The 72,089-nt window shown below is 38.3% G+C and overlaps 2 protein-coding genes across 2 annotated transcripts in view; both read right to left on the reverse strand.

Moving 5' to 3' along the window:
- Window positions 1-6,877: 6,877 nt before the first annotated feature.
- Window positions 6,878-58,505, reverse strand: npnta (nephronectin a). Its single transcript, XM_079264401.1, has 12 exons — window positions 58,212-58,505; window positions 49,667-49,767; window positions 36,164-36,256; window positions 24,385-24,504; window positions 22,939-23,058; window positions 21,313-21,447; window positions 19,470-19,592; window positions 17,856-18,257; window positions 12,496-12,585; window positions 11,371-11,469; window positions 9,291-9,550; window positions 6,878-8,491 (listed from the first exon to the last, which is right to left on the reverse strand). Exons 1-12 carry the CDS (start codon window positions 58,280-58,282, stop codon window positions 8,381-8,383), a joined length of 1,725 nt encoding a protein of 574 aa, XP_079120527.1. The 5' UTR covers window positions 58,283-58,505; the 3' UTR covers window positions 6,878-8,380.
- An 8,963-nt stretch (window positions 58,506-67,468) lies between these two features.
- Window positions 67,469-72,089, reverse strand: part of gstcd (glutathione S-transferase, C-terminal domain containing) — a gene marked incomplete at its 3' end in the record, with an annotated part of 52,183 nt that continues 47,562 nt past the window's right edge. Inside the window, exons 11-12 of the mRNA XM_079263684.1 lie at window positions 70,466-70,535; window positions 67,469-67,659 (exon numbers count right to left, since the gene is read on the reverse strand). Of these exons, the coding sequence (XP_079119810.1) occupies window positions 67,469-67,659; window positions 70,466-70,535 (261 nt within the window). The remainder of the gene's footprint in view (window positions 67,660-70,465; window positions 70,536-72,089) is intronic.

The following is a 72,089-nucleotide window of genomic DNA, read 5'->3' on the forward strand; positions in this document are numbered from 1 at the left end:
AGATGCACTTTTTGCAAAGGAAACTTGATTCATGCTTCATATTTTTAAATTTTGTATAATAAAGACTTTTCATATGAACAAATGTCACAGTTGCATAGAAAGACATAACATGGGTCTAATTCAATTTTCATGCTATGTAAACAGTGCAGATATCAGGATGCTGTATTGTTCAGAAGAAGGTAAATAGATGACATATTGTATTGTGCACACAACTAGAGAAATCTTTACACATTACTGCCTTTTTCATAAGCTCACTTCCCACAGTCATTTCTCCCACTTGGTAGCGTGTCCTTACCTGAGTTGTTTAAACAAAATCAGTTGTGCCAAAAAACTACTTTGGCAATATGTTGTTACTTGTCCCAGGTCACAAAACTGAACCAACAGTTGTTTTTTTTTTTTCAACTTTTTCAGTAAGTGCTGTATATTCTGAAATTAGTTACCTTTAGAGAATGTCGTTGTTTATAACCGATGACAGTCATATAAGCTTTAAAAGCCTGAAATATCGAAGTGCTTTTTAGACAATATAAAAAATGGTACACAGCCCTCTGACAGTTTAGTATTGGACTCTGCCATACATGTAGTGTCCATAGCAACCACAATAGCAACAATGCAGTAAAACCTACAAGAACGTGAGACTGGATAAAATAGTTAAGATGTAATGTTTAACTTTACCATTGAATAATGTAATTTCTTTAAGTTCCTTTGGGATATCTTTTCGTTCTTTTGTCGCTCATAAATTAAATAGTCACACAGTCTTGCAAAAGAAGGGAACCACTATGGGCCCTTAAGCAATGCCCTTGAACCCCGACTGCAACCCGGGGACTGAAATGTCAGCCTACCACTGCGTAAGAAAAATCTACCATAGCGGTGTAAAATGCAGAATCTAATTCCCCGAATTGTGATTAGCAACATACAAATTATAATTCAAATGTCCTGAATACATGTTCTCTCAGAAAAGGTGTTGTAATCTTAAGGATTTGGAATCTGTCTGGATTCCTGTTGGATTAGCTCTGGAGTCTACCTTTCTCAGTGCAGCTGATCGGTGGTGTGAATAGATGATACAGACCTACTGGACTTGCTGGAAGCAGAGGAGGGCCCTGCTATCCTTAAACAAATAGGCTGATTACCACTGACAAGCTCCATTCAACCAAGGATAATGACCGAATCGGGTGTATACCCTTACTTCCTGATGAGAGAGAGAGAACAAGGAGCTAAAAGCTGTTTTCATGCTTTTTTTTTTCTTCTTTTTTTTTTTTAAACAACACAGCACAAATGATTAAATATGTTGTTTTTTGTTTTTTTTTTAGCTTCACTGCATTGCATGAAACCACTGACTTCAATAGAAAGCCAAGTGTGCTCCTCCTCTTAGGACCCGTCTAAAACACTGTCTTGCATGTATTTAAACCACCAGGTATTAAAGAAGTGCACTGATGAAATGACATCTGTGACTATGATTTCCAAATCATGCCAGCTAATTCACATAGGAAAGGCATATTTCAATATGCTATTACATGAGCTACACTACTGGTTGTTAATTCACGCCGTCCACTAAACACACAAAGCATGTGGGACACATGGGACACGTCCTACTGCAGTGAATTTGTGCAAGATGGTGTGATGCATACAAACGTAGGTTTTGCCTTCTTCATCAAGGAGTTTTCAGGACAGGCGTTGCTGTGATGTTTGATTACATTCTCACTTCAGACATACAACTTCAAGACGTTCTCAAACAAATAACACATTTAAAAATTAATTGATAATAAATAATTGAAGAAATAAAGCCCTGCCATAGACTGCAGAAACATAATCTAATCAACACAAAACTAAAGATTCCAGAAATGGAAGTGACAAAATGCAAAACTTAAGCGATTGAGAAATAAAATGAAACATGCATGACTAACAAGTGACAAACGTGACAAGCAAGGCCAGTAATGAACTGGCAAACAACAGAGAAACTCATTCGTTTCAAAAGAGGACCAGGTGTGGTAATCCCAAACCGAGAAGCAGGTGCAACAAGGGTGAAAGAAGTAAAGTCAGCAGAACAAGCTCTCTGCTCCAGGGCATGATGGTCCCAGTGCATGCTGAAGATCTTCGCCTGAGGAAGCAAACAGAACCACTTTATGTGCAAAAAAAAAGAGAGATACATCCTTTCTTTCTCTCTTTCTTTCCTTCCTTCTTTCCTTCCTGATCCTCTATATTTCATGCTCTTCTGTACTGTCACTGGCCCTGGCAGTGCAGGTGCCTGATGAGTTTCATTGGCCACACATGTGAAGGTACAGACAAAGCATAACTTGAACTGAATAGTCTTTTCTTAGAAACTGTTCAAAGTTGGCAACCTTTCCAGGTTGTACTCTGCCTCTCACCTAGTAGATGCTGGGAAAAGCTCCACCTCCCTGGGACCCTAAACTGGAATAAGCAATCGTAGACATTGGATTTATGGATAGTTTGAGCAGCAGTCATTATGGGAACGGTTCAGATTAAAGGAGGTTCCTTTAATATCTCCTGTAGCAAATAATACAGTGAACTTTTTGCTATGAAGGCAAGAATATCACTGCGAGTGGAATCTGCTCCAGGCGGCTCAGACACACTGTGCAGACCAGTTCTGTCAGGTGGCCCTGCTTTTCTTTAACTTGAGCCTCTGCATCTTTGAGAGGGTTCCTGAACTGTGGAAGACACCCTGCGTGGTTCCAGTACCAAATATCTCACATCCCAGGGAGGCCAGTAATTACAGACTTGTGGCCCTGACTTCTCACTTGATAAAGACCGTGGAGAGGCTCATCCTGCATCACCTTCACCTGAGCTCAGCCTCAGACCTCCTGCTGTCCACCTCCTGTCCTGGCAGAGGAGTGGACTATGCTGTCCTCTACCAGCTGCACTGGAACGCTGTGAGGGTCTTGTCTTTTTACTTCTCCAGTCCTTTCAACACCATCCAAATTTTAGTAGAATTTCCACATTCATCTACAGATTTTTCTATATTCAGTAAAGTAAAGGAATTTTCCCGAGTTTGTCTTTTTAAGTTAAAGATCAGCACTGTTACAAAAGGCTGAAAGATAACGGGTGAGTATGGATTCCAAATTCCTTGGATGTTGTAAGGAAATGGAATTATCCTCATGTGCTCTACACAACACAGTGGCGGAACAAGCAAAGCATGACCAGTAAGAGATTTCTCAACTTCAATGCAAGATGGAGAGGTATGGAGATAGTATGAAATCCCACCAGCAGTCATCACCCAGTGGAAAAAAATCACTGCCTTCTTCATCTTTTTTCATCAGGTTTTTTTTTTATTATTATTAATGGGAAATAAAATGTAACTACAACATAGATATTTCCTTTGAAGATGAATAATTTGATTTAATTTCATTTAATTTATTCTTCGGTGAATCTTGGTTTGAGTTCAATGAAACTTACATTTGATGCTTTCAATTTTTTTTTTTCTTAACTCTGTTTGGTGGTAAAATAATTTTTTTTTTTTTTAGCTGAACTTGACATTTTACACCAGTGAAACTGGATGCTAATACCAGATATATTTTTTTATTCACTATTAATTATGTATTATGGCAAATAAACGTTTATCATAATTGCATAAAGTCTTGTCTGATGAAGACATTGTCAGTGTCAAAATCAAACCTAGACCTTTGCAATAAACCAAGTCTTTTTTCAGCCGCTGTGTGGCCCAAGAGCTGTGGTGACAGTACTAACTGCCAGCGGTTTTGCTTCTGGTGTTTACAACTTTTACTTGCATCAGGTGTTGGCATCAACACTTTTAATGTCTTAGTTTCAGCATGTAATCTTACTGCACGATGAAATGTTGCAGTAGCAGTAAAGCATGTAAAAAATAAAGGCCAGAAGTCAGAATGGGGGCAAAAAAAGAAATCAGTTACCATAGTTCCAGTGTTGTACTCTGTTGTGTGCTACTGACTGGAATGGATCTTGGCCAAACATCAGTAGGATAAGTTAGAAATGGAAACATGTTGCTTATTTCCACACAACAAGCATGAAAAAATCAGTCTTTCAAATAACTGGAAGCTTCATTTTGTACGGAATAAAAAGCCTTTTGATATTTCTTTCTCTTGCTGTGGGTGGCATTATTTCAGTGAGAAAAGAGAGGAAATACCAGACTGCCACAGTTTCAGAGATAAGTAGGAATCAATTCACTCACACAGAACCAGACAAATACACACATTTTTGTTGGGTGAATTGCTTTCTGTTGTGGTAGTTTATCTTAATAAAAGGATTGTGTGCTTGTTCTTTTGCTCCCAAATAAGCAGCCCTGAAGCAAAAGGGAAGATTTTAGGTAGTTTATCACAGTCCAGAGATGATATCTTGCAGAACTCTGTTAGTCAGGGATCTAATGGGAATAAACTACAGACTTTACAATATTAGAGCAAACAGAAAAAATTGTTTCATGATGCTGGCCGACTGCCTTTGCTGTTGGGATACTGTGTCATATATACAGTAAGCAATCAAATTTATTATAATGATGTCACTTTTCTGGTAATCTCACTCTTTTTCACCATTCATTCAGATATTAAGCAGGACAGTATGGTCTAGTAGGGTATTTTAAGAGAAAGTACAGAACCACAGCCGATCCACAACAACCTATTGTATAGCCAACAACTCAGTCTGCATGCCTCATGAGCAGCGTTGATGTAAAACAGCAACTACTGATGCAAGCATCATAAAAGCATCCATATTTGAGCATGCTGATTGGTCAGCATTGCAGCATACACATGAGGCTTTATCCACACTTGATATCAATCTCAACACAACAAAACAAAACGTTCATCTCCACCGTCCCTGCGGTTTGTCTGAAGTGATCACACAAATTTTCCAAAAGAATCAATACTTATACAAAACAGGACTATGGTAGATGGGAGTCAGACAGTGCAGGAGCTTCAGTTAAAGTTTTCTTTCATGTATCTAGTTCAGATACTTAGAAATAATTAACAGCTAAATACTGTACTGTAGAGAAAACCCACCTTGGTGCACAGCCACCAACTTAAAGGATTCAGTCTCTGCAGACATAATCTGCAGCGAGATATCTACAAACAAGGACTACTGTAAGAACAACAATGCTAAGGCCATTTTGCATAGAAAACACAATGAAGCTGTGTTTTCTATCTTAAGTGGTTAAACCTGATTGACATGCATAAAGAACAAACTGCTGTGTGTGTAGTCAGAAGGACAAATATGTGGTTGTTGCAGATTCATACCTCGTAACAGTCTCATTTAGAGCAGTTGTTGAATTAATGACCGAATTTTGTTTGGGGCTTCATATTCAGTTTTATTGACATCATCCTTCTGGTGTGATGTGTTATTCCACACAGCTGTAAAGAAGAGATTGGCTACTGCATAATTATCCTCCACAAGTAAAACAAATAATACTTTTTAATTAGATTCAATATAATATTCTTCTGCAAAACCTTGGATCCTGATATTCACTGTTAGTTTGTGACACCCACCGACATTATTAAAGACCCAGCAACACCTGACCTAATGATAATGGCAGTCCTTGGAATGACTCAAGAAACACATCTTGGAGCCCAAGGCAAGGACTTGACTTCAAATTCCCCATATCCCAATCCAATCAAACATGCACAGGATGTGTTGTAAAACTCCTGATCCACATATGATCTGAACAGCTGACCCATTGGAACCAGCGCCACAGTCCCATTGCCACTGCCAGGGAAAGATATTTTGTGTCTGTTGCCAGACATAGCATTTCAGAGATCATTAGAGGAACTTATTCATTATCAAGGAAGTTCTGAGTTTGTGAAGATAAACCACAAGTAGTGGGATTACATTGTACTTTTCATTCACCAGTTCAAAACATTTCCCCTTTTGAGAAAATACAGGAAGTTATATGTTAGTTTTAGGGCTTAGCGGCCACATACGTGGACAGCAAAGTGAGCACTTTTGTTTGTTTTGATTCTAATCGGGTTCAAACAAGCCCAAATAGCAAGGTGAAACAGAAAATGCATTAAAAAAAACTGCTTGGTCTTAAGAGGTTAATTTACTGTACCATTGTTGCCGTCTTGTTTTTATTTTTTTCTTTTCTTTATTTTGTTCTTTTTGCATGTTTTCACTGCCTTGAAAAGCATTTTCTGAGTTTGGGCAATTGCTTTAAAGCATCTCGAAGATCACTGATAAAGTCAAGTAAGCCAGGGTAACGTGTACAACTAACTATAGGTACCATTTTGTGACCATCAGTATTAATTAGATCATTAAAAATCAAACTGGTCATTGTAAACTGAGCATAAGCATCACATAAAACTAACATAAGTGAGATGTATGGTGCAATATATATATAATGTGTGAAACCACAGTGTTTAATTCAGTTTAAAGTTGTCATGTAGCTTTTTAAAACATTTACTTAAGGCTATTTTAACACAACCAAAATGTTGTGTTAGAATGATTGTGACAGTGTGATTTGGTTTGGAGAGGAGACTACAACTGGGCCATCTTTGGTCCAGATTTTCTGCATCAAAGAGTCACTTCAAGTAAGGTGGAAAAGGCACCAAGCTGAATCAGAGTTTTCTTCCATTTGTTTAGAACATCATATATGTTATATATTCCTCCTGCACAGATGTTTTGCTTTATTTCCCAAGATTTAAATCTCAGGTTTCAAGCTGTTAATATAAAATCTAAAATAATCATTTTTCTATCTGTCAAAGAGTACTTTATTTTTATTGGATAAATGTGAATTTTGTAAATGCAGCTACACAAATAGAAAATCTTTAAACTGTAGAGATATCTTTCCTAATCTCACACAATATGCAGCATGTGGTTTGCAGGTTACAGACACATTATTCCACACAAACACTCACACTTTGCACTCTTTGAAACACAGTCAGTCTTTAACGATGCAATATTTTCATCTGTTCTTTAATTAAAAGTTCAAACACCAGTCACATGAAATCTAATTTGTATCCATGTATGACTTTACAGAACAAATAAACCGCACAACATATGGGATTGTATAGAGAGTATGTACATACAAGTACATTTACAATAATACCATTCATGACAGTTTAAAAAACTGACTGCATTGTCTGTATAACAAATGCACTTAATATAACAAAGCACAATAAAAAGAAACTGTTGATTTGGAAGTCTTAAAAATCATCATTGATCCTTTTTACATATTTCAGGTCTCTGAAAGTTTGAGTTTTGGAGGCTTTGGTCGAAGGTTGGGATAGGGAAGATGCTGATAGCAGAAAAACAAAGGTTGTATGCCTCCAGATATTACTCTGGGATTTAACTGTAGGAAACCAATAACGAAGGCTTTTTTTTTTTGCAACTGTTTTGTAAAAATTGAACTGTTTAAGTCACTGAAAATGAACCTTTAGCAAAACTCCTTCCAGGTTGAGGATGTCAAGCATCTGTCTTTGTGTGGATGATGAAAGGTAAAGACTTGGCCTGTGATTTCTGAATGCATGCAAATAACTTCATAGTTTCTACGAGGCAATGTCTCTGATACAGTAGGTGGCAGTATGCACTTTAATTCAAATTGCAATATGACGTGAAATAATAAAAACAAGGTTCAGCTCAGTTTCATTTTTATGCAGGCATTTTCAAAAATGAAACAGTGCTGTGTGAAAGGGCTGCGTGTGGGGAGAAAAAGAAAACCTCCATGTGAGCGAGATCCCAGATTAGACCGACACAAAAAGCTGTAAGGTGCCTTGTCCCTTTCTTTTATACTGAACCAACATCAGCCTTGAGAAAAATCAGGAATAAAACCAAATTCTGACTCATTAAACGAATCCTTTTTACATTCATTTTAATCTCTAACCTTGAAAGACAGTTTTTACTACTTTTTTACTACTTGTAGAACGTTTCCCCATCAAGCAAAATAAAACATAAATAAAAATGTAAAAACTGAAAAAAGATTAAATAACATGAAGAATGGAAAAAAAAATCTAGCAAAAGAAAAAAAGGAAACGATGTGTAAAGATGAAGATAGAGCAAAAGCAGACTCAGAAGTGAGGGAACGGCCGCCACTACAGAAGGAAATGAATGAATGGGGGCCTATCAGCAGTGTGGTTGGTAGGCTGCCAGGGTTGTGTGAGGTGGAGGATGTTTCCATGATCACTGGGTACATGCAGGTTTCAGAGTATCGAGGTCATGGGATGAGAGGGCTGGGATGTGTTATCTGCACATGAGATTAGGTCCAGTCCTCTGTATTCATGGACAGCTGAGAAAGAAAAACCCACTTTTTTGCAGTTTCATAATTCTTCAGATAATGTTCACAGGAGAACTGGATTGATGAGGGAGGGGCAAGAGAAGACCCAGGCAAAGAGAGGAGTCACAACAGAGTCAGTTCTCTTGGAGATGAATTTTCCTCGCTTCTTTTCTTTTCTGACCCTCTCTGTTCTTTCAGTCAGAGTCTCCTCAGATTGTGCTCCTCGGTGCAGGAGCCTTTCCTCAAGGTGATGTCGTCCACAGCCATCTCTCCACTCCTGCCTCGCCCACGCTCCCCCTTCAGGATCACCTGGTGAAGAGCAGAGCATCGCATTCTGAGCTCACGCCACAGAGGAAAAGCATCACAGAGAATTTTTACAGCTTCACTCACACGATACTACAGAAGCATAGAGCTGTCATCCTAATAAAATAAAAGTTGGGGCCTTATCATGTTATAACCTGATAGTTTTATTCTAAAAACATGAAATTTATCACGTTATAACATGATATGTTTGAAAACGTGAATTTGGGCATGTTCGACTTTAGATGAGGAAATTGTGTGCGGGGTGTGGATAGGAGATCACAAATGGCTCATTTACAGGACTTTCTGAAGTTTGACTTCATGCTTGGGTTGAGACACGGTGAAATTTAGCTGCTTTTGAAAACTCTGGATGACATTTTAATGACTATATGTACTTTAAGGGCCATTTTAAATGGTATGGGCCTGTACAGACGGAAGAATGAGTCCGATCCTCTTGACGAGGCATCATTTCTGATTGATCAACTTGAGCGGCACGGGAAACGATATAAATACAAACTGCATCATCTTAGCTGCATTCAAGTGGTTATACATTTTTACAATAAAGTTTATCACCTTATAACGTGATACGTTTCACGTTTTTACAATAAAACTTATCACATTATAACATGATAGGGCCCCCCCCACTTATTTTTTCATTATGACGACAGCTCTATGCTTCCATATGATACAGACTGCACCTCTGATCCCATTTTAATACTACAGGAACAAACATTTTTCCTTACTATTGTCAAAAAAAACCCTCAAGAAATGATAATCCAAGTTTCTAAATAGTCACTGTTATACTTACACTTTCCAGACCTGTACCCCACAGTGTGATTTGGGTGTGCCTCCAGCCGTTGCCGCCTGTTCGTCCCCACACTGCTGGACTGTACTGCTTTCCCTTCTTGACAAACACCTGAAGCATTCCCACATGGTGACCTGCCAGCTTGTGCCGAAAAGTCAGGCACAGATTGCCGTCATTCCAGGGTGGGTTGAGTGGGAGTACCAGCCGCGCCCCTCGTCCGGTCCTCTTGTTTCCTGTTTCAGGAATTGTGAGGTAACGCCCACCTGCAGAGGCAAATATATTCCATTATGGTTCATTTATGATAAGACACTGAAACAATGCAACCCTGAACTGTGCTCATCCATACAATAAATGAAGCTTTTAAATAAACTACAGAACAATAACAGACCCTCCTGTGAGATAATACTCTGACATGGTGCTTTTTCCCAAAAACTTTTGCATGGTTGTAATGTGTATTTGTCCTAATGACATGTATGGGTCTTACAACATGACAAAATAGAGAAAATCATGGGTGTGGACACAAATAGGTAGATTCTTTATTGTAACACAGTGAAATCGGTTTGTCTTTATAAAACTCGTCTGTTCTATTTTGCAAGACCAACATACATTTTCAACACTTTAATGTGCCATGATACGTGTTTTGTGTTGTGTTTGGGGTTACTGTATGTATGTGCTGGCACAGAAAGTGGTACAAAGAGAGAAAAATAATGTTTCAGATTAAAAAAAAAAAAAAAAAAAAAAAAGTTCTGCTTTCCATAATTTCCTGGTCTGTTATAGGAGAAACACTTTGATAAAGATGTCTGTTTGCTTGTGCTGAGTAGCTTTTTCTGAACAGTTACAATGAGATTTATACAGTTTCTGATGTGTTGAAGCAGCATTAACTTCAAAACGTAATATTTAGCACATATAGTAATTTTTTTATTCATTGATGTTGGAATATGAGGAAATCTTACATGTTGCATAAATGACCAAATTAATGTGATCAGTTTATGTTCTTTTGCTCCAAAATGCATTAAAATGCTTTTTTTTTTCTCTTTTCTGTCTCTTCTTTTTAGTAATGTATTCATTAGATAGCAAAGGCAGCTCTATAGTTTAAAAAAATTAAAGACAAAAGGGCTTCTGGGTAAAAGCTGATGAATGCTGATGTATGTATTTTGCTTATCTGAAGGAACCATGTATGGCTGGCGTGAACCACGGAGGGCACATTAAGTGTCTATGGGCCACGGAGACGTTCTAAATAAGTCATGAGCTTCTTCCAAGTCTAAACAATTCCTCTAACAGGCGGGTTTGCTTGTGGTTGTCTGTCAAACAGATGCCAAGTGATGGACAGTTCATGTTCACAAGCTTCACAAAACAAAGACAGGATGTGTGGGAATACACACATAACTACAAATCACATTTTTCCACTTTATGATTCCATATAAACATGAAGCCATTAACTAAGGTGTTGCCTTTTTAGCGGAATTATTCATACTCAGCACTTAGCCTGTAATTTATTGTTAATTATTATCCAGGGAACTAACAGGCCTGAGCAAAACCTTTTACTTGCACTAATTATCAAACACGTACTTGGCTGAAATAATGCCTCAGTCTAAAAGTCTGGAAACTCACTAATAACTGCTGGACTAAGCCAGTTGTCTGCAGAGGCCACGTGTAGTTATTGTCACTTAAACAGCGCCAGAGCACTGCTCTGTTTACACTTCACTCTCCTGAGTTCTCCCAACATAATTTACCACGTCTTCTCTTCGCCTGAATCCAAAGACAAACAGTGTCGTATTTCTATTTAATGGAGCCCCAGGGTTTAATCATGGGTCACATAATCCGCTTCTCATTTGCATTGCTTTGTAGAGGAAAGCACTAATCGGCAGCGAGGACCATCTCCTTCCCTCAAGTCATTTTCGCTTTGACCTGTAATTGAATGGAGCAAAGCGGATCTGCTAAGACTGTCTGCCTGTGTTTACATGTCTATGCGTGCCATTAAAAGAATGCATATCCTAATTCCTGTTTTAAAGACTGTGAAAAAACAATTTGTCTTATTACGAGTGTGAAAGTGGGAAGTATTGACCCATGTTCTTAAAATCACCTGTTGGATCCGGCGTTGTCTCCCAGTGCAGGTCTCCGTCTTTGTCCCTAATCCAGCCGCAAAGGCCGTCGTCAAAGGAGCAGCTCAGATACCCTGACTCTGAACAGAGGGGAAACACACACGAACATGAATTCAGTCTGATGTTTTGCTGTGGGTCTCCGGCATCAGAGAGACGTTTACTGAGGTTCCCTCTGATTATTTTAATATAAATAAAGACAAAGTTTTGTTTTAATTTATGGAGAGATCTGAGACAATCCAATCAAATGGAAAAAGGAATTGTTTAAATCTCCAGCAGAAAAACACATGTATCCGAACGATGAAAAAAATGATTAAGTTGCATTCGTTCCTGATAATAGTGTGTTAGTGTTTGGGTTTACTATGGAAAGTACGCACCATATAAATGACAGACGCTGTGATAAGACATTATAATTACAATCTGAAGTGATCATTTTCAGTGCCTGATGACTTATTTCCTAGTGGTGGCGTTCAGACAATATCACAAAAGCAATGGTTTCAATTATGCACAGCTGTGGGAATTGGTTCGCCGATGAGAATAATATCCATCATTTTGTCCCCCAAAACATGTTTTTATGATGGAAAACAAAACCCCCTTTCAGTTAATTTTCTGAGCCAATGACAATGCCTTCTCTTTTGACACACCATAAAATGATGCACTGGGAACCAAAACAAACACAAAACTCAAACCATTAGGTGATATAATCTGTGCACTGTTACTATCAACAAATCACACTGAATAAACATGACAGAATGCCATCTTTTCACAAAAGCTTGTTCTCCTCATTGTTGGGAATTCTGCAGAGATTTGAGTAGAGAACTCATGTTGCCTTCAAACGATCCAATAATCATTCATGCAGTCAGGAAAGCACATTGTGAAAAGTGGAACATTTTGGCAATGAATTATAAACACTGAGCCATTTTTAAAAGTGATACATCCAGATGTCATGTGCCACCTCCTGCTGAACACAGCTGGTCGCTGTAATACCTCCACCTCGACAACAACACTGCAGGAGATGATTGTCTTTAGCATTTTGCTCACGGCTCATGTCGTCATCCGCCACCATTTGTGCCCAAGGAGTCGGTTGTGTCTGTCACATGCATATTTACCTGGATCATCTCTCGCTTCATCTGCCGTGTTGCCCAGCTCAATGTCAAAGTCTGTGTCGAGGACGGTGTTGCGGTCATGGTTTCGAGGGACTGAGGAAAGAGACGCAGGTTTAGATAAAGGATTAACTAAGGTATTATATCTGCTCATTGTTATCTGCTTGGGGCTGTTGTATGGCTTTGTTTCATTGCCTAACAAAGGACTTTGCAAGGATGAATCAATTCTGTGGTTTAGTGCTTGTACCCAAGAGAAAACAAATACAAGAACTTTTGTGATCTGAATTGAGAAAACCCACAAGAACACCAGAAGTCAGATGTGAGTCATAACAAGGAAAAGGGCATAGGTTCACCTGATGCAGCATCAGAGCAAATGTTGCTGCGATGCAACTGGGAGATCACTACACAGACAGTCACACACAGAGAACACAGCCAGGCTCAAAATAGCCTTTATCCTTCACCACTGGGGTCACACAGCGCAACATACTGCAGGCCAAGCTGTGTTATTAAAGGGCAACTCTGTGTGCTGCTTCGAAAAGTTTTTTTTCTTTTATCTATTTTTTTTAATGTTTGTTTTGTTTTCCTTTTTCTAACTCAGTAACCTTAGCTAACAAGTAAACTTTTGGTCCCGTTTTCTCACTGATTGAGTTTGTTTTTTTAAACTGGTTAATAAAAAATGTTTATCATTCAGAAGAAGAAAAAGGCAAATATATGTAGAATTAACATGAAATATTTATTTTAAAACATCTTTGTTAAATTTGCTCAAACAATTAAAAAAAAAATCGGTTGTCAGTATTTGTGTGTTGTCTTTTTTATAAGGAAAGAACGGTGATACACCTGCACTGTCAACACAACAGTAACCCCAACGTGTGCCACCTCCAGTCAGGCTGGATGCTGAAAAGGCCTATCCCCACACTGGGTCACGACCACCTGGCAGAGTGCAGTCGTCTGTCAGTCGGAGGAATCTGAGGGTGGGGAGGTCATGCACACACCAGTCCCTCCAGCAATTCCTGGTATCAGGTCTCTGCATGTGTGTGTGTCTGTGTTTGTGTGTCTGGATCTAAACTTCTACCTCCTCCCTGATGATTGAATGTGATGGAATTACATATCTGCACTGTTCAAAAGAAAAAGCCACGCCCCTTATGAAAGACAAAGCGCTGGTTACGCTGTGAGATCCACAGAATTTACATAGAAACAAAATCATTAATGAAAATATTCAAATGTAAACAAAGGGGGAAAAAAACAAGTGAAGTAAATCAGTTGATGAAATAATGCAGTTTAACACGGTGTCTATGATCACAATATTCAATTTAATGAGACATTTTATGATTTTTCCAATTAATTTCCACATTATTACCAATAGTCTTGGAAAAGGTTGATTAATTTAAAGTGGAACTATTATGTGCATTTCAGGCTAATTTATTTTTTATTTCTGAGACCAGAAGGGCTGGGATTGATCGAGTTATTGTCACAAATCGCTTTATTTACTTCAGACCGACCCTCTCCGTAGGCTGTCAGATCAGCTTGTGGGCAAAACGAGTGGATTGAGACTCTTCCGCATTAAGCCCCGCCTCCCGCCACCGCGCTACATTGGGAGCGCGCACCGCACCTGCTTTCGCCGTCATTGTCACGTCTCATAAACAGAAGGATTAGGCTAATATGAACTCAATAAAAAAAAAAAAAAAAATACAATGTCAACACATAGCATACAGCCCTACATGTTGGAACCTGAATCAGACCCTGAAAACGAAGTGGAAAACAGCAACCCACAGCAACGAATGCAGCAGGATGTCTCTCTTTGGTAAACTCACCAGCCATCGTTCAAAATAACTTTATCCGACATTTTCCACCTGCCTGATGTATTTGTACATGCCCGAACCTTATCCCCTGTGACATCACAAGGATTTCCAAGTAGAAAAAACTCTCTAAAACAACGTTTTTCGTCGCCATGGAAACCGAACGGAGAGAGCGCTGGAGCTCAAACTCAAACATGTGTTTAGGGGATACAAAACGGTGTCGTTCACATGTCTGATGAGCATTCAACACTGTAACACTGCAGAAAGCTCAGAAAACTGGAAATACCATAATAGCACCCCTTTAAGTATTTATTTTGTCTTTTCACTTATTTTTGGCAGTTCTTGTGTACAATTCATACTAAAATCTAAACATTTAGTAAACAAAAAAAGAGTCCAATATTTTCTTACAAACTGCTTTATCTCTGGCAGTGATGCTAACGTTGGCTGTGTTGGTTTACACTGACAGAAAATTACATGAGCCATCTCTGATTACTGCATTACTCAGCTGAGGCGCTATACGTATCATGAAAAATTTATAAATTTTAATCACTAATTACTCAAGTAATCACTCTGTGACATCTCTCTTCCATCCCAATGCTTTTTTCAAACAATCATCAGAAAGCTCTGGTTGGTGAGTCCTCTGCCAGGGCTCAAAATATTAGACCGATGTCTCCCCCGAGCAGTGCAGACAGGTGATAATGTAATCTTCTCCCCTCATCATTTTCCTCATTAAGGGATGCCATCTGGCAGGAGAAGGAACCACAGTTTCTCACTTCTTATTTCTGTACTTAGCTACTGAAAGTCACCGTGCATGTGCAAAGGGCTTAATGCTGAGCTTCACTTATAGCTACATATGTTTTAGCACTTCCTGTTGGTGCTGTTTGTTGTAAAAAAAAACCAAAAAAAAAACCCATCTATTTTCGGACAGGCAGTCAGTTCAACACAATATCATCACAGAGGATAACAACCATGCTCTTAAACTCACTCCTGGGGATTTATTGTGTATTAGTACAGATGTCTTGAGCTATCTCAAATTTCTTTTGAAATTTTTTTTTTCCAAGAGGCAAGAAAATCTGGCAAAGACTAAAGATATGCATCTGTACCTTCAGCTGATCAATTTACATTTTACTGAAACCTCACTGGTCTGGTTGTCATGGAAGCATGGCTGTTGAGAAGCAACAGCGGAGGGAAACAGAGGGGGGGGGACTGAGATGACACATGACAACAAGAAGTGGACTGCAAAATCTGTATCAACAGGTCTCGTTGATGCAGTTTGGGATCGTCTTGAAAGAAAATGAAATAAAAGGCAGTGACATCCAAAAAGAGCTGAGGTGTATTGTTTTTAAAGAGTCTGGAGAACTATTCCGGATTCTTGACTCAAAGGGTTCGAGCTGTGTTACAGAATAAAGGTGCTCAAACCATGTATCGATTTTCTAGCTTGTCTGAACTTGTCTGAAAAGCTTTGTTTTTAGCATTTAAGTTTGAACACCAAACTGAAAAATCTCCTGTTTTCCTGGAAATATATAACGTAAAGCAACGTATGTCATGAAAAGTTTAGGAATTTTTTGTTTTGTCATGATAAAAGATAAACCTACTTTAGCTGTTTTTGTTTTCACTAAAAATATATGGAATAATATGAAGACAAAAAAAAAAAACATATTTAATCTCTAAATACTTTCTTACATTGATATTTTGTGTTGCTTATATGATTGATTATGATAAATTACGACAACTGAAGAAGGAATTTTTAAAATAACAAAATATTGCAAATTTGAGCATACATTACACAAACTGCAACATATTCTCCATTAGATGGAAACTATTTAAATGAGGACCAGTAAGCTTGCGTGAATGTTTTATTTCTCAGACTTCACACTTCAGCAAATTACATTATATTACCCTCAGCTCTAGTTCAACAAAACAATGTCTCAACCTGCATAAACATATTTTGAATAAATAACTCAAATTTATACTTCAGCTTTATACGTAACACTGCTGAATTAATGACTCATAACTGCAGTGATTATCACATAATGAAACTCTTTTCTGTTCTAAAGAAGGCCCTTGGCCTTCATAGTACTAGAAGACAGCAGAGGATAAATGCTTTTAATTATCATCTTCCCCAAAGTGGGACATACAATTTCAGCCATCTCTGATTATTTGGAATTCACTTATTTTATTCAGTTTTGATCAAGAATGTCAAACTAAAATAAAGACAGATGGTGTGCGTTGAGGGAAATTGCATTCAGAGACTGATGCCTGGTAAGAACAGTGCAATGTGTAGATAAACAGCAATCTGGCTAACCACCACACTACTTCAAGTTTATGATTAATAAGTCCAATTAGTTATCTTAATTATAAAAGTTCTTTTTTCATAATATCAGCATAATGGTGAAATTTCTGGGTTTGTACAGATGGATTCAATTCATTTATCTTCTTGAATTCTCAAACATGACGTGTTACAGCTGGCACTGCCCAGTGTGCTTGCTACACAAAAAACTACTGAAAAAACTAAAATATCTTGCTGCCTGTAGCAGGCTGATACCTTTTGTGCATGCTGAAAACTGACTATCGACTGCTCAGTTAATGTTTTCCCCATATTTCTGTCTGAATACACAATTTTAATCATGTCCAATACAAATAGATATAAACCTGAAAAACACCCGGAGAGTGCAGACCTTCGCAGCTCTGCCCACCACATTGTGAAGAATCCTTTTTAAATAAATTCCTGCCCACAATTCCTTTCAGAAAACTCCCAAATTTAATGAAATCTAAGTGAGACTAAGACTCATTCTCAGGAAAAAAAAAAAAAAAATCACAAAAATCGTCCCAGCAGTTTTTGTGTAAAGTTGATAACAAACAGACAGACAGACAGACATGGGAAAAAACATAACCTCCTTGATGGAGGAAATAGGCATATTCTAGTGTATTATGTAAACAAAAACTCTTTGCTACTCTATTCAAACATGCTCCAAATCCCTGTTACAGAGCTGACAAGCTTTACAGTACTGGTCCACACATTCCCAGTTCACAGATAACTTTTAACTGGTACAATGAAAAAATGAGCACATGTATGTGAATTTTGTCAAATAAACTCAGGTCTCCCTCTGCTTTGTCAGAGGATTTCAGCTGAGTGTTTCACAACTTCACCGTTTAATGTCACGCCTCCAGTCAGTATTGTCGTCCACACACACACACACACACACACACACACACACACACACAGCAGTTGCTCTCAGTGAAAGCTGTAAACAGTCTCTCTGGACTACTTGGACCAAACAGTCACAGATAGATGGTAAACATAAGGGAGCAGTTGGCAGGTTATGGTGAAACTTAAAATTCTGCAGTTAGTTATTTTAACCAATTTTCCTTATAAATAGGTTATATATCCTTATATATACTTACACACACATACACACACACATATCTATGCACATATATATGCTAGTTTTTGATGTGAGAGGCTGTGATTCTCAAAAAGTTTAAGAATCACTGGTCTACACAGTCAGGTGTGAAACTGTCTTTCTACAGAGCTGCACAAAGAGAATAAAACAAAACGATGACTCTTACTGTGAACATCTCCTCTCTGTTTCGTGACCTCCTTCTGGATGGTGTTGTCTACGGGTGTGACTGGTGGCGGCGGCGGTGGTGGTGGGGGTTGTCTGGTGGGAGCTGCTGGCTTTGGTGGGATGTAGGGTTTGCGTGTGGGTATTGATGGTTTTCTAGTGGGGACAAAGGGCTTTCTTGTGGGAACTGCTGGCCTGTGTGGAGCTGGGGTGATCCTTCTGGGGGGCAGTGGCGCTTTGGTGGTAGTTGTGGTTGGGGCTTTGGGGATGATGGGGAAGACTCTCTTCGGAGTCGATGGGGGGCGGACGGTGGTGGTCCTCCTGTGATCCTTATCTGGGATGTGGTTGAAATGATTTGGAGGTAGTTTGCCCGGTCTTGGGGGATCAATAGCTACCTTTGGAATAGCTGAAATCATAAAAGAATGCAGATGGAGAAGAGAAATATGGGCACTTAAGACTTAATGAGACATAGCATTGCAGACTAAGTGCAATGATTAGCCTGACTTTTACAGAGGAGGGCTTTATTTCATCCACTGAGACTTCTCCTGAAATCTGTTAACTAAGCATTCGGGCTTTAAAACAAATTGGATGTCTCAAATCGCACTGAGGCAGGCTGCTTGCTATTGGAAAAGAAGAGTTCACAGACCCTCAATGGTGTAGAGTAAAAAGAAGGCTCTTTTATTACAAACCTAACCAAACAGCGAACGTTTAGCAAATGTTTGCGCTCCTGAAATAATTATTGCCCGGTAATAGCATTATTTCTCTCATGTGGTCATCCTGATTGGTAATTCTTTGTGAGCACACAGCTAGAGGCATTGCAACGTCGAACTTAAGCTGCTCTGTGAGCGTGAAATGATTTCTGGGCTCAGGCGGCTGTGCCCCTGAGATCATCCTCGCTGATGAAATCAAAGTTACTCCTCCTTTTCTTTTGTTCCTCCATTCATTGTTCAGGCGTTCAGGAGGAAACGCTGGGATTGGGGGTTGGGGTTTCTGGTTGTAAGGGTTCTATGAGGGAAGAATGAGTGTGGATAAAGGCAAGTGGTTTGAACTTGGCGATACCCTCCTCACACTGCAAGCCACTTTGATATATGATACACAAATAGGATATTGCAACTCGACTCCCACGGCGCTTCGTTCTCACACCCTTTGGCTGGGTGACAGGATGAAGTATTTGCGTCCTCTTTACTCTTTGGACTATTAGATGATTTAATAAGTGTGGAAAATAAATCATTCCTTTCTCACTGAGCTGCAGTAAAAACTTTAGTCATGCTGTTTAATGAACTGCTTGTCAGAGCATAAAAAGAGACAAACCACCGGAAATATTTCACGTTTGATGAGGACACCTCCTTTAGGCTGATTAAAATGGCCACATGGCAGAAGAAGAAGTCACTCTTGCGCTGTGTAATAAAGCTGAAGGGTGATTTTAGTAATGACTGACAACCAATACAATGAAAGGAATTTCAGTACTGGCAGCACTTTGCAAAGCAATTCCTCCCTTTCTCCTGCTTTCTTAGTTTAAAGAAAGAAAAAAACAGGCAAAGAAAACAAAAAAATGTGAGGCCCCACTTCTCTTTGCAAAAGTGAACATCGGAGCCAGCGTTTTGTTCCTCGGTCTTACGTTTACAGTCGTGCCCCATCCCCCTGTAGCCGTCTTTGCATTTGCACTTGTATGAGCCTGGCGTGTTGTAGCAGGTGGCAAAGCTGCTGCAGTGGCTCTGACCTAAAGAGCACTCATCCACATCTGAAAGAGAATGGAAACATAAAAACATTCAGCTGCAGGGTGCACGTGGAAGAAGCTTCAGACATAACATCAGAATATCAAAGGCTAATTGCTCCAAATGTGCTTGAAGGAAGACTTTAAGTTTACATCCTTCTAGCAAAGACACTTCAGTGAATAATGGGGATCCTTTTATGAATGCCCAGGCAAAAATCATTAAGAGGGTGGCGTGGGAAAATCCTCTCACACAGAATTGCAGTCATTACAGCATCATTACTTTGACTGCAGGTTAACTTTATTATGATTGTTCAAAAATGTATTTTTTTCCCCATAAATATATGGAAATTTCTTGGTTTAAGGCACCCCTCACCTTGTACGTATTTATTGTAATTCTAGAATATAAACTAAAAGGTGTTGCACAATGTAATGACTGTGTGCTAATGACACCATTACTGCAAGCCTTGCTTTCATTCTGCAGTTCTGCAGAAAGTAAGTTCTGTTTATAGGGGGAAAAAAAAGATGTATTTCCATGTGCTTCACCAAAAATGAGCTTCTTTTTTCTGTCTAATTGTCTATCCGTTATATTTGATCACATTGTTTACTGTGGAATTTCTTCAATTTAGTCAAAACTAGATTAACTAAACATGTTACAAGCCCAGTTCACCTCTGAGCATTTGCTGCAGAATTTCTATCAGCCCTAAAGTTTGTTTTATAAAGTCCCTTGCTTCAGTCCTGATGCTTTTTGTTGTCTTTTCATGACGTCTCTGCTTTACACTACAGAATGTTATAAGTGAAAACGCCCTGTTGTCTCTAATTTCCACAGAGGTGTTGATTCTCCCTAAGTCTGGTTCCACCAGAGGTTTCTCCTTTCCTCATTGTCTCGCTTGAAAAAGGAGAATATTGTTTTTTTTTAGTCTTTTTATTGTAATTTGTGAGCTGCTATTTATTTCACACAATTTGAATCATGCAGCTTAAACAATGACACAGCTAATTGTGTGGATTTTGACTGGCTATTGAGCCAGTTTGCATTTCACACACACACACACCCTCATCATGAAAACACATAAAGAAAAGCTTATGATGCAACCTTGAGTTAAAGGCGATCGATGTGGCTGTTGAAAGAGGAAACAGAGCTGCTGCACGCTCGGTGAAGGTGCGGTGCGCTCTACAGCCTAGAAATTATGGTAGTGTGACAAAAAATTGCATTTGCTTTTAAAATTTTCACAATTTAAAAATAAGAATTAATGTCCAGAAATTGTGCTGAACAGTAGATAAAAACAAAATGGAAATGATCCAGTTTCTTTGACGGCAGTAGTCCACTTGGAAAAGCAATGAACAATGTGGCCTTGAGATTTAGTTTAAGTAGTATAAATACAAAAGCATAAATCACCTACTGTTGTACTAATATGCAAACGAAGCTAGTACTACTCATAGATTAATCTGTGAGTGTACTGCAAAATACCACGTATTTGCAAAGGAACACTTTTCTGAAAGGTACTAATGTATAGCACAATTCTGTTAACGTTTACTTCCACCACTGGCTGGCACTATTGCTCAAGGACAGAAAAACAAACAAAACTTATTTTAGGGATTACATCAATGATTTTGTCTGACTTTAAATAGCGTCTTAAAACTGATGAATCTAAAGCCATTCCTGCAGCACTACTACTGAGTACACGTTTGTGTATTCCTGACATGTCTTTGACTTGTAGGTTTCATCTCTACAAATCTTCTGTTACATTACCTATGCACTGATATTTCCCATTGATGTATTGCAGGTCAAATCCTTCGTGGCACTTGCAAATGTAGCTCCCAAAGGTATTTATGCATTTCCTAAACCTGGGACACATTGCGATCCCAGCTGCACATTCATCCACATCTGCAGAAGACAGAGAATAAAAAAAAGACACAGAGGGCCCACATGATTAACATAATACATTCACCTACTTTGCAAAATATTACCTTGTAGGGTTGTTAACAATCAAGTAAAACATTGTCGTGAAAGACTTTAACATTAAAAAAAAAAGGAAGTGTACTCCAGAAACTCATTAAAATACTGCTGTGTAGTCAAAGACTCCTTCCCCTTCTCTAGTCGGCATTCATTTATGAACCAAGCACTTTCTTCATCAGCGTGCACAAGAAAATAAACACTACCCTATTTTATTATTTAAAGACCATCTCTAAGTCATTCTGTTGGGCACCTGAGCATGTTGGCATCAATATTCAGACCAAAAGGAGTCTCAATATGTTTGCCTCAAGATTATTCTGTTATGTGGTTTAAAAACACAGCTGAGGCAGCGTGGTGCCACAGGGATTGTTGTCTGAGGGCATCCTAAAAACACTGAGACACCTGAATGCACTGAGAAAACAAGCAAGCGTGAAGGCTCCCTCACCCCCTCAGCAACATCAGCAAAGCCCCTAATCCCAAAACTGTTCCAGTGGAGCTGCATAATGACCAATAGCTGGAAGGGGTGATGGTATCTACTGCTACTGCTAATTATTCTGTTTTAGATCAGGACTATACTCACTTTGAATGCAAATATAGATGTGCTGTTTTTTTTTGTTTGTTTTTTTAAAAAGAATTTTAAAAAAAATCCTGATTTTGTTTTTCTTTGTAGAAAAATCACTGAGCACTAGAAATAACCCCACAGTCACAACTCCATGTCTGAGACTGATAGCTGCCTTTGAAATGCTATTTTTCATGACAACTTGTGTGATACATTACGCATCTTCTGTTAGAAGCTACATTAAATCATGAAACTGTCCCGTTTTGCAATAACATAAATATTCACGAGCTTTTATTGCATTTTAGCGAAGCATAAATAAGTCAGCATGTTGCTTTAATAGATGGCAAATCATCCCCATCAATTTTCCCAGCTCTGTTTTAAGGAAATATTGTGGCGTGTATGCACAGTATCTTAAAACATACTGCATGTGCCATTAAAGCAATCTAGTACCTGAACATATTGAAGAAGAAAAGGTGTCGAGTGATCTAATATTAAATCCTCAGTCATAATTCAATAAAAGTAGTTTTGGATCACCTTCACAAACCACAAGCCGCTGATTGCTGGAATAATTCTGCATTTTAGAATCCATATCCATAACAATCTGGAAAGATTCCTTAAAATGCTGTGACAAACCACCTTTTTGTCCTTTATCACCCCCCCCCCCCCCCCCCCCCCCCCCCCCGATGACTGTTTTGTTTTTGCTGATTTACCAGAACTTGTTCAAGTAGCTGCAGCTGATTATCACTCAGCAAACTTACAGGCTTAGAAAAACACACACTTCTTTATGTCAGTTGCTCATGGATGAGTGGTAACACGCAGCTCAGCTTTCTGTCCTGTGCAGATATATTAAGACTGGGACGCACCCGCGCAAGTTCTTCCATCCGGAGCCAGCTGTAGCCCAGGCGACGGACACTGACATCGGACCTCTCCTTTCAGCACCTCGCAGCCATACTGGCAGTTGGCCATGCTGCAAGATCGAGCGTCTGAAGGAAAAGAAACACAGCAGCATATGTGAAGTCGTGCTGGTGCCACAAGGGAGTACAATGGAGAACAGTTTATACTGCTATCGCCCACACTTTTTGTCCTCACATCCGCACACACATTCCTTATCCTCCTGCCAATTTGTAAGAGCCAGGCCAGTCGCCTGGCTCTTCTGATATTAGCCAGCTTGACCCCAGGGTGCAGCCAAAAGAACAGCACACACTCTGCCATTATTAGATTCCTGTGCTGTGCAGTTGCTGTGCGCTCACACCTTAGTTCAAGCAACCCTCCTTCAACCGCTTTGATCCTTTTTTTTACACTCAAAGACTGATAATCCATCTCTCCAATATGGAAGTGGCAGAGCACAGAGCAGCTGCTGTTGAGTCACACTGAGAAGATCAAGACTCTCCAAAATAATAATATAATGGGAAAGATTTTGTCCAGCCTCTCTTGATAAATTCGAACCTAAAAAAAAAAAAAGGAAATTAAAAGCAGGGCTCATGCTGCTGCAGCTACTTCAGCAGCTTCAGGCTCCTGCGAGTAGAGTTTGATGACTGAGGCGGTCTGGGCTGATTAAATGCCACAGTGGTCCATTGATCACAGCAAGCAGCACGGGAGAAAAGAGGAGCAGTAAGGTGGTTAACACCATCATGCTATCATAACAAAACAAACCCCGCGATAATTTAAGATCGCCTCAAGTGGCACGCAGTTCAGAACTTAAAAGGGGAACAATGAATTTTTTGCCCGATATAAAACAGCTAATTAAAACGAGGTAGCGGGATTCACGCCGTCCTCAAGTGGAAACGTGTGGAGAAAATAGTTTTCAGGTGGGAAACATAATTTACAGGCAGACAAGCACAGGCATCAGCTCATATTATGTGGAGTTGCTGAAGGCGTCTAATAAAAGCAGCACATTCACTCAGTGGTCTAAAGATTGTGTTTCTTTCATATTTTTCCACTTTAACCCAAGAGGCTTTTTTTTTTTTTTTTTTTTTTTTTATGAAGTACCGCTACAGCAATGAAACAGATCAACATGGGACTTTAATCAAAACGCTTTGTCAAAGGACTGAGAAGCTGCTGTCAGAGGTATTAACACAAGAGAGAACATTTTATGACAAGGAGCATATGTCATCAACGTTCCCTCCTGGAACTGATGACTACATTTGTATGGAGGTGAAGGAGGCCGCATGGCAGCATACACAACCCACAAAGCAAAAAAAAAAAAGATTAGGGAAATTAAAAAAAAAAGGAGAAACCAAATTTCCACATTTCAGACAACAAAACTCATCATGTGTGCAGCCTTAAGCGTTTGCCTTTGAGATACTCACTTCCACAGGTCCCGTCAGGCATCAACATGTAGCCATTCAGGCAGTAGCACTTGTAACTGCCGTAGGTGTTCATGCACCTGTGTTTGCAGGGCCTCGGCTTCAGCCCACATTCATTCAGGTCTGCAGACAGAGAGAGGCAACTTAAATGGACAGAAGGACACAGAGAGGCGGTTTAGTCAAGAGGGCAAAGGTGATGAGGTCAGTCACGTCGAACGTCACCCATGCATTAGTGCAGGGGGTGACGTGTAGGTCGGTCTGTCTGCATGGACCTTAATGTGTGTGCTTTGGAAGAGGTGGGAGGGGGGCGAGGGGGGGGGGGGGGGGGGGGGGGGCATCTTGGAGGAAATAAAGTGTTGCCATGTTGTAACAGGCCCTGAACTCCCATCTTTGATGATTTACCAGGAAGCCGGTGTCAGCTGTTAACCCTCCCACCACCTGGGAGTGATGAAAGATGCTATTATACTCTAACTCACCGCGGCTTCATCGGGTTGCAGCTTCACTCTGACAGATAAGTCCACTGTTTCTGAGCAGACATAGGAGAAGAGAAATCTCACTAACACCAGCCCAGGAAAATCAGATTAGAGCATGATGCTGTCAGAGTTTACAGTTGGGAAAACTCATGGAGGAAAAAGCAATGTGCAGCGAATGCAACACCTGTCAAAAGTTTATTCATATTCACGTACCTTCCACAGAGTAGAGATTTCGACTTGACAAACACGGGTGCAACTAATAATATTACTAACGTCTTCTTTCCATCAGTATCTTTAAACTCAGAGCGTGATGCTCCCCATGTCGCCTTCTTGAGACGACTCCAAAATGTAATAGCTGTCATTAATTATGTTACTTACACTTTAGTACTTCCTTGTCCATTTACATGCTTCCGTTGACGGCTCTAGGCTGCTATTGAGTGTTTAAGTCAGATTTTCTTTTCTTTATCTCATGGCATTTTCAAATTTCAATAAAAATTATATAAAATATCATAAAAGATATATAAAAAGATGTTTTTCCTTTACCTAAGTCTCTCTGTGCTGTTTATGTTGTCGCTTCTTCGGAATAAGTTTTTCAACATCATTTCTGACAACAAGTAAGAGTGATCATTATGACAAAGGTTTTATAATGAATGTTTTAAAAAAAAAAAAAGTCATTATTTAGTGTTGAGTCAGCTGATCGTTTCATTAGATACTTACTGAAAAGTGACAGTCATGCTGCAAAAACAGCAACATTTTCTTGTGCTCAAAATGAATAGAAAAGTGAGTTTGTATTCCATTTATTTTCTCTGTTGTAGAAAAAGCATTAGCAAGTGTATTTCCGTCCTCTAGTTTTTCATGCATATTTTAATTTGTGCATGTCAAAAAGGGTTGCTATGTTTGACATTAGTCTGAGGCATGCACAGCACATCCATTTACTGTAAGGATCCAGTCCTCTGCTGACACTAAAACTAGTGGCAGAAGTAAATGTCAGATATTTTTAGAGAGTACCTTCTTCAGCCTAATGCATGAGGCAGATAAATCATGTTTTCATCTTGCTGGACGAGTTTTCCAGAGCATCCTTTTTTTTCCTTGGTGATGTTACACCAGAAAGAAAAACTAAAGCCACCATTATTTATTATAAAGTACTAGCAGCTAATGTTTATAGTAGAACATAGAGGATTCAAAGGCAAGTTGGATACAACAATGCTGTTCGTACTTATTGGAAATGTCTTTACGTGATATTTCTCTTTGGCTCTCAAAGTTGTGGTGGAAAGCAACTAATTATTCCTGCTGCTGGGACTGAAATGTCCTGTTGTGCATTTGGACAACCTGAACACATTTAATAATTCATATAAACAAGTTTGGATTTTTTTTGCACTCTTACTGTAAGGAATTACACAGAAGTCTGCACTTATGCCATCGTGATCGAGGCAGGAAGGGATACCCCCCACCAAAGCAATCTTTCTGATTAATTCTTCTCATAGAGGATATTGTGCCACTGTTCTTCCTTTCACAGAGTTTAAGGGGGACTCGATGCTAAAGCATCTTCATGCTAAACCACATCTGTTCAACTGTTGCTTACAGCTATTCTCAAAAGAAGCTGGATTATATTTGAGAATGTGTTGTTGCATTTTATTCTAATGTTATATGGGAAAAGAAGCAGTAAATCCCCTTTACTTCACAATCATGGTAATCTAGAAGGTGTTTACTCTTCACTGGAAAGACGAGAAGTCATCCTGGAATTTACTTTTCACCCAAATCTTATTGCAATGAATTAATGTCACTACCTTTTTACTGCCATGTCAGTGGTGAGTTTTAACTGTCGCAAGCTGACAAACTATATTTAAATGTTAATTTATTTAATATTTGCAGTAATTTTTTTCAGCATCACTGGATGTTTAAGATGAAGGAAGGATCAGTCAATGAATATCTTAAGTTGTGTAATTTTAGACTAAATATAACTGCATCAATGATACAGCAAGGCAGTATTAGACCATAATCTCTCATAATCTTTCCATGTTGCTAAATGTAACAGTTTTGCATTTAAGGCTCAAAAACTATAAAAGCAGTCGAGGCTACAAAATCACCTTTTAAAACTGCATCACGTCTTGGTTTTGTCTATGCACGATCAAACATTGTCAAATGTTGCTTGTAGTTTTTCTTTGCAGATTTAACTTGCACACATTTTGCTTCACACCCCTGTTACATGTTCAAAACTCCCTACAAGAAGATGAGATGTGTTAAATAATGGAATGGAACTATAACAACACAAAAATCCTGCCTAACCTATTTTGTGCCACATTTGCACTTGTCAGCTTTGATGTTAGTTCTATGGTTGGTTTAAAATTTTAATATAAATTTGGCTGAAGATAAAACCATTTGGTTTGTCTTAAACTTTAACAAGATTACCTTCTGCATTGTGTCAACTGAATTTTTCCCCGTTTAAAACAACAGAGAAAGAATCACAATGTCTTCAGTTTCATTGGTTTGCTGCTGCAGTGTTGACAATCATACCTGTTCCACATTCTTGTGAGCCTGGGATGGGTACATGATGCTCCACTTGTTTCCACTGTCTTAGTAATTTAGAATAAGTAAAGTTTAAGACAGTTTGAAGATAAATTCTGCGTGAGTCAGTCATTGGCAGTGGAACATATGTGAACTATATGACAATCAATTATTATCTGTGATACATTAGAACCATCATAAATGGACTTCATCTGACAGAAACGCTCGTCTTGGCCGGCTTCAACTTTTAAATGGTGCCATGTTTAGCTCCATGGACACATGGCTGGGCGAATGCTTTGAGAGCCACATACCTCCTACATTTATAGACAGCATGGTTTAATTTGGATGAATGATGAAGCAGATGTACAGTTTATATATCTCAGACTCCATTTTCTAATTATAGGATCTTATGATCTACTAAAGCAAAGCTGGCTGAGTGATCAGCCGATGTGATGAGGATTTTAGTGACCCCTCGCTAAATCAGGTGACCCAGGTTTAAAGTTCTGTTCCATAATTAGACATTCTTGAGGACATATAGGGGTCGCTTTGTGAATGTTGTTGCAACAGAGCCACGATATGAAATATTTATAGAATTTCACTCACTTGATAATTGAGGATAACAAGCAGAAGATGCTTGACTGTAACGTGAGATGAGATGCGACATTCTTATTGTACTACATGTGAACATGTCAGGCAAGTTCAGTGTGAACTGATTCAATGTTCAGTGATATTTATACTTACAAATCCCACTGTGACTGGTTTTGTGGACCTGTTGGAGTTTCCTTTATGGACGTAGCGGTTTTTATTTGAATATCTGTAAAACTATGTTGAACAAAGGTCATTTTACTGCATTTGTATGAATATTTCTGAATAATCAGTTTTAATCAAATCCAATTGACAAAGTTGGACCACCTTGTCAGATTAAAGCCTGTAGACAAATGGGAATTCTACAATTTTACACCTGTTTCACTCTCGCAGAAAAAAACCATCCATTCCCCTTTCCAGTGCTTGCATGCACAGAGACACCCTTTACTCTGTCTGTTGAAATTAGCATTGTTAATCCCATTTTACTTCTTGAATTTTGTGGCGAAGAACCTTACTGCAATAACAGAAAACCACTGTGACTCTGTGCATTGAGCAAATATGCTTGTGTTGAATTAACTCCTGAAAGCGTTCATGTGTGGCGCAATCAGGTAATTTAACATTGTAAATTTTGCAGTGTTTGTGGCAGAGAAACAGGTTTACACTTGCTGGTTGCACTGAAAAAAAAACATCTTGGAAATGTAAATGAAGGATTACTGAGACAGTCATATTCTCAGACAGTGGTAGATGTGAGCATAAGTACAAGCCAGACACTAGACGCAGCCAGGCTCTCATCTATAGAAAAGAGAAAAAAGAAATGGACCGGACGGAGAGAGGACAGATAATACAGGAAGGACACAGATGGATGGGGAGACTGAGCGATAACAGACAGATATGACCACCAAATGACATTTCGAAATGGCCCCAGGAGTAAAAAAAAAAAAAAAACCTGTATGAAAGCAGAGGTGGAAAGTCCCTCTGGGGTGTTCACTGTACGGTAAATGAACTGCTGAGACACATCAGAGATGATGCAAAGTGGAGTGATTTATTGGGTCAGCTCCACTGAGGTATGCTATGCTCCATTCCTGACACGCTTCTATCACTGACAGGGAGATTAGCAGGAAGTGCTGTCTTGGGGATTCGCTTGTGTTTGAAAAAGAAAAACGCTGGCAAATTAAAACTGGAGGGCTCGTTCGACTTGCATTGGTGGAGTCATTAATGCTGAACCATATCAGTGATATTGCTAAAAGGAAAGAGGAGCTCTTTGGAACAGGTGTGGAAAAAAAAAATTAAAAAAAAAAAAAGAAAATAGAAGGTGACAATGCAAAAAAGAGAATATCATGAAAGCTCTTCTGTTGTAAGGGCACAAAGGGAGAGGAAGAAAGGAAGACACTGGGAAAAACTGTGACATGCTTGGCTTTCATGCTGGCATTTGACTCATGTGCCGGAGCTTAGATGCCATTTCATTTGCCATGGTTGACAGAAAGGAGCAAAAGAAATAGCCAAAAAAGTGACAATCATTCCTCCTCTGGGGATAAGACACACCATGCATGTTGCCAAGGTGCAGAAGTGAAGCTGCTGAGGGGAGGCTGATTGAAGAATCTCACCCTCCGTCACTACTCCCACTGGCTGATGATCCACGGGAACAAAGATAGGAAGGTGACTGGCCCACATTGGTGGGGTTAAATAGTCCAGCGCCTCCTCTTTAAACAAAAGAAAATGGATTAGAGGTGATGAGGGTAATGGAAGAGATGGGAATGGTGGATGTTTGATTGACATGAAGTGATAAAAAAAAGTGACAAAAGGGAAATAAGTAAGAAAAACTAGACAAATATGCAGGGAGAATGAAAAGCAACAAGGAATGAATTAAAACACCTCACCACACCATATTCCTAGAAAGTAAAGAGGGACACTATGCAGCAAAGAGGATTACATATGTGGGAAGTAGACTGCAGCTGAGTCATAAGAACACATGGGAGAAACAGCAACAGTGTTTTTGTTTCACTTCTCTTCCCGTCCTTGTTTCATGTCTTCACCGCTCTACTGTCATGAGGGTTAAACAGGGTGTGGGCGAATTACAGTTTCACAAAGATGTCTGGACTTTTAAAACGAGCCAGGAGTTACCATGCAAAGAGTCAAATCATTGCTGCGCTACAGACACTCCAGTCTCTGGAATTTCAGCCCATCCCCTTAGGATCGAACCATTTATCAGTCAGGCGACCTTTCCTTCAGCACTGAGCTAACAACATCTTTTGTTATGTGACAGAGAGACAATACAGCTGCCTCCTAGTGGTTTGCATATTTGTTTGCAAATAGATGCTTTCCTGATGAGACACATGATAATCTAAAAATAAACATTTAAAATTGTAAAGTAACACAACCCCTAAGGTGGAATAAAGCTTTGCAAAAGCTAAGAACAAACACAGTTTATCATCAACAAAAGAAAAACAAAACAAAACAAACAAAAAAAAAAGATATATATATATATATATATATATATATATATATATATATATATATATATATATATATATATATATATATATATATATATATATATAAATATATATACACATATATACATACATATATATATATATATATATATATATGTATGTATATGTATATATATATATATATATATATATATATATATATATATATATATATATATATATATATATATATATATATATATATATATATATATATATATATATATATATACAGGTAGATATAAATATAATGACATGGGTGGGAGAAGCTCTTGTAGCTGCATGTGTGTATGATGTTTTTTATCTGCACCAAGCAACTCAAAATAAGAGTGAATACAAACAAAACAAAAGATTGAAGCACATGAATCATATGGAGTGGCTCATACGGTCCATTCTGTACACACTGAAGAGAAGATGCTAATCAACTCATTTAACATTAGCTAACATTGAAGGATGTTTTTAATGTGCAGCTGAAATGATAGAGATTGGCAATATTTGTCATTCAAAAATATTACATCACTATTTCACCTCTGCTAATGCAAATAAAAAATAAAAACTGTTTTTAATGTACTTTGGTTTGATTGCAGTTTGGTTGACAGAAATAGGAGAGAAAAAAAACCTTCATAAAAGTAGTTAAATTTACTCGTAGCAAGTTTTTATTTATATTGCGATAACACTGTTATGGTAAGTAGCTGCAATCATCCTTTGAACAGTGTTAATTAACAATTTACTGATGTAGGATCCAGATGGAAGCTTCATTTCTCAGGAAAAGTAGAGGGTTTTTTATGGAGACATGCTCCACCAGACAGATTCTGCAAGATTATTTGATGGGATCTAGACAAACGTCCATATAAAAGAAACACCCTCAAGGAATCTGGAGGATGTTGATCTAATCAGTAAATAATCCCTAAGCAACAAAGTGCTGAGATTTCAGGGCTGTTTCTCTGGTCCTTATCCGTGTTGCACTGTTTTGCCATTCTCTCTATTTTTATTGGCTTCAAGCAGACATATGGTATAACAGTAATGGCACTTAATGCAGCGCTTACTGCCGGTCTGTTTTATATCTGTACAGTCTTTGAAGTATCTCTCTCTCTCTCTTCCTCCCTCTTTCTCTCCCTTGCTGGATCCTTATATTAACAATGTATAATTTTACCAATTACAATCATAACTTCCCAGTTTTGAGTCTATTTCTATTTTAACATTCTATTAATTGTAATGTGTACAAAGACTTCAACACCTACCAGGATGTCTACTTTTATTAATACTTCAGATCTACCTCAACATGGACTCAGCTTATTTTTCTTCCTATTTTTCGATAAACACGAGTACAAAACATCAAGCTATCCTGAGTGAAAACAGTTTGTAGAATGTTTCTTGTGTTTAGGGTTTGGGCTTGACACTGACCTTCAAGTCTGACTGGGTTGAGCTTGAACATCTCGTGTGAGAAGGATGAACAAAATTTCCAAATGAAAACTGCAACACTCTTAAAGGATCATTCCCATGAAAACTTGAGGATGTTGCTTCCAAAAGTGCTTTCAGAAAGGACATTAATTCGATGGTTTTAATTTTCAAGATTTTGTTGAAAATTTAATTAAAAAAAAAAAAAAAATCACTCATAAAATGAGTTTAAAACATAAAAATAATGCATCACTTCAAAAGGGTCTATAAACTCGATGTGCAGCCTCATGGTCAAATATTGCTTGATGTCCATTTGATGACCTTGTTTTGAACAAGGAACAAAGATAAAACCAATTTTTGAGCAATTAGATGATAATTGAAAGAAAATACACAGCATGATGACATGCATGCAATAATTCAAAAACTTGCAGCTGTTAACAGCAGAAAGCCAGGAAGACAAACTTTGCCAAGAGAGGGATTGATTCCTAAACCAACACTCGTTTGAGAAGATAAAGGAGAGCAAGATCCAGATACTAGGTCATATTCTAAAAACAGATATAGACATAAATTTGTATATGTGTCTCAGCAGCACCAGTCAAACATTCCTGAAGCATTATTAATCATAAATCTGGCTGACAGGCGAGGCATAACAGAAGAAAGCAGCATCTGGAGACGGTGCAGCTGTATCCTGTCTGATTGCTGAGACATTATTCATCCAGCGAAATCTTTTAATAGTGTCTTAACAGCAGGTCAGCTTTACGTAATTGAATCCACCTTATTATTATAATGATGGGATCAGCAGGTGGAGTGTGCTGCCAAACTCTTTCTCAGATTATCCCTACAATGAGGTTATTTGTGCAGCAGAATATTCATCTATCTTTGCCATAGTGTAGCACATAAACAATTCTCCTCAGCACCAGGGGTGAGGCACCTCCTCAAAATGACAGATTTTCTCAAAGAACTGGTTATTATTCTTGACAGAGGAGCACCTGTCAATTTAAGGGTGAAAATAATCAGTCCTTCAAACTGTAAGCTGCTCAAGCAAGATTAAGGTTTCCTGTACATGAAGTGAAAATGAATTAACCACTTAAGAGGAATTATCTTTCAGCTGAGGGGAGATGGCACAGAAAATAACCATGTGATCCTTAAAGTGTAAAGTAAATCTCTCATAACAGCAGCGGCGACTAAAAGTTGGAGAGCAGAATGACTATGACTTTAGCTCTGAAAGAAATCAATGTAGTGTGTGTTGTTTGTGTGTTTTGTGTTACCACTAACACTTCCTGAATACTTTGTTTATGTTCCGTTAAAGCAATCTTTCAGAGGCATTTACATGGTCTATCCACAACTACAAAGCATGAAGAGTGTGTGCCTGTTTCTGTGTGCATTCACAATATCTATACACTGCATTAAAACATCTGGGCCTCTATGCTTCCTCCGCTTCTTCTTTTCTTCTGGAAGGTAAAACTGAATGGAGGACACATTTTGTATCTTTACTTATTTAGTTATTCAACTAAAACGTCATTCCCATGGCAAATTTACTTTAAATGTTTAATGTTTAATTTGATTTGATTGTTTAATGTTTAATTTCTGTTTTCTGGTGATTTCTGTGTCACATTTCCAGCCTTCTCATTTTCATCTCTTCCCATCGTTATGTTTGTTGCAACTCAAAAGTGCAAAATAACTCCTTTTCTCTCACTTTTTGAAATCTGTTAGTAGTCTGTTCTCACAATCAATTAAATATTAATTAATAGCTAATAATACTCATCTAATACTTTGATTAATATTTGATTTCCTAACAATGAAATGAATATCTTTTCCAAACCATAAAATCTTATTATATGCATTGGTGAAAGCATTCTACTATGACAATAACAAGAAGATTTAATTTGTCCATATGAACAGCATTTCTAAGCGATATATCTAAAGATATATATATATATATATATATATATATATATATATATATATATATATATATATATATATATATATATATATATATATATATATATATATATACATATATATAGACATATATATATATATATATATATATATATATATACATATATATATATATATATATATATATATATATATATATATATATATACATATATATATATACATATATATATATGTCTATATGTCTATATATATGTATATATAATATTAATATTAAAATTTTTTAATTTATATACATATATATATACACATATATATACATATATATATACACATATATATATGTATATAAATTTTTTAATTTATATACATATATATATACACATATATATATATATATATATATATATATATATATATATATATATATATATATATATATATATATATATATACATATATATATACACATAAATATATATATATATATATATACATATATATATACACATAAATATATATATATATATATATATATATATATATATATATATATATATATATATATATATATATATATATATATATATATATATATATATATATATATATATATATATATATATACATACATGACATCGTGCCATAAAGAGAGATCACTAATTGATTCCTCCTTTCTTATGCAACTGGTCGAACTGCAGCAGAGAAAAAATTTTAATATTTTATGGAAGTGCGGGCATTTTATTCCGCATAGAAAAGGCAGCCTGTTGCCCAAATTGGTACAATATGTAGTTTGAGAGTTAAAAAGATTCCTAAGTAAGGAATAGAAATGATAGATCTGTACTTATTTTTTCTTATAATTTTTACCATCTTTGGCATGATACATCCTTCCAGGTGCCATCTCACTCTTGAACCAATAGAAAGGCAGAAGGAGACTTTTAACCATCATATGTTTAGTTTGGTTTTATGTGCTATTTGTTATATTCTAGTTTTGTGGACTATATCCTCCCAATGATAATGAAAAAGATTTTTCCAAATTAAAATTATCAAAAAAATGTGGCATAAGAACAAAAAACTGTGTGGTCTATCCGTTCCACAGGTTACAGTTGTTAGGAAGCTTCCTGGAGGACACTGCTGTACATAGAAGAATTTTTTACGGATTGTACAATGATTTGAAAGCAATCGGGATGACAGTTTGATCTATATCACTATCTGGGTCAGAGGAGCAGCTCTGGGTAACATATCCCCCCCCACCACTCCGGTTGTCTCCCTCGGATAAATGCAGCCGTGAAATGAAATATAAACACCGTCCACCTGGAACATCAATGGCAAGCTCAGAATCAATATTCAACAGAGGCTGCATTTAAATGAGAAAATCTAATCTCTGCTATCTGTGTGATGAAACTGGCTTCCATGGTCATCTTAAATGACGCCTCAAGTTTATTACTGCTTATACAGGCTTATAAAGTCCTTTAAATAAAAATGAAAGCAAATTTTGATCTGTAAAGCATCTAAAATACTAAAAATCAACAGATAAAATTCACAGATTGATCATGGAAGGTTGTGCAGATGCACAAAATGGATCCGAGCAAATTTTACTACAACTGGAAATAGGATGTGGCTGCTTTTTCCTCTCCTCTTTGCGGCAGATTGAGACAGAATAGAGCCGTCTGGCTGGGCTTGCTGGGCAGACAGGATCCACCTACAGCCTGGAAATGCAGGATGAGTCACTTGGAACATTCCGGAAAGGATTTCAACAACCCCTCCCTCCCCCTTGTTTTTAATTACACACTATCCTATTCCTGTCTTAGGGCGTGAATTCCACAGGTATTTTCAAGCTGCTTGGATCCACACCAACTCACAGCTAACTGGAGAGCTTTAATGCTTTTCAACATGTTCAAACTGCCAATGCTCAAACAAGCAAGCACCGAGCGAGGGCACACGTGCTGGCCAAGACGCTTTAAATAAGTTACCACGGATTAGTAATTGAGATATTATCTTCACAGGGGGAGGATGCACTCCGGGAACAATCCAGGTGGCTTGCTCTTACTTCCATTTGAGCTGAATCAGCACTTTCTCTCCACTTCTTCCCCTGTGATTAAAGCACCTCACCGTTGTCAGCTAATGGTGAACTGGCTTTGGCAACCAGCTGCAGCTGTAACACACTGGAGTTTCGCGCTGGAGTTTCTTGCCGCAACACAAAATAATTACCCTGCTGTTGTTGCTCAGGGCCACTGATCTACTTCACTTTGTTTTCTTGTGAGCAAAGTACATGTCAGCAGGCCTGCCAGTTGATTAGTTGATTAGTGGGGTAATAGGACCATTCTGACCCTCTGTTTACGTTGTGGCATTTGTTTCCTTCTCACTGCGCACTGAGCTGAGAAGTAAAACCACAGAGCTTCCCTGTTTGAGGCAAAAACTCACCTTGATTGCAGGTCTTGCCGGTGTAGCCGGGATGGCACTTGCACTTATTGGGTCCCACGCAGTCTCCGTGCTTACAGGCGGGCTGGCACACAGCTGTTCAAGGAGGATTCAAAGAGGAAGAGACAGATCAGTGCAGCGCCCTGACAGAGAACTTGTACCAGATCAGAAACGACAAAGCACTTAATCCTGCAGCTTTTCAACTTCCACAACCCCTTGGCTGTAAATTATCTACAGTATTTATTCCACACCGCAGCAGCAATAAGGCGGCATCATACTTCATTCATACAGGAAATGTGTTTCTCCTCATGTGACAGAGTTATTATTATCACTGACTAATGAGAAGGGAGAAAGCTTTTTCAGCTAAGAGCTTCAAACATCGCAGCTTTTCCCTCCGAGCGGGATACTCCATCTCAGAAAAGGTTTTTATCCCCCCACCCCCTTTTATTCAGATCAATTTCTTTCATGCTGTTTGAGATAAATAAAGGTTTGACCTTTTCAAAGCCAAGCATAGTTTGATTTTCCTGTTTTGTTTTAGTTTTTTTTAAAATGCAGTGTTGGTATTTACACTGGCTTGAAGCTAACAGGGATCGCTGAGGCGAACAGTTTCTTCTTAGACTGAAAAGGGAGCAATGAGAGCACCCCAAATAGTAGCTTATAATTATCTCCTCAATTAAGAGCTGCCCTGCAGATCTTACATTGTGCGTGAATGGTGATAATATGAGTCTTGTACAAAGATGAAGTGCTACAGCCTCACTGACTCGGTTCTGTCTCGGTGAGCTGGAGGCGTGCCCTGCTTATCTGACTGCTTTCTGCAGTTTGCTGCTAAGCATGGCTGATACAGCCAAGTGGTACTAATTTTCATTAAAGGCTTCATTAATTATGTCATAATAGAAAGCCATCAGAGGATTTAATTATCACCATGGTGGAAGAGACAAAACACGCTAATGTGTGTGTGTGTGTGTGTGTGTGTATGTTTGAGCCAAAAAAGAAAAAGCTACTCTGGTGAGGTTTATCAGACCAGCCAGTTTGCTGTGTATTTGGACAAAAATGGGGTTGTGCAAATCCTAATACTGTATTTGTAATGCAGCTGCAGAGTTTGCAGTATTGTTGTGCTGCTGATGCCCTACATAACACAGTCAGGCAATGCAATCAGTCGGTACATGCATAATGCGGTTTGGAATCTGTTCCACATGTTTATCCAAGTGAGTTTTTGCATTTTGGCTCAAAAATTATGAAAAAATATGTCAATTTTATGAAATCAGATGTTTAGATTGAAAAGAGCCCTGCGCGTAAAATAGCCTCTGATGTGCATGTTACTTTGTGTGTAGCTTATGCACGCCATAATAAAGAGAGGTGCAAATTTACCAGTTGGGTTGTGGACAGTCTCTAGTTTGTTAGTTTTTAAGATGACTTGCCCGTAGCTATGTAAACCTCAAAAAACAAATAAAGAATTTTGTGTTTGGTCATTTTTTTCCCTTCAGCAATACCAGTTGGTGTATTATTATAAATTACTGGAAAGCTTAATTGGTCCCCATTGCAATAATATGTAAGAGCCTTTAGTGGAATGAGCGACACAGCTGAACATGTGGGCAGCACTCCCTCAAAAAATGTGCCAAAATCCCCAGCAATATTCTCTGGTTGGCATCTACTCTCGTTTTTAGTTGCTTGGTGAATTAGATAATTGCACTCTCTCACAGTAATGAGGGAAAAACAACACAGATTGGCCATTTATCACTTTAGTCATTTCCCACAGTCAGGGACCTCAGTAGCATGTGGAAGATCCACAAACAGCCAGATCAATGTGGCACCTTCGTCTCATTTCGGTCACCAGCCCGGTTATATGGAGTGGGTCTGGTTAACTATGTTTAGCTCATTTTACAGAATCTCAATAATTAAACGTTTTGTTGTCAAGGTGACTTATCGGGCTTTCCAACTACAAATAATACAAAAAAATTGTTTTTAATCAAGTAAACACTCATTTATTTCCTTGTTATGTTAACTATAATTTTGGGCTGTAAAGCCATTTAACTGTGTCGGGAGTGCAATGCGAGGTTTTGTCATTTTACTGGTCAAAATGATCACAGCTGTTTCTACAGTTCCCGCAAACTTCCAGCAAGGTGGTTTTATTTTTTTATAGTAAGATGTTTTATTAATTCAAAACTACATTTGTTTGAAGCATTCATTAGATGGGAATGACTGGTATTCTATTTTAATCTCTAATTTTTAATACTTTAAATGCAAATTGCCAAATCAGGCAGCTAATGAATTCCTTACATGTTTTAAAAGTTCACACTTTAAATATTTGAAAAATTTTAAATTGTGAAATTTATATGGCCATTGTATCCTGAGAGATACAAACAGTAAAAGGAAAAATGAAAGGTCATAATTTATAAAACAAACTGTTATTTTGTTACAGAAACTGCAGAAAATAGCAATTTGGCATTTTTCCCAAATTTTCATATGTGCTTGCCGATTTATGGCCAGTACTGTCTCACATGTTGTGTTTAGTCATTCCTTTTGTGACCATTTCATTCAGTGCAAACTGTGTTCATGTTACAAACAAAACTTCTGGCCCCTTCAAATATTTGTTATTTTACTATTTTGGAACCTTTTATGAAGCTGCTACATTTCAAATTGTGGACCAGCGGTCATTATATACTGAAGTCAGGCTGGAGGAAAAGTGTTTTTTTTTTTTTTTAATTGTTTAAACATTTTTTTTTTTTTTTAATTTCTGCTGTAAGCTAAACGTTTTAATATGGGAAAAAAGAAAAAAAATTTAAACCACCTCAAATGCTAGTTTTGGATTATTTTACATTGGTTTAATTATTCAGCTTTTGAAAACTTGTTTTACCTCTTTTAATTCTTTTAAAATGTAAAAAACACATGCTGAGAAAAAGTCCAGCGTTTGCACTGGATGACCCTGCATTTATGTGATGAAGTTGCTTGTATGAGGGCATCCATGCTGCCAAAACAGTGATCTTGTTAAAATGAAAGACACTGTGTTTCTTTGGCACAGTGTTGCTGTCAGTTTTAATTTAATCTTAATTTTAGGACGGTGCCTCTACTTTCCATTTTTTCTTATGTGATTAAAAAGTGACATGAAGCCAGATGTTCCAAAGTTCTGAAAGTCAAAAAGAAATGTTTGCCAGATTTTCCTCATGGAATCTAGACATTTTCCCTAAACTTCTCATTGGTCGTCATGAGCCCACTCTATGAGATCAACTGTTAATGCATTTATGTGAAACTTCTTAAAATTAACCCTGCTAAAGAAGTAACACTTTAAACACCCGTAACTACATTCTGCTGGACAGCTAACTGGTAAAGAAACATTGCAGTATTGTCCCAATTCATCTCAAATGAGGCACAGAGGTCTCGGAAGAATCCTTTGCCTGCCAATAGATAACATCTCCAGACTCATTCAGCCTTATTAAACTATATAATCAAACAGAATGAAGGTATTGTTAGTCCACTTTAAGAGACCTGTAATTTGAGCCAAGTTGTTAACTCAGAGCATTCAAAGCTGACCGTTACAAATTAAAAAAGCCTCAATTTGTTCGAGGAAATGAAAAGAGGTTTTCTGCAAGCAGAAGTTTATCAGACTTCAGCCTGATCCACAAATAAGAGGAAAGCAACATCTGATGTTTTAGTTAGAGCACAGGCCTGCAAAGTGCTCTTTGTTCATTTCTTGCTTGGACAAGGATTTGATTAGCAGGATCAGAGGAAAGCATCGACAGGCTTTGCCTCTGAGGATAATTTGGAGCCTCTGGCTTGGCAAAGAGATCAGGGAAACGACCAGTGTTCATCAACCACAGTGGAGGACAGGGAGGACTAAATATGGCTGGAGCAACTGGAAGGCCAAACATAGCATCTATGACCTTTGTTTCACCAACTCCATCAAAACACGTCGACTGATGACGCACAGTTTCTTTATCAGCAGCTCCTGCTGACAAAGGCCAACTGGTAATGATGGAGGACGTATTGACTGCGATTCCCTGATGGCAAACAGAAAAGCAGCACTAATTCAGCTGATTCTGTGTTATTTTGTCCTGCATTATTGTCACACTCTTGAAAAGCATAATTACACCAGCATGTTTTAATTATGGGAATTATTGTTTCATGAATTAAGTGAAAGCTGCTTGCAAAGATTATTTTATTGAAAGTTGATGACAATGTTTTTCTTTTATTTGCCATTTTCCGTTTCAGTTAATAAACTGTTGCACATTTAAAATCACATAAAGTGGAGAAAAGCACAAAACGTCAACATTTTGATGCACCCAAACCAGAGAAACTTTACTTCCACTTCGAGTTTATGCTCAAAACTAGCTAAGTTTAACTTATCAATCAACTTATAAGTTAATGACAAAAGCGTTTGACGTCACCTCATAAATACTGCATGAATATATTAATTAAAAAACATTATGGATTTCAGCTTTAAGGGTCTGATTAATATTCCAACAGGCTGACCAGAGGGTTAGTTGAATATTAATGAGTCACTGAAGAAACTCAGCATAATTCATGTTAGACATAGCTTCAAGAAATTTTGGTCTGCAGAGTGCAAGTTATTTGCATAGATCTGAGGCCAGAGGGGAAATGCTGGCTGGTGCCAAGGGGTGTGAGGTGTTACTTGGTGTTGTGAGAAGGGTGCTGGGATCTATAAATAAGTGAGTGAGCCCAGGATTCAGAGGATGTGCCCCCAGCAGAACACGTCTGGTAAGATTATTTCAAGAAACATGTGGAGCTAACCTTGGGGCTGGCACCTTATCCCGGCTACTCTGTGAGTTAAGGCGAAGAGAGCTGCAAAACAAGTAGCCATACAAACAATGATTGGGAGTTTTGTTAAGTCATTGGGAGAAAACAAACAAACAAACATGATATTGGAGTGCACAGCATGGTCAATCTGACAAGCAAGCATTACTGTTGGAAAACAAAATGCACACACACACAGTCTGGAGATCTGGAGCCACACATGTTCCTCGTCTTTTCTGGCTAAAATATGAATACATTCATTCTGATGAGGATAAAAGCTGTGAGGGCTGAAACAATCACTTTTATTTAACTGGATGGACAACTAAGTCATACCAAATGAAAACACAAAGGGAAAGTGTTCACATTGTTTAAATTCTTACATATATCAGGACATAGTTTAAAAAATAATAATAATAAGCTTAAACTCAGCTTTGAGTCCAACAGTATTTAACATACTTGAACTAGCAAATGGTTTGGCTTCGTCTTCAAACAGATTAAAAAAAAAGGACTCTTTCTATGAGAGGCTTTTTAGCTCAGTGATAATAAAAGCAAGTAGAGCAGACAAGGAAATCAAACAGACAATCAAGATAAAGTGAATCGGCTAAACTGAGGTTTCACTTTCCTCCTTTCATCGCTCACTTGTTAGCTCACATTACCAGCTCAAAAAGTCTTGCCTTAATCTCGTCCACAGCATCCGAAGAAACAAAGACTGCACTCAATCAAACTAAATCCCGGTCTCAGTGGGCTTGTAAGACCCACCAGGACCTCTGGGAAATTATAATGTGTGATCTATTTAATATGGAGATGATATTCAACCCGACTTCTCATACTGCAGACAGAGGAAATCAATACATCTGATTTAGGGTTTTTTTCTTGCTTTTGCTTTTTTCTTAACAGTTCTTACGTCTTGTGGGAAAATCCAAGTTAATAAAAACATAAAGCCTCGAACCTCTTGCATCCTCATGAGTCTTTTATTTGAATGATGATTCAAGAGTATTTTCATGCCATTTGGGACTGCAGTGTCACAAAGATTGAAATCAAATTCCCCTTAAAAATGATAAATAATTGCTTAGAGACTACAATTGTGAGTTTATAATCAATTTAATATTTTATTCATGTCAGCATCCTGTGGAAACAATATTTTACTGTTTTGCAAACTGCTACAAATTCAGCTATGAGAACATTATCCCAGACTTTTGGGGGGATGGATAAGACAAATGGTAAATGCCAAGGTATCTCCCCAGTAATGGTTTTCCTTTCACCATTCTTCTTCTAACTCTGTTTTTAACAAGCTCCAAAAATTTGTAGAATCATCCAAAAAAGCTGGATTACACTTTCAAAAATGCATCCTTTCACAGTCTGTGCATGGCAGTCTGGCTAATAATGAGAAAGTTGGTGGGTTGGGAAATATTAAGTCTACCTTATGACCTCTTTAGAAGCAAAATCCAATAGTGTGATGCTGTTGACTAACATATCATGAGATAAACTTGATGTGGCTCAGCAGAAAATCCTGTTAGATAAGACAAAAATTTGATTATGAGGACAGTGAAGTGAAATAAATCCATGTGCTGCACAGTGAAATCTGTTGTAAAAGAAAGAAAAATAAACCAACCTTTGGTAATAACCACAGCAAGTCTATGAAAATAAACAATGTGGAGCTAAAATCTTGACCTGCTTTCCTGTTATACAAGTGACAAAAATAAAATGTGATGCCATCAGCTTGTGAGAATTTTTCTGTCTAAACTCATCTTTGGTTTTTCATTTGCATATTTCCAATACGAAAACTCTCAGAGTTCTTGCAGGTGGATATTCTACAGCCAAACCACATCCCAACCAGCTGAGCTTAAACACCAGCGTACAGAATCGCTGATAAAGGAGGAAGAACAGCCGCATTCAATCAATAGACTGTTTATACAGAATGTTTTGCACTCACAGAAGCTGTAACCTCAAATTACTCCCAGACACTCGAAATTTCTTTTTGTAAACTGATGTATCCAGTTACTTGTGTTACAATATCTTACAGTCTATTAAAAGTACAATCTCTCATGGACCACAATTTACCCAATGATACAAGTTAACCTCAGGTCTGGTGAGCTTCAAGGTCTGCACCATCAGAAAAATTGTACCTTGCTAACATGAAATAGGGATTCTTTTATAAATTCAATAAACTGAGCACTTAAAAAAACGGTTTAAGGTTTTTATTCCACTTTTCTGTAGAATTATTAATTAACCCTTTCATGCATGAATAAATAAAAAACACAACGCAAGATTTTTTTTTATAAATACAGTATTTTACCTTTACAGTCATATGCAATGATACTTTTTGTTTATTTGTGATATTTAGAATTTATCATGATTTATTCAATGTATTATAAAAAATATTTATAAAATATAATATAATCATAATCATATTATGTAAATCTTCTATAAAATACAGCTGTATTATTTTTTCCTATCTATCCCAAAAGCAAACTTGCGTAATTATATTACATTCAGTTATGTCATATATTTATTAATTCTCCAGTGAGTGGAGACGTATTGGAAGACTCACTAACATCCACTGAAGGGGTTTATTTACAAAAATACCATCCTCAATCATGAATATGCAAGAAAAAAGCTTGTAAATAGGTGTCTACCATAGGACCACGATGCATGAAAGAGTTAAATAGTCTGAAACTTCGTCCTGCTTCGAGTGATTTCACCAGTGTAAATAATCAAAGCTTCTACAATGACTGGCTGATCAGCAATGCTGGGTTGACATCTTATCTCCATGAAGGTGGAGAAGACTAAATGCATTTTTCCACGGTGACAGTAAACTTCCCATCTAAGAGTGAAATGCTCTACCTTTGTTGTCGCTCGCTGTTTTGTTTGGGAGAACATATAGGGGTGAAATGAGGGTTCAAAGATGATTTCACTCTGAGGTGGGAGCATAAACTGGAGGTCCTGTGCCTATGAAAACAAATGCATGTTTCTGTGTGAGAGAGAGCTGTTGCACTGCTTCAGATACACCGGCGTACGTCTGCTCCTTTATCTTCTGGGTCATGATGAAATAGCAAAAGGTGAGGAAGATACAGTGTAGGCCCAGTGGGAATCAGAATCATTTGTCTCTGTAAAATACACCTCAGTATGCAAATGTTCAAAGTCGTACGGTAACAGTAAAATGTGCATGACGGCAGTTGTTAAAGAGGAGCTTTGCCTGCCGCCTAACCTGTCAGAACATTATGAATGGAGCTTCGTTTTATGATTAATCTTAAAGCTATGGCGTCTCTCACTCCATCTGCCTGATTTTTTTTTTTTTTTTTTTTTCCACTTGTCTCCATTTCCAGACGTCTCAGATGTCTCCCTACAACAACAACCATCTCTCAATGGGAAAGCATTTCCATTACAGCACAAGTACTTTACTTTCAGTCTTCTTTCTCCTCCACTCTTTCAATTTTAGAAGTTCAGGAAAAAAAAAAAAGCGGCGTTGATCCATTGAGTTTCTCATTCTTGGAGTGGAGTCACAGAGAAAGATGGCACAGCACCACAATCCCATAGCTCTAATCTAATCCCTTTCATCGCCACTAAAATTTACCAAGACTTGAAATCCGTGATGACTGCATCCTCTCACACACATGCTGACAAAGGCGCACACACACACACACACGCACCAATGATTGCACTTGCTTTCTTTCCAGTACCTTCCATCTCGCCTCTCTAAGGTTTAAATCAGCATCTTACTGACTTGATGGAATGCTGATTGTAAGTCAACGGATTTGACTTGTGCCTGGTGAGGAGCCTTGGAAAGCATTTAAGCAAGCAGCACTCACTTAGTGATTCAACTCACAAAAATTAGAAAATGTGGTGAAAGTATAAAGCTTTGTGCCTAAACTCTGAATTATCTGATTTTCTGCTCAACGTGGAACATGTGGGACTCCAGAGCAACAAAGAAAACATGATCACGCACTGCTGTTTGGCTGGTCAAGTAACTGATCCAAACATGAGCTTGATTAATTATTAAAGAAATGGCACCTCTGATGCATTGTTGCCTTTAACGTCGAGAGGCAGAACAACGATTGTTCTGTCTGGTGAAGCTAAAAAACAAACATGTCATGTGCTGCAGAGATTTTTCATAAATATTTGAGTTGTGAACGTGAGCGCCTGAACCTCTTTTTGTCTCTAATATTAGCTGCTGTGATAATAAAGTCATCTTTGTTTTGTGTCCTCAGCCAAAACACATAATTGTTCTAGCCTGAATTTTGAGAACATGAGAAGCTGTAAAGGCAGAGAGCCCAGTGCAGATGCACTGAGACACACTGGGCACCAAAATGGCTGAGACCTGCCAGGATTTCTGCTGAGTCTAGGCCCAAACGGAGAAGTGGTGTTACTGGTTTGATCATGCCTGTGCAGAATTTACAGCTTACGTATCAATGCTTTGCGAAAAATACAGGAGCGTTTGTAAAAAATGGTCTCAAGTATTTTGCTAAGAATAGATGACCAAAAACCATGAAGCTACAAGTTGAGCTCTGTCTGTCCCTCAAACCTTTAGCATAACTTGTTTTTCTTGCTCCGAGTGTACGTGTGAGTATCAAATGATCATATTTTATGTCTACGAGACAAAAGGCAAGAAGTGGATGAAATTCAGACATGTTTCGGAGGGGCCTCGGGTTAATCAGCCAGAGCTAAAAGAGAAAAAGAATGTGGGGCCATGAACTCAAGCTTGTTTGGAAAAAAAAAGGAGAGACAGAAATTTGCAATACACTCCAAGATCAAGTGAAGTGAAGGCACTTTGCCATATTCAACTGCAGTGAAATTTGCTGGTTAGCCCAGCAACTTCGCCAATCTTTTAAATAAGCAGGACAGACCCTTGGACCTAAACAAGCAGTGAGTGACATATTTTCCACATGAAGACATAAAAACATAATAAATTAAACGTAAAAATAACATTGAAGCTGTAGCATAGCAGGATGACATGTCAGCACTTAAAAACATGAATGAAAAGCTGGTCAATCTAAGCAATGAAAACAAATGAAAAAAGTAAATAAGTGAGTGGATTAATAATAAATTCCAGTGTTTAGTTACACATTACATGGCCAGAATCCTCATGCAGAGAAGAAAAAAAAAAAAAGAAAACACTGGAAAAAAAGAGAGAAAAAGTCACATTTTGGGCCTTTTCCACTGCAGGAACTTAACAACCAGAACTCTGCTCCATTTTTTTCTACCCCTGACTTTACAACCAGAACATTACCGTATATTTCACTGAAAATGAGATGCCACTTTTAATTATGCTTTTAGGCAGGCAAGCTCATCCATTTAACAGGAAGTATATCAGGGAGTGAGGCTTTCCTTCCATTTTATATGAATATAACAGTATAAAGCTCCATTTGGGAGCAAACAGGAGTTAACAGTTTAAGAAAGTTGAGTAAAACAGACTTTTTCTTTTGTTTGAGGTGGTGGTCCTCCTGACGAAATATTAAAATAACCATGACCAACTATATTCACACTTCTTTGAGAGTAAATAGAACTTGGATTTGCTATCTTACTTTAGTTACATTGATATTAAAGTGTATTTTGTGTGTATATGTGCGTGCAAATTTTAACAGGGAAGACTTTAAATTCAAACAATAGGATACCAGAACCAACACACAGTATATCACGTATGTGACTGTGGGGTATTTACATACCAGCTACTACATTTCAGTAATATCCAGCACTTGTTCAGCCTTTGAAGGCATCATTCTAACACTACGGTGAAGACAGCTTAACAGGCGTAAACATCAAATAACAGTAAATGTAACATCAAACCCTGACAAAGTTCTGCCACAGTCACCCAGCTAGCACTGACATGCCCATCATTGCTGATAATGTGTTCCTCTGCTCTGGCAGGAAATTGGATCCCTTATGCTACAAAGCCAAGACACTGTCATGTGGACACATTTGTCCGTGTGAATGTGTTTGTTCACTCAAAATATCAAGGATGTGTAGAACTTAAGACGGGGGATTTGCTTTGCCTTAAGTTGAAAGAACAATAGTTGTTTATTTTCTGGCTTGGTTATATGAGAATATTGTTTGCAGCCTATAAATGAGGAGCTTACAGCTCATAATGCTACTTAGTTATGTCGCAGTTATGATGCAAACATACTGGTTAGTAGTCTAGGATCTGGAGGTACAGTGGGGCGCACACCAGTCAGACATTTTTCATTCATAAAGATCTGACTGTGTCATCGGAGTTAGATCCATTTGGCCGTTAAAATGTGAAAATCAGCATGAATATATTATTTAAAGGGGCAATAAGCAGAAACATATATAACATAAGCAGTACATATACATATATATATATATATATATATATATATATATATATATATATATATATATATATATATATATATATATATATATATATATATATGTACATATATATATATATATATGGATTGAAGGAATAAAAAAATTACAACATTAAGAGCAAAAGGTGTCATTTCATTTGGAGTATAACAACGTCTCTCTGTGTTGATCTCCACCTCAGTTTATCAGTCAAGCATTCATATTCATTCATGTGATTCACTGCTTCCTTTCTCCTCTTGCAGCGTTCCCTCTCTATAAAACACTCCAGCAAGCGGGGCAATGGCACCGCATATTTTATGAAGCAAAATGATGGTGAACGGAACAAAACTTTCATCAAAACACAACCAGGATCCAACATTAGCTATAAAGAAACAGCAGTTGTTGGTGAGAAAAGGATAAAACCAGATTAACATTGGTTTTGTGTTAGAGTTTGATGTCTGTCACTACAGACAATCTTTGCATGCATAACAATCACTTATGAGCGTTCTGGTTACTGTTAAAATAAAAAAAAAAAAAGCCTCTTTGATTTGGGTTAGACTGCTAGATTTGGGCTTGGCTACACTTCGACTTGGAGCTATCGCTTTTTCTGCTGTAACAATATAGATGTTATAATAAAATGAACATACTGATTTGCTCAGTGTTTTTACACTTTGCAGTTTTTTTTGCAGACTAGGAGAGTGGAGCTAAGAGGTAGAGAGACGTGTGGCTCGTGACACACTTTGTTTTGATTGGCAGTGTTTAACAGCAAACCTTGTGGCGAAAATTTTGCTTATTGCTTCTTTAAGTCTATTCATGTATGCCAACGAGACTCGACAAACTTAAAGACTTACGGTGTGTTCAGACCAAATGCGTTTTGAACGTCAAAAATGCTCAAAACGCTGAACGCTTGACGCTGGTCACTAAACTGCCACATCCGACGCCCGAAACGCTCCCAATGCCCCTGCCGCGTCTGCCGCTCGCTCCAGACAAGCGGCAGACGCGGCAGGGGCTGGGTTGACATCTTAACCCAGGGGCGGAAAAGAGAGGAGGAAAGGTGGAGCTTTTCTTACGGTCAGTCTGAATGATGGCAGATTCAGTAGAGCGATGAAATGGTTTTATTTAAAAAATAAAGCTAGAGAACGTTGTCGTAGGGATAGTCACTGTTAATGCAACTCAGCAGTTAGCCGCCACCCCCCCAAACAAAGCGTTGCCAGGCAATGTATCCTGCTACATTGCCAAATCAGTAACATTCAGCTTTTTAGCAAGGAATGGTTATGCTAAATATTCCACGGAGTAATGGCGTCTCAGCCCCGTGTCTGGGTTCACCACAGAAACGCCAACGCTCAAAACGCATTTGGTCTGAACACACCGTTAAATGTTGTATTAGGCTCAGCAGAGTGGAGGTATGCTCGTCTTCTGCAGGCCAAAATATCTGGAACTCTGGTGAAGTTTAATATTTTTTTGGCCTGCTTGCCTCAAACATTTAGAGGAAATAATATCAAATTGTTTTTAATATATTTAGTGAAGCTGTCTTTAGAGCATATCAACGCACCAAACAAAATCTTTATAGATGTTAAACATGCTGTTAATTAAATGTGTAGTACTTATTGTTTTGAAAAAGGTCAGGCTAACTCTTTTAGCTTATTTTGCTAATGCTGCAGCCTCTAGTCAGGAATTTAGAATAAAACACTTTGATTTTCTATCCAACTTGTGACAGAAAGTAAATAAACAGTCTTCCAAGCATATTCTTTTAAACTGCAAGCTGGTAAATTCTCACAGTGGAAAAGGCATTTCTATGTGTTCCAGTTCCCCCTTTCTTTCAAACATATCCACAGCAAAACAAAAAGCATTACAGGTATCAAGCCATGCAAAGAAACTGACATTTGTGAAGCAATAAGTCAATTCTGAAGCCAAAATATGTATTCACATCACCCCAGGTTCATATATTATGGGAGTGCCGAGGATCTATAGAGAAATTTGAAGCTGCCACAGGCAAGTATTGCTGCAGTGACATGACACATCCTCTGAATCCTCAAAGTAGTTGTTGAGTTGTTGAATAATAATAATAAGTCAAAGTACATAGAACTGACAACACCACCAGGGCTAGCTAACAGGCTGAATTTTAATATATTACCAAGTCCTATTTACCCTTGAATGTTTCCACCTGCAGATATTATTCAGTCACTATGGTCACCTACAGAGTGGACAGAAAAGTCAGCCGGTGTACCGTTCCAACCAGCCATCATCATCAATCATTTCTTAAAGATTATACCAAGTGTGGTGCTTCATTAGCTCTGTGTTTCTGTTTGACAATCAACATGTAGGGCATATGTGTGCTTCCCTTGCAGCTTAACTCCAGTTAAATAGCGACTTTGACCCCCAGCTTGAAACCTTGCAACCTTGTTAGTCCCATTTGCCCCCAGCAGCAGCAGCAGGCATGGTGGCACTCACGCTGGCAATGACCCCAGGAATGTCGCGTCCATCCCCAGCAGCAGTCTATCCTGGCTCCGTAACGGCACAGGCCATCGGATGATGCCATCTGTCGAGGCCACCTGTGAGTGGATGACATAATTAGTTCTCAACCAATTAAAATGTCTTGATGAAAGGCAGGGGTCCTGCTTAATGAGTTGTTTGGATGGGAGCTTCAAAGCTCCCACAAGATTCATGTGATTTTTCTGCTGCTGGTGAAAAACAAAGCTGCCGATATCAGTTTGTAAAGTTTTTATTTGCAAGAATAACGTCAAATTGTATTCTCATCTGTAGAGGAATGTTATCGAAGATATTTACTCAAGTTCTGACCTTAAAGATTATTTAACCAAATATGTTTCCATTGATGGCCCTGCAATGGACTGGCGAGCAGTCCAGGGTGTACCCTGCCTTTCACCCAAAGACTGCTGAGATAGGCTCCAGCTTCCCCGTGACCCTTAATCAGACTAAGCAGTTTCAGAAAATGAATGACTGAATGAATGTTTTCATTGAATATTTTCCTCATGTGCTCCAGTCAAAGAACTTCTCATATATTGGACTTCTCTGTCCGATTCTGACAAATGCAGTAACTGCTCATTTAACAAAAAACTTTTTCTTGTACAAAAGTCAGTTATAAAATATCAAAGTCTTGTTTTCAATTAAACTATTAACAGATTTTGGAAGAATTGCCATTTGTATCACTTGTGACACACTGTGCTTTGTTTTTAAAAGTTTAATAAATGAAGACAAAATTGTGAACAATCTGTAACTGAAAAAAAAAGTAAAGATTATTTATGACATAATAATAACAACACTACCGTGGATGTGATTGGGTTACAAAACATAAACAGAAATGTCTGCTTTTAGATAAATGCATGAATAAAAGCAATATTATTGTAAATACATAATGATATAATGTTTTCAAAAATTTTCTTTTTTGTGTGTGTGTTGTGATTCTTATTTGATCTTTCAATACTTTTTCTGATCAAACTTACAGTTTACTACAAAAATTACATTTTAAATAGACTATTGTTTCTGAACACATAATATTTAAACTTGGATAAGTTGAATCATCTCTCTCTTCAGTTTTTAATAACTAAAACCTTTTCCAATGACAACACCAGGCCGGTAGCATAATAGTCATAAAATTGGGCTAATTTCCAAAGATTACAACAAAAGAATGACAAACTAACAATTTACATTTTAATTTTTTTAAACAATTTTTTTAATTGTTTTTCTTTTGTCTATAAATTAATCTTTCTATTCTTTATCTGTCAGAGGTCAGATCAGAGGTATAAAACCGTGCCTATATGGACGTGCATTAGTTAAAATCAGGGGTCACCAACTCTGGTCCTGAAGGGCCAGTGATCCTTTAGGTGTTTCCCTGCAACAGCTTGTTGACTGCTTTTGCCTTCTATTAACTTGTCTCAGGTGTGCAGCGGGGAAACATCCGCAGGGTGGTTTCCAGTGAAGACCACAGGTAAAAAGACCTGCTGTAAATGTTACGTTCATTCAAATTCCATTAAAAAAATGTTTGAAATGATGAACAGCTGCAGACACGCTGGAAAACCTTAAAAAGGAATCGGTTTTTCTAATTTGGCAACTGACTTTCAAAAGTGTCTGTGATTAATTTAGATACATCTTCAGATTATTCGCCTTCACAGGAATAAATCAAGTTGTAATAACACATTTCACAGGGGTAAAAATGAAGGATGACAGGCTGACTTTTCACTGCTTCACTGTGGCAGATTATCTTTGCACCATAGAAATAAATCTGATAGCCAGTCTAATCATGTTACTTTGTAGGATGTCAAACTGGAGATCTGCTCTGAAAGCTTGCCAGACTCAATTTGACTTTGGTCTTCAGTCGAACCACTGACATCTGGGTCTGAAAACAGCACAACTCTGCTAGGATTTGGATTGCATACTGTATACTTCTGGGTGCCCTTAAAAATGCAATATTTTCCCCTACTGGCCATGATAGTAAACGATATCATCTCTGTTTTGAAGAGCGGGCAGGTATTAGTGTTATTCAGCTTTAGGTTATTTCGTAAGCACAGCCATTTCACCGAGATTTTATAGCTGGATGTTTTTGTTACACTGTGTTCCATCCTTCTCAGAGCAAGAAATAGCTTATTGGCACGTACAAGATGTGGATTACCTTTTTATCTGTACCAAGGCCGACACATATTTATGGCGAGAATAGACTGAAGGAATGAGTCCATTTAAGGATACTGATGAAAATCCGAGCTGTATACTTGGAGAGTCTGGCTTTGAGATGTTCTGCACTGAGCAGACAACATCTAGCTATAGTTAACGTCACATTATAGAGAAGAGACCATTGCATTGTCATTTAATGAGTTCAGAACATTGAAGTTTTGAATATATCACTGATCAAATCCTTTTTTTTTTTTTTTAAAGGAGAAAAAAATCTGATTATTCTGGAAAGTAAGCAACAGTAATCTTATAAAAAACATGACGGAAATTCTATTGATTCACTTGCTTTACACAAGAATCTCTCTTTTGTCCTGTTGTGAGAATGAGTTGTTTAGGGGTTTTTTTCCCTCCGCATTCAAGGCACATTCTTTGCTCTGCCTTTTTCGTGTCTCTGTGCCAAGATGAGGAAATGCTAATGCATGCCCCCGCTGCCAATCACCTCACTGGAGAAGTAAAAAAAAGGAAAATAATAGATGGATGCTAAGTGAGAGTGGCAGATCCAGGGAAAATGTTTGCCTGTTGCTTGGCAAGCAGGAAGGCAGTCAGAGTAAAACAGAGGAGGGAAAGAAGGAATCTAAAAATTAAAAAAGGAAGCCCTGAAAAGGAAAAATGAAATGGTATGCAAATGAAGTTAGAGAAAAGACAAAAAAAGGAGAGGAAAAAGGAAAAGACCTGGACAGGAGCCTGTTGAGATTGCACACATTCAAACTCATAATAGAAGCTACTGTCTTTCCTTACTATGAAGTTGTAAAATAGAAGGAAAACCTTTCTGACTGTAGTGAAACCCATCTTTCAGTGGATGACAGAAACACACTTCAGAGGTATTTGGAAGCAGAGCCTGGAGGCTGATTCCAACCTGATGCTTGAAAGCTCTTATTTACTTATTCATATGACAAGCTAATCGCTACCAAGACTATATCAGGATGTCAAATGGGAAAAGTTTATGACACTTGAGCACAGCTGTTCCTGTGTATTCATCTCAGATTTGCTTGCAGATTACAAAGTAATTATGTCATTTAATGACTCCCAGCAGAAGTTTTCCAACCCACCGGAGACACGGATAGGATAACCATTTTCATGATGACTTCCGCGGTGGTTTTGTTGTAAAAAAAACACACAATCCCCCATAAAAACATTTAGACTTCTTTCTACTCACCCATTGCGTTGTTGCTCAGGACTTTTAGATCCTATAGTTGACTACCAATGCAAAACTAAATTTCAGGTACTTGTGTGGCAAATCACCGGCCGGAGTCATCTAGATGCAGAGCTACTCTGCAAATGAACACATTTCTACATTTTCTCTCTTTATGAATTAAAAAGCTTTTGATTCTGTGAGTGAAGTGGGAAAAAAAAAACAGCTTTGAAATATCATCACAGGCTTCACAGAATCATCTTCATCTATTTCACTGCACGTCTCAAACAACAAAGATTAACTGAAACCATGACATCAAATTGATTACTGGTAAAATGAACCATTAGTCACAGAGCTGTGCGTTTGCGTCTGGATTTCCAACGGATATAGAGGTCAGCTGAATGTGAAATAAAGGAAAAGCAAACAGGAACGGTGACGAAACAGAGACAATGAAAAGGGCAGAATTTCAGCTGTTATGTGGCTGTTATGTGTGAGTGAGGTGACAGGAGGGCCCGCCGTTGCAACAGGTCTTTGATTATGGAATCAAATACTTTCCCGCACAGCTTTGTGCAACACACTCGTATATAATTACACATGAATATGGATCGTATTCCCAGATCTCTGTGCTTCTGATTGGCCTTTCTGATTATATCAGCCTCAGGCAGAAAAGCGCCTCAACCAAGCCTGACCTTAAAACTCAGGAATTAACTGAGTTCACCTGCACACTGTTTCATTGTATTCACTACAACAATGCCACATGCACATTTTTGGAAGCATTTATAGGTTATCAGAATCAACAAAGAGAACTGTGTTGACACTGCAGAGTAAAGTACACCAGCTTGTCCTCAGTGACACTGTACCAAAGGAAGAGCTGGCATATCTAATGGATGTGAGCATAATACCTGTATTTATTACCCCGAAGCCCTGCATGAGGATCCTGAACTGCACTAACGTCCTCAGAGAACTCAAGCAGATAATTATTACCCTTCATGCATGCCATGTGACACCCTTCCTCAAGTGCAGACTGAAAGACAATGTTCTTCCTTAACAGACCCAGTGCAGATTCCATCACTCCTCCACAGTGTCACAAAACTGGCTAATCTCCCTTTCCTGACTGAGAAGAGCTGTCAGTCCATCACGCACATGGAAAGCAGAGAGAACCTTTATAATCAGGACCAAGATGGCAGACGGTCCACACTCAGTGATGATAACCTAATCAATCTATCACTCATCCATAACCTGCACTCAGAGAACATTTAAATGTTTTGTTGTCGTTTGTTTCTCGTGCACACCAACAGATGCAAACGGCTGCATCTGGTGAAAGACTTTCCCGAACCTGCCGAGCTCAGCTGAAGGCTTGCAGAGTCATAATGTGTCGTGCAGTTTTAATTAACCACCTCAGCTGCATGCACTGCCAGAGCTGTGCACGGACTGCCAAAACCATTACATTAACACGACGCACCATGTGGCCACACTGACAAATATGGAACAAAGATTAATGTTAAGGTGAGATTTAAGATAGCCTTTGGGAAGTATTTTCTCTACAGATGGGAAGGTATTTGCTGAGTGTAGACCCGTTTAGTAGAACGCAATAGCAAAATGCTTTGGTACCAGTTCTTTATGAAGAAATGGGAGTGCTGTTTTATTTCTGCGGCTACTTCCTGGATATGTGGTGAAGCGAATGCTTTGCGATGTAAAGCATTTTCCTCCAACCTTTGTGACTTTTATCTAATTAAATCAATGCAAGAAACACAGTAACATGTGAATAAGAGAAGCTTTATGGGTAAACAGAGAAGACATGAGCACAAGGACAGCCACAGAGGCATAATTTTAAGAGTCAGTTTATCTATTTATTTTTTAAAAGAGCAAAATTTTTGTCACTTTAACATAATATCCCACAAACGTCAGATGCATTAGCAAGTTGCATAATTAATCTAAACTGCATTAATTTGATCACATTGCATACTATGCTATAAAAAAAAAAAGACACACAGCTCAGTTGGCAGCTTACATAGCATTTCCTTGACAATAAATAATTGTTTATTTTGTAAGTGTTTGTCTCAGTTCCAGTGTTTGTGCTACCGGCCATGTGTGCTCATTGAAAAGGGATCAAATCTGCTCTATTTCTTCTGCCTTGTTTTCACCAGGATATTTGTGGTAGCGTAGTGTAAGTTCATTGGAACAGAGGTTAAACCAACACATTTTCCCCACAAGTAACCATGGTGTCATTAGCATGGTATCCTGCTTGTTAGTGTACGGATAAATGTGAAAATGAACCCATGACTGAACAGATTTTAGGCTTCATCGTCAGGATTCATCTTTCAGTCTCCTACTTCTGCTGTAAAATTCGTGCAGACAAACATAACCAACGATCTCTTAAAAAGCTTTACTGGTACCCCACACTTTACCTTTCATAGAAACTAATGACCACCTTGAGCTTGAAGTCTGGCCATGACTCAATAGGAAGTGTGACATTTGTCTTGTGTGCTCTTGCTTTTGTGACAAGCTGACTAAAATCTGTCAAATCGTGCAGAACGGAAGACTAAGGCTGCGTCCGAATGTCCACACGAGTCGCTAAGCCCTCATTTACGACACAGAGCCGAACTATATTGCACACTATGCAGCAGACTTATTCTGTTGGTGATTCGGACATGAAGCTCGTTATTTTCTCTTTGCCACAGATCACGTGACTATCGGCTGTTACCACAGCAACCACGACACGTCGTTCCAAATCCAAACCAAACTCGTGTGAAAATATTTTATTTCCATAGGTTGTATTTTGTTCTTTCTTTGTTGTACATTTGTTTCATAAATAAGAATACACAATGAATAGTCTGTAGTGTTTTGTTTTTTAACCTGCTTTGACTTTTGTGTCACTTTATTGTATAAAGATCATATCTCTGCAGTGTTCCACTTTTATCATAAAACAAAAGAAAACATCCCTCAGCGGTTTGCAAGAGTTGTAAAAACACTTTATCAAGAATTAATTTTCTATTATTCAATGAACCATACAACCATATGTACGTGCGACAGCCAACTGTGTCTAACAGCAGTGGTCTTCATCCTCACACACACTTTTGATATTCTTCTGAATGTGTCACGATTGTGTACATGTGCAAATCTGAGCTAAACGAGAAACCTTTCCCCAACCTCGGTACTCATACTGAGAGACTTCTCATACCATCTGACATTAATTAATTAGTGGTGCATTGGAGCAAATCCTGAGTTATTGTTCAGCTCACATTGTGCGTGCACAAAACAACGATTTTCACACTTTTTTTTAAAGCTTAAAAGTGGATTTGATTTTAAAATCCCAACATAATCTGGTACCACTCCACAAACTGTGGATTAGGACTAAGGAGGTCTGGTATGTGCCGCTTGACTGGGTTGGACTTAACAGCTTGATGACATCACTGGGAAAGAACACCCTCAGCTGTATGCGCAGCCTTTCATTTTCAGGTCTTCATGGTGACATGTTACTGGCTGTTGTTGAGTCTTTGCATAGGATTCAAAGTGGCAATAACAACAGCTAAATGTTTGGACTATTGCAGGTAAGCATGCTCTGTGCTACTCTGAGAGAAGAAAATTATTTGAGCGATGATGGCCGTGAAGGGCCCTTCAGGGCCAGATGGATAAGCCTGTTAGGAATGCTCTCTAGAAGGCAGTAAGTTAGCTGGGCTAGGTGATGAATGTTTTTTTGTTTTGTTTTTTTTGCTTGTGCTCCATCTCAGGGGATATTTTCTCAGTAAATTAATATTGAAGCGGAGACTCGAGCCCGAGCAAGTTTATACCAATAAAAATTGGCAAATTATGGCGATGGTGACAAGGCACTCCATCAGCGGGAATGTTAATAATGTGCAATATGCTGCTGCTGGATTCAAATTAATGATTATTACACAAAGGTAATGCATGAAATAAAGTCAGAGTCATACACCCCTCATCAGCCTGTCACAAATGAACCATGACATGAACATGAAGCCTGATGATTAAGAAGAAAAAAATACCCTTAATAACACTACAGTGATATACAGGTGTAAGCCAGCAGTTGTCAGTCTATTTTTCTGCATTGGTTTCTGCACTTTCCTTCATTCTTTCTTCACAGAGGCCTTTTTTTTTTTTTTTACTCCTGGCTGAAACCTTTTGATCTCCAAATTACTTCTTCTGGAATAGGTTTGATCACAGAAGAAACTGAACTAAATGAACAGAGAATAAGAAGAAGTGAGGGTCTATTCACCTCCTCCTGGCAAAATGTATAAACAGGTGGGATGGCACAACATCTCTCAGGGCTTTCCGAAACACATGCTTGCTGTTTCAACTCGAGCGAATTACCTCCAAAACTCTGCAAAGTTTCCAATTCATTTAACAAAACATCAAATATGGGAGAGGACTCATGCTTTGGAGGTCAGTGTGCTTAAATATGAGGGAAAAGCTAAGACTTTGCAGCATAAGTTGTGGGAGGTGTACAGAAGTTTTATGTAACTTTCTTTTCCTTTTTTTGACAGTTGGCTGTGGATAAAACCAGCTACGACAGAAAATATAATAAAATCTAATAAATACAGATGGATTAAAGTTATGTTTAACTGATACTGTTCAAATCCTGATATATGTATATATATATATATATATATATATATATATATATATATATATATATATATATATATATATATATACATATATAAAACGTTCACATGAGATGAACTGAGATAGAAATCTCAGAAAACGTGCATTCTTTGGGGTCTGGCACATCTTCCTTACACATTTCATGGGATTCATGTTTGAACATGAAGCACCGGGCTATGCTCTGTCACATCACTTTATAATCAGCCTGACATCTGCACAAGATAGGGACCCTAGGTGTGATTGTTTTGTTTTATTTCCTTTTACAAATGTAAACACTGCATCTAGGCTACTACAAATGAATGTCTACTTAGGCACACAAACACACCGTCTGGATGCACTTGGATTGTTGTTTTAAACAAAATCTTGAGGATGAAACACGTGCCAAGATCCAGAATCACAACGTTCACTTTTATTTTCACCCAGCAATGTGTAACCACTTGAGGAAACCAAAGACGCAGTTTGGACACAAACAGCTGATAAAGTGGTCGAACTGTTAAAAGGTGCAGATAATAAGAGATTTCTTTTTTAAATGAGCTACCGTCATAAATTCACCCCTACCTGCCATCGAAGTCTGCACTTGCTCCAAGACAGAAGCTGCAGAAAAACATCAACTTTATCCCCAATGCCATGATTTCAAGAGTTGTGCGCCCACAGGCTGCTCCCTATTCCTCGTAATCCAGGAGCACCAGCGAGGTTTCTGTGGGAAAAGCGAGCTAAGACAGAAAGCGGGGCGTCTTTGACGCACGCTGAAGGTGCTCGTGCTGGAACTGCTGCGCTGTGGTCCGTCAAACAGTTCATCTGCGATGCCTGGGAGGTGCGGGTCTGAAACCAGCCTGATGTCTGCGAGCGGAGTCTCTCCGGCGAGTGTGCGTGGCTGCTGCGTGTGAAGCGGGACGCACTCTGCCGGGAAGAGAGCGCACAGCTTCCTCCCCCTCTCTCTCGCTTCTCTTCTCCTCGGGTTCAGGTCTCCCCCAGCCAAATAGCATCCACTGCAGTCTGGCCCTTAAGCTCCTTTCTCACCCATCCAGCGGTCTGACTGCTGCGTAAAGTAGAGTGGAGACCCACCACGGTACCTGTGCAGGCACCACATCTCCACAAACTGCACGCTTTGTGTACCTCGGTTGTAATTACGTAGCCTGCAGAGGCATGCAGGTGCATTGGCCACCCAGGTAGGTGTTGCTCTCACGTAATACAGAGAAGATACACAAATGAGGGATATGTCAAAGTTTCCGAAGCACTTCAGTCAGCAGAAAAGCTTTTCTTGGACACGTGTAAAGTAGAATAAACTCAAGGGAGAATGGTTGAAATATTTTCTCTCAGCTGGTTTCTTTTGACTTTTCTGAATATGACTATTTTGTCCATTTTTGTCCAACATACCTGTGGGCACAATAATAAAAAAAATTAAAAAGAAAAAACAAAGAATGTAGACATGAATAATACAGTTTATACGTGTCCAAAGTGTCTAGTTGTTATGTGGTTCTAAATGCTCTTTTCTAGATTTCAAATATTCCAGCACATATTTTATGACATTTTTTAACTGTCTTAAAAATACCAAAAAAAAGAAAAAGCTGAAATAAAAAGAAAGATGTTTCTGATTACAGATATATTGTTTTATTTTCTTTTAAACTTTGGAGGATTTAAAAGACTAAACATTTTAGCTTTCCTATATTTATCTGAGTTTTGTTGTCAAGAAATAAAGATGCAACATTTACATACAAAGCAGTTTTTTTTTTTTAAAGAAAATTTAATTTATTTGCAATGAAAATACACATATGGTGAATTAATTTCAGGAAATCCTAATGATGCTACTGCTTACCAAACTTATCAGACCCCACATGTCATCTGGATCCCCTCTTTTCAATTCAGTTCAATTTCATTCCATTCAAATTCTTAGGAAGTACTGATGTAAACCCAACATTTTCTCCACTCCTCCCCTCCCCTCCCCACCATAGCATGTGCACACATACTTACACACTGACTACAGAGGATCCTGGTCAGAAAACACCATCAGGAGGTTTCCTGCACCGGGCGCCACCCACAACTCAAGGCCCCTACAGGTCAGCGAGTTGCACACAGTAGGGAAGCAATGCCAAAGACCCCCGACAAGCCAAGCAGTCTTATATCATTTCCCTGAGTCAGAAACAAACATGGAGAAGCTGCACTGAGCTTCTGTGCTTCACATGTCTGGAGCAAACTCCCACAGAGCCTCAGATCTACTGAAACACTCAGTTTATTGAAAAGCAAGTTAAAGACCCTCCTGTTCACTCCTGCGTTTAAACCCTTTCTATTTAAAAGTCCAAGTCTGCACATTTTCTTTTAAGATTGAGTTTTTTTTAACTAATGTTCTTAATTATTTTCTTTAAATATAGCTACTTTTCCCCTTTTTTCTCGTTTTTTATTATCTAATATTTTGATATCCCTGTAAAGCACATTGGGTCACTCTGTTATTGAATTGTGCTACAAACATAACTGTCTTGTCTCGTTGATTCAACAAGGTCTAATTTGGGAGCTGTTTAATGTTGGAAAAAAATTTATAGATCTTTACATTTATTGTTGAAAAAAATCTCACTTATGCTCCTCTTGTAAACCAAGAACACCGTCTAGGCATCTAAATCTGCTAAGTTTTAACATAAAGGTGAATAGCTGGAAAAAATCTTTGTTTAAATCTCACGTCTTAAGTGGGTATCTATAGTGGATTTATTGTTTCCATGTTTAAATTTGACCTAAAACAGAGTAATGTAAATGCAGAGTGTGTGTTTTGATCTGGAGTCAGATAAACTTTTTCCTGTCTTGAAATAAAATCCAAATTCACTAAAAGCCGTGACTCCCCAGTTTTTAAGCACTATGTGGATATGAGCAGGCATGAAAAGATTCTTAAAGCCTCACACAGAAATGCAAGTTGATCCGCAGGTTCAAGGCCATGCATGGACATGCACACACATGCACACACAAGACGACTTCTGTGAGCAAAAATGATCAGATATTAGGCTGAAGGACAAATCAGAGTAAAATAATCTGTTCTATTTTTGATGTAAACAGTTGTTTACATTTGTTTCAGGATCTTGTTCTGACATGACTTCTGAGAAGACAAGTCTGGGTTCTAAAATGAAGCCATCTTTGGTCCAGAACTTTCCCCAACAAAGCTTGATTGTAAAATACTCAGAACAGAGGATCTCTTTGCAGATAAACTAATGATTAAAGACACCAATTCAAAGCACCAATGCCTTGCAGACTTCATGGGAAGGACAAAATCTATGTTAGAAAACCAAACGTGGTCCAAATACAAAGTCTGATGCGAAAAGAGAGTTAAAGGCATGGATTTAAAAGAATGTATTAAGGAAACCAAATTATTCTTCACTGCACTCAAAGATCAACATAAAAGTGAGATTAATGGTATAAAAATGCTCTGCAAAGAGCAGAAATGGAACAGATGTCAGCTCAACAGACTCTGATGAGGAAAGATGAGCTGGAAACTGTTAAATGACAAGCTGCTGCAACTGGGAAAAAAATTAAAAAGCAGAAAAAGAAAGAAAAAAAAGTGATATGTAAAATAAATAAGCCTTCTGAAACGTTAAGGATAACCTTATATCAGTAAATGAAATAATAAAAAAAAAAACTAGATAATTAATAAAAGATATTTTAATGTGGAAGTTTTCCCCTTTTAACACAAAAATATACCTAAATAATTAACACAAAGCTTTGCATCAACTGAGTTAAGACAAGCTTTGCTGAGTAATTTTCATTTGTTTCAAAATCTTTTAATATTCAATGGCATTTACAAATATAAGAATCTGAACTGTACAGTAAAATACTCATTAGCTCAAAAATACATTAAAACAACAAAAAAGAGAAAAGCCCTGCTTTAGATTGTGAATGAAACAGACTTGGACTTTTTTGGGAGAATATGTGTCATTTTACACATCAGGCATAGGATAAAGCAGGGTTCGACTCCTGACTTCACCAAGTTATAGGAGCATAAATCTGCTCCTAAAGAAATCTTTGAAACTGACTTAAACATGAGCCACAACGTTTTATCTGATGTAATTCATTTATTTGTGCTCGCACACTGTAACAAAATCATGACTGAAATAATAAAACTTTATCAAAACCAATTAACAACTATTTCTGTTTCCCTCCCACATGGTGAATTACGTGGCAATAAAAGGCCTAATGCATCCATTTTTAGAGTGTTTCACCAACACATTCTGTAACGTCTGGACAACCGCACTTCCTGTCTGGAAGCAGACTCATCACGGCTGTCTTATTTTCCAATGTGACGGTCTAACAGCAGCTACCCAGACAGTGGAAAGACAAACTAACCCAACGCCACATTTTAGGCCAGGAGATGAATGACAGGAAGGTTTAATATGAATACTGCTGGTTATTCACCGTTGTTCCCATCTTCTGATTCATGGTGCTGTTCTCCTTGTTACGCCCTGTCAGTGATTCAGTGATAAATCTGCTTGGTGGCACAGAGGTTTGACAACAAGTGATCGGAGAAATGTCGCTTGTGTATAATTAGATGATCAATCATCACGTGTAAGAATGTCAGTCCATGATTTATTACATTGAATATAAAGAATCTGGTAATGTGGATCCCTCAAATCATGGCTCATTACCAACAACATCACCTTAAGGCACCTACACAGCCAACAACACTGAGCAGGTCAATTTTAAGTTCACCCAGAACAACAAAACCCAAAAAAAAAAAAGTAAAAAAAGCAACATAGTTGAGTTAAATTTGGGAAAACGTGTTGCTCCTAAAATGAATAAATAAAATATACCAGAAACCTATTATCTTAAATATTTCATTTAGTGTCAAGGTGTTGCATAAATAGCCAGCTACTTAGAGATAAAAATAAATAAATAAATAAATAAAAAACACTGATCATTATTTAAACATTTATTAAAATTGACTAGTTATTTTAATGGGAAAAAAAGCTATTTTCATGCACAACTAAAGGTTCAATTCCAAGTGACTTTCTCCATGAATACATTTACATGCATTCCTTTAGGCTTTTTTTTTTTTTTTTACATTCTTTTTCTTATTTTTCTATTCCTCCAGCTTCTCTGAAAAACGAGCTGAGCGGACATGAGCATCTGGTGGTCTTCACCACTAACACAGCTGACTTCTTCAGACAAAGGGGGCTGAAAACAACAACTTCTGGATACACCAGAGTATAGGAGGCTATAAATGCTGAAAAACAGTCACTTTAGGTGAAATTAGTGCAACACTGAAGAGAGGCAGGGTGTTGTAGAGGATGCTATGAAGGGTTGTTGACACTACTGAGTGAGGAACAGCTCTGAAAATGGAGCGAGAGCACATATAGCTGCAGGCAGGATGTTAGTTATTGCTTTAGCATTACAGGCAACCCTGATAGAATTCCAGCCTGTTTCAGTTTCTGTGTGTTTGTTCCACAGGGGTGTTATCTTTCAGGCAAGTTATATGTGTGTAAATAAGGACTCGCTGTAAGATGCATCACCATGATGTGCTGTTATGTTTCCACATGGGGACATGTCAGGCTTAGGATGTTCTGGGCTCTGTATCGATCTCATCCTCACATCTAGATTGCTTGAACAACACATATTGTTTACCAACTGAGATTAGTAATGTGGGTTGGGGGGGGAAGGGGGGTGTGGGGGGGGGGGGGGGGGGGGAGGGTTACACAGGGTGTACTTTTCTGCTCAGTCTTGAAATACAAAATTAAAAAGGGAAAAAGGACTATAGGTATATCTCAGAAAATTAGAACATAATGAAAAAGTTCCATATTTTTGTCTCTCATTTCCGAATGTGAAACCCAAATATTATATAGATTCATTATACATAGAGTGAAACATTTCAAACATTTATTTCTTGAAATTTTCGTTGATTGTGGCTTATAGATAAGGACAACCTGAAATGCAGTGTTTCTGAAAATTAGAATATTACGTAAGATCAATGAAAAAAAGGATATTTTAAACAGAAATGTCAGACTTCTGAAAAGTATGTTCATTTTCATGCACTCAATGCTGAGTTGGGCTTCCTTTTGCATGAATTACTGCATCAATGCAACGTGGCAATGGAAGTGATCAGTGTGTGGCACTGCTCAGGTCTAATGGAAGCCCAGGTTGCTTTGATAGCAGCCTTCAGGTCATCTACATAGTTGGGTCTGGTGTCTCTCATCTTCCTCTTTGGAATACTCCACAGATTCTCTGTGGGGTTCAGATCAGGTGAGTTTGTTGGCCAATCAAGCACAGTAACACCATGATCATTGAAGCAGCTTTTGGTACCTTTGGCAGTGTAGGCAGATGCCAAGTCCTGCTGGAAAAAAAATATCGGCATCTCCATAAAGCTTGTCAGCAGAAGGACACATGAAGTGCTCTAAAATGTCCTGGTAGATGGCTGTGTTGACTGTGCACTTCAGAAAACAAAGTGGACCAACACCAGCCGATGACATGGCTCCCCAAGTCATCACTGATCGTGGAAACTTCACACTGGACTTCACGCAACATGGATTCTGTGCCTCTCCACTTTTCCTCCAGACTCTGGGACCTGGATTTCCATATGAAATGCAGAATTTGCTTTCATCTGAGAAACAGTCCAGTCCTTTTTCTTCTTAGCCCAGGTGAGATGCTTCTGTCGACTGGTTCAGGAGTGGCTGGACATGAGGAATGGGACATTTGTAGCCCATGTCTAGGATTCGTCTGTGTGTAGTGGCTCTTGATGCGCTGAGTCCAGCTTCAGTCCACTCCTTGAGAAGCTCCACAAATTCCTGAACGGATGTTGCTTGACAATCCTTTCAAGGCTGCAGTTCTGCCTTTTGCTGGTGCACCTTTTCCTTCCACTCAACTTTCCATTAATATGTTTGGATACACTCTCTGTGAACAAGCAGCTTCTTTAGAAATGACTTTTATGGCTTTCCCTCCTTGTGTGGAGGGTCAATGATCGTCTTCTGGACATCTGTCAAGTCAGCAGTCTTCCCCATGATTGTGTAGCCATCTGACCCAGACTGAGAGACCATTTAAAGGTTTAGGATACCTTTGCAGGGATTTTGAGTTAATTAGTTGATTGGGGTGTGACACCATGACTTTCTAAGATTGAAGTTTTTCACAATATTCTGATTTTCTGAGACACTGCATTTGGGGTTTTCATTATCGATAAGCCACAATTATCAAAACTTCAAGGATTGAATATTTGGAATTTTTCACTGTGTGTAATGAATCTATAAAATATATAGGTTTCACATTCTGAAATGAGTGACAGAAAATATTGAACTTTTTCATAATATTCTAATTTTCTGAGATGTACCTGTATATAGTGTATGTATATTTTATTATTTTATTTCTTCGGGTAAATCTCACATTGTATATTTGGGAGATCTACCATGTGTTCCAACGTTTTTAGAGTCTATACGGGTTTGTGGCCATATTTCCAGCTGTATTGTACTTGACCTTAAATGGACTGACAGAAAACTTGTTAGGTTATATTTTAAAAAATACATTTGGGTAGAACTGGTTGCAAATAAAACATTACATCTGAAGCATTTCGTTTAATTCTTTAAAAATGTAATTGTACTTTAAGGTGATTTGTAAGGGGATCTTTTTATTTTTAATTATTTGCTCAGAAAAAGTGACTGAAAAACAAACAAAAAAAACATTTCTTTAGTGGAGGGTTGGTTTCACTGTGATATTTAGAATAAGACTGGAATATGTTACTGATGCGACAAAATGGAAAGAAAAACATAAATTATAGTTGACAATGTTACATGTGAGGTGAGCAGCATGAGGAAAAATATAACATCAGGGTGTGTAAAATAGCTGCAGCCGGGTCTTCTGGTCCTGTAGACACCACAAAACAGGGGATACAGAGTAACTATTAACACTCAGGAATCCTGCAGTTATCTCGGCGGTGTTTATTAGGAAGTGATGAAAGTAAAATGAAAGACATTTTGTGGAGGTCGGGTTGCACATGAAACAGCAGGGGGGAACAAAAAATAATGAACCGCAGCCTAAAGGCTCCTTGTAACCATTTCACAGGGAGGCGTACTTTGGTCCGGCGTTTGGCAGTAACCATAGCAACATAACAGATGCCAGTATTTACCACACTGGAAAATTTAATTCTTTTGGGTGCAGTGGTGGTGGTTCATTGTTCTTATAGAAAAATAAATTATTTGCTGACAAATGGAAATACATCAACACAAAATAAAAAACGGACACACGGACAAGCCAAACTGTGACAAGGTTAAAGAAAAACCTATTATTTTTCGGTTTTTACTTTCTCTTGTAGAAATAGCATCAAAGTTACATTTAAAAACTTCCAGCAATGGTTTTAACATGTTGCTCAAGCTGACGAATATAATCATAATGATTAGCGGATACTTAGATGCAACAATGCAGATGTTTGCTTGTCTAGGTACTTTATCAGCAGATTAGCTTCACCCAAACAAATTTCATTTAGATTTAGCACGCAAATCAGGTTTCCAATAGTTTTAGCATACCGTATTACTGTGAAACAAAGGCTTCACATATGATAAACACCTCTCTTTGCTTAAACAAAGAACCTACTCTCACCACCTTCCAGCTCGGTCGATTTGGACTCAATCAAGCCGTTTTACACTTTAATATTCTCCTTAACGTTCTACGCTTTCTCGTGCAAGCTTTAAGTAGTGCCACCTGCTCCCTCTCCTCCTTTGCACCTATCTTCATGTCAGTAATGTGCACTCGTGCAGAGCCACACGCACGAACAGGGAGTCAGACGTCTCCTTTTGAAATAATCTCAGTCCTTGGAAGCTGTGTCTGTGGCCATTCACCTCAGGATAGATTGACTCTGCCCACTGCATTCTGATGAGCCCACGCTGGGAAAGCTTGCATCTCCAGCTCTCCGCCAACCTCTCCAGATTCTTCAAGCAGCTGCCGTGCACTTTTAAAAGTGACAACAGAGGATATTTAAGAGAAACAAATGACCAGCTTCACCTGCAAGAATGAAATCTTCAGGGGACACCTGTTTGTCTTCATTGAACGGGAAGCAAGAAACTCAGAGTATTGAGCGTTTTTATGGAACAAGGCTCTGAACGGCACACACCTAATCAAGCAGACTGACCTTTTGCCAGAATAACAAAATATTCATTGATGCCGGGGCCAATTCAAATTGCTTCTTTATGAGAAACAATCAAGTTCTCTGTAGAACCATGAAAAGCCTTATATTTGACCTGATATTATAGGAGTTTAAATCCAATTTCCTCCTCTATATGCACCTCACTCCCTCTCTAGGACTCATTAAAACACTCTGAGAGGGAGGCGAGACGAGACAGAGGTGATTCCTCATCTCATCTTTAACTGCAGATGAGTTTTTACCTCTGAATTTCCTCTTCTTCTGTTAATCAGAGGGAGTCGACTGCTGAGAGCTTTCAGAGGAGCGTGTGGAGATTTTCTGCTAATGTGGACGTATGGTGAGCCTAATTAACAATGCGGGTGTGTAATTCCTGCTGCTTCTGTGTACACAGACAGCTTGGTCACACAGCGCAAGCAAAAAACCCAAGTATAGCATTGCAGTTGGAGAGCGGAGCTTAAGCTGTTGTACCACCAAGCGGCTTTTAGCAAAAGAAAAGGAATCGCTCTCGCAGCTTGTTTGATGTTTTTTTTAACCAGGTGGTGGTGCTTTCGGGTTTAGTCTGAAGAACATTTTAGAAGACAGATTTTTCTTCCACAGTTCACATTTAATTGTATTTTCAAAAAACATTTCAAATAAAAGCAAGTGTAAAAGAAAAAATACAGATACTTCAGGGTACTCCAGCCAACCATGTTGGATGTTCAGCTGTGCACCGAGGCTTGCAGACCTAATCCTGCATCTGCGCCTCCGGCTGGCCGGCAACAATGTCTCGTCCACTCCTCTGCAGTGGCCTTCCCACCAGCATGTTGTTCTTCGGTGAACAGCTTTCAGGTTCCATAGTCATCACCTGCGTTGAGTACCCACAAGTCTCTGCTGCCCAGGACCGATCCAAGTCGACCAAGCCCATGCACTGTTTCCCTGCAGCGGCACAAAAGCAAAAGATGTTTTCAGAGGGCGGTTCATCATTGAGCTATTTTTTTCTGCACATGGTTTGATATGAAATTTCATACTTGTAGACTTTTCATTTTGAACCTTTAGTTACAATAAATTGCTGCTTGTGACTCAGCAAATACAACTGCTAAGAGGTTTTTCTCCTCATGTGACGAATGACAGTGTTTTGGGGTAAGAAGCCTGTTTGAAAAATAAAACAGTAAAATATGTCAACTCAGTGAAATGCTTTTATTATTTTTTTCATCATTCAAATAAAAAATAACTAATCTGTGGATTAAATAAAGGAAATAATGGTCGGTTGCAGCTTTGATAAACAAAAACAGACTTCCCAGACAACAGCTAAACTCATATGTCAGTCAGTTCTGTCCCATCATGACATTTTTATTTTCATTTTTATTTGTCATCAGTAACGAATATAATTTACATCCATCCATCCATCCATCCATTTTATATTTTTTAAATGACATATATCATTTCTATAATTTAATCTAATATAATATAATAATATCCCAGTTTTATATAAATAAAATAAAATTTATTCCAGTAGACAATATTATATATATTTTATTGCTAAGTTTACTTTGCATAGGGACCATTTTTGTCCTGCTGCAAGTCTCCTCAATAAAAACAATTCCCATCAACAGTAAATGACTCAGTGGAAGAATCAAGAAGATTTCAATATGCACATTTGTAAATGCTGATAATTTCAAAGCCATAAAGCACAAAAACAAATGGGATGAAAATAAAAAGTGAAGAGTGTCATATTTTTACGGGACTTAAATGACAAAACAAAGCTTTTCTGTCTGATGCAGAAATGAAGAAGTGAGTCACATAAAACTGCACAGTCATGCTTTGTTTGTAGCTACTGGGAGCAAGACCTTTCTGAAAAAAATCCCTTACTGGTGTTTAATAACTGGCAGTTTTCACATTGTGATTTTTACTGAATCCAAACACTTCCTAATTTCTTGTGCAGCTTTTTATTTTTAATTTTTTAAAACTGTTTCAACGGTTTGGGAAGATGACATGAGATGGGACTGGCTTTTGGCTGCACTCCTACTTCTCTTCTCAACCACTGGCAGGCCATCAGATATTTTGTTTTTCTTTCTCCCTTTTGGGTTTTTTTGGCAGTAAGCAACCAGCTTAGGAGTTCCAACTTTAATATCAACTAGTGGACCGGGTTGCGCTGAAGGCACAGACATGTTCAATATATCCATTTGATGTTTTTGAAGTGGACGTCTCATGCTCATCACTGAGAGCAACACCAAATTAATCACACTCTAATCTTGACATTGTTTAATCATTCAGCCTTGCCTTGCTTTTGGGGGATGTTTGACATACTGCTTATCTTTTAGAAGACAAATGCTGTTAAAATCAACAAATGTGCGTCGCGTCATCTGCATATATTGCATATAGCTGAAGATGTTAACATCAGGCGATGAATACAAGCTAATATATGCAATCATTACCATGCTGGTTTGTGTATTGATTATGCTCTCTGCTGGCTTTATTTGTAGCTTTTATGTGCATCAGAAATCTGCAGAGGCTTCAACTGGATTATCACGTCTCTCTCAAAGGATTTAAACTCAGCATTCATTCATTCTTTGGAGTTTTTACAGTACAACAGCATGAGGACAACAAGCTAAAAGTGAGCTTTGGTCGACAAAACCCTTGTTGACGGTCTCCGTATGACTAGCGGGCTCAAGAGGAACGAGATTACACATGGTCTGAAAATGTTAGCAGCAGACACTGAGTTCTGTTAAATGATAGGGAGCAGGCACAACTGTGTGACAGGAGGTGTCAGGAAGACATAAAGAGGCTCAGAATGACAAGGCAATGGGGAGCCTTCTCAGATACAGAGGAAAGCTTTCATAAACTGGGAAGCAATCACGGTGATGAGAGTGCTCGACAGGATAAAACACTGTATGATGAAGCTTTAACACATGACTGGAGGTTTCACGTTTCCCTCGGAATCTGACACTGATCTGGCAGCTGCTCACTGCAGCTGTTTAGTCACACTGTAAAAATCCCCACATCAGGATTTTTCATACGTGTGAAAAGTCTACACTTTTGCAAAAGTTACAGCCACCGTATATCACTGTGAGAGAGAAATGAAACAAAACAAAATGGTTATAGACTTAAAAGTTGCGCATCACAACAACACACTGATGTTTTTCTTGCTGCTTTTCAATGTGACTAAATTTAACTGTAGTTCTGTCTTTACTTGGAAATGAATAACAAATACCCTTACCAGGAATTCAAAATATATCGACTTGCGGGGAAAAAGAACTACAGCGTCGGCATTCAGAAGCTGATGATCTTCAAAAGGAAGTCTACAGAAGCCAGTGATGAACTGAAACCAGCACCTACTAACGTTCAGTCGTAGTGCGCCACCGCACTAGCTTCACTTTAAACAGTCAGAAACAAAACCCACCTTTAATGTTTATTAAAGGTCTAAGCATCAAGCTAAACAGGCAGACACAGTGACATGAAGCGTAATTTGTAAGAAACAGGACTAACAGTTCTGCACAAGACGAGGCATCTAAGACACTTAGACCGATCCCGACCCGCCTGCCACATAACCTGAAACTATCAAGCATGCTCACAGAGTACTGGTGCAGAGGGAAGTCCCATTAAAGATCAAGTATATGAAATGAATTATAACAACAACAACAATATCAATACTCACTTTACTGTCAGTGCCTGTGCTGTTTTTAGTATGACAAGCATGGAACCATAAGAACATGGATAAAAGCAAAGAAACTATAGACCGTACCGATGAGGCGCCTCTCAGGTGGGAGCTGGACTGCAGTTTGGTCTGCGAAGCGACAGAGGATCATGTGCTCCTAAAACAAAGACATAAATCAGTAAAGCTTTCACCATATTTGAATTCTTTGACTGAATTCACCCTTTCTTTAATCGATATATGCATGTCTTACAGATGTGAGATGCCGTGAAGCCAATCTCAGCACTGGCTGGATGGCTGGAAAATGTTCTTAGCAAATCAGATTTTATGTAGAAACCATCCAGTTTTTTAAGGTCTCTTCTCAGCCTTCATGTATTTACACTCTGTATTTTGGTTTGGCAGGAAAATTATATTGACCATCATTTTGAAACAAATAAACAAAAAGGTGTGGTCATAAATAACCCATTTTGCTCAGCTTCTCCTCTATACAATAATCCTTTTATACCTACCTGGCCACTACACCTGGTCAAAGCAAGAACAAAAAACAAAGATAAGCACAATATTTTGTAAACAAAGTAGGATGTGAAGAGGCTACATGACACTTGCGATGTGTTTGAAACTTTGGATGAACAGTCGGGGAATGTGACACCGAATCCCATCAAAGTTTCAGTATTAATGGAATCAACTTGGAAACAAGAAAGTTAATCTTGTTCCATCATAAATGTGTCAGCTAATAAAAGCTAAACATCCTCTCAAAAGGATATTTTCTTATGTAAATGTCAGACTTCTGGCACCAGGATTGGCAGCTGAGCCCTCTAACAAGCCTTGTGTGGTGGTTCTTGCTTTATTCCAACCCCCAGCAGCAGTCGCTCCGTCTGCTCTTTCGCGCAGTACAGACGTCGACAAGAATCCTACTTGTCACTGTTTGCTGACTTTTGATTATTTATCCATATTTATTTTTGTTTTTATTAGGTCACCTGAGGAAATGGAGTCAGTTTAAATGTCGTTACCTGGGTGAAATGTGTACATATAAACTCTCCGCACAGACTCAGGTAATTTACAGCCAAGTAAAGGACAAGAGTTCCTGTTCCGGCGTCGCCTTGTTATGGTGACTCAGGAGAGCGGTAAGTCATCTCTAACCTGCCTCAGCTTTAATTGATCCCATTCTTCACTCCGCAGGGTCAACGCAGAATGCAAGGCCACAGAAGAGGTCCTTAAAGTTAGCGTTGAGCGCCAATATCTCACACCATTAGCCGTTTATTCCAGCACCATTTGTCAGTGTTTGTCAGAGTGCCATTTGGTTTAACTACTATGGCTCCAGAAGGACAGCTACAGTTCTGCTATAAAACAATACAATGCATCTTTTATCTCCGCAAGTGTTGTCCAAAGCCCAAATAGATAGCAAATGTCAAACACGGTAGCTGAGAGAAAAACCTAAAGCTGCAATGGAGGAGATTTAGAGTTCAGGTTTAAAGTGGGGGGGGGGGGGGGGGGGGGGGGGGAAGCATCAACTGGGTGTAGATTTCCCCTGATCTGAAGCTCCATGTTTAGCTTCTCACACAAGGGGATTCTTTTTGTTTTTCTATTTAGACTTTTGCACAAATTGTAGAAAAATCACAGCATATTATGGAAGAACACAGCCCTTCTCACTTTTCTATAAATAATAACAGATGTTCTGTTCCTCTCAACTCATCTAAATGTCTGAGTTTCTCTC

This window comes from Telmatherina bonti (genome assembly GCF_933228915.1).
Source record: "Telmatherina bonti genome assembly, chromosome: 3".
Taxonomy (NCBI): Eukaryota; Metazoa; Chordata; class Actinopteri; order Atheriniformes; family Telmatherinidae; genus Telmatherina; species Telmatherina bonti.

Excerpts from the sequence above, each read along its gene's own strand:
- npnta (XM_079264401.1), bottom strand. The coding sequence starts at position 58,282 with ATGGCATTGGGGATAAAGTTGATGTTTTTCTGCAGCTTCTGTCTTGGA. Across the intron at positions 49,768-58,211 it reads AGTGCAGACTTCGATGGCAG|GTGGCCTCGACAGATGGCAT; the intron begins GTAGGGGTGAAT and ends ATCCACTCACAG. Across the intron at positions 24,505-36,163 it reads CGGCAAGACCTGCAATCAAG|ACCTGAATGAATGTGGGCTG; the intron begins GTGAGTTTTTGC and ends CTCTGTCTGCAG.